This window comes from Ranitomeya variabilis, chromosome 3 (assembly GCF_051348905.1).
Source record: "Ranitomeya variabilis isolate aRanVar5 chromosome 3, aRanVar5.hap1, whole genome shotgun sequence".
NCBI lineage: Eukaryota > Metazoa > Chordata > Amphibia > Anura > Dendrobatidae > Ranitomeya > Ranitomeya variabilis.
In genome coordinates, this window is record NC_135234.1 from 174,217,659 (window position 1) to 174,289,747 (window position 72,089).

A 72,089-nucleotide genomic window follows, 5' to 3' on the forward strand; every position below is an offset into this window, starting at 1 on the left:
GTCATGTAAAATAACATTATTAATATGCAGATATGGGGTTGAGGGCAGCACGGTGGCTCAGTGGATAGCACTGCAGCCTTGCAGCGCTGGAGTCCTGGGTTCAAATCCCACCAAGGACAACATCTGCAAGGAGTCTGTATGTTCTCCCTGTGTTTGCGTGGGTGTTCTCCGGTTTCCTCCCACATTCCAAAGACATACTGATAGGAAATTTAGATAGTGAGCCCCATCGGGGACAGCAATGACAGTGTGTGCAAACTGTAAAGTGCTGCAGAATATTTTAGCGCTATATAAAGACTATTATTAATATGCAGATTAAGGGCAACACTGCTTACCTGCCAAGGTTTCTGAACAAATGCGCTACAGGATGCAGCCAGCCCATATAGCAAGAAACAGGTGCAAAATAGCGGTGCTGCCCTTTTTCAGCTGTGTTTTTTTAATTCTTGGAGGATTTTTAGTCCTCTTTTATGGCTTTGCTACTAAGTTTAATGATAGGACTCGCAAACGTAAGGACCCTTGACGTTGGGTTGCGAGTTTACATACCTTGGCCAAAATATCGACCAATACCTCACATATTTAAATGTATTTTGTGCACTTTATTTTTCAGGGTGCAGCCAAGCCAACACGCTTGGGTCTTGTATACAGGGGTGTTCACATGGGATGCATTGAGAGAGTGCTGGCCAGCCCTCCTAATCGAATAGTATGGGCGTGACTAATAGGCTGAGAACCAGACACTATGAATTACCTACAAGTGAACAGCGCCCTATACAGGCCTCTATTGTGCAAATGTACACTAAGCAGTCACCCCCTCCATGAACTGGTAGGCTGTGAGTGGCTTTCTAGTTAGCATTTTGCACCTGTGTTTTGAAACATCTTTGCTATATGGGTTGGCTGCATCCTGTAGACCTGGGCAGGTGTTGCCCCTTTTCAGCTGTATTTTTGAATTTTTGGAGGATTTTTAGTCCTCTTTTGTGGCTTTGCTGATAAATTTAGTAATATGCAGATTAATAGCACTCTGACACCTTGCAGTTCTGACACTGAGAGCCCGGGGTGGAAGTGAACTTTACTCCACCTGACAGTGTTCGGCTGCCAGTCATAGAGGTGGCACTGGTGACAGTGACGGCCGTAACCACGCCTCTGGCACTGATTGACAGCAGGATCAGCATTAGAGTTGGCTGTCAGTCAATTCCAGGGGCGCGGTTACAGCCACCGGTCTCTACACACAGAGCAGTGACTGATAAGCCCCATGACTGGAAGCAGAACACAGCAGGGGGAGGGGGGTAGAAATAAAGCTAATTTCTTCACATCTGTGGGGTTCTCAGTGCAGGCACCTTATGGTGTCAGAACGCTATTAATCTGCAGATTAACCCCTTATCTGCAGATTAATAGTGGTATTTAACATGACAGACTTACTTAAAATGGGGCGTGCTTGCAGATATAGAGGAAAGTAACACATAATGCAGTCATGAAAAAATACTTCCTCTGCCATGGCACAAGAGCGTTTACAGACTCCGTTTCACACAGGGAGCATGTGAGAGAGCTTACAGCAAGCTAAAATTCATACAGCCTGGGTTACAAAAGGGCAAGAACGGCTTAAAGCACTACAGATCTTTTGGAACCAGTCCAGTTTCAGAACGTGCTGGAAACTGTTTCACCACTTATGAGATCTTTGCCAACTGTAGAAGCATATATTTTGAGACATCTAATTTTCGTACTGTTTCTGTCACAGCCTCTTATATTTCAGGACAGATCAGCACTTTTCTAATGCCATTTAGGTTATATACTCTAACATTTCAATACATGGTATGATTATATAACATTTTGGCCTATGTGCTTTTTTTAAGAGTGTGTTTTCTTTATAATTTGTTTTTCTTAATATAATGTTTACTTTTATGGAGGTTATAGAGGAATATATTTGTTTTATTGTTTCATTATGTATTTTCTATCATTTAAGATATTTTGATAATAATAATAAGCAAGACTTAACCATGTATCTGGTACAATCCCAACATGAAAGCAAAATCACCAGCTGTCAATCAGAAGGAGGTAAACAGGCTAAGAATGAGCTGCTACTCCTGGGACAATGTTGTGTGCTTGATCTCCCAGGCTACAATTTGCTAATCAATCTGCCCCTATGTGGTAGGTGTTTGTGTAGATATAGATAGTGGTGGGGACTTCTCAAATGTGAAGTCAAAGACAATTAGGGTACCGTCACACAGTGCAATTTTGATCGCTACAACGGCACGATTCGTGACGTTCCAGCGATGCATTTACGATATCGCTGTGTCTGACACGCTACTGCGATCCGGATCCCCGCTGAGAATCGTACGTCGTAGCAGATCGTTTGAAACTTTCTTTCGTCGTCTAGTGTCCCGCTGTGGCGGCATGATTGCATTGTGTGACACAGGTTGTATACGATGTGCGCACAGTAACCAACGGCTTCTACATCGCAAATACGTCATGAAATTATCGCTCCAGCGCCGTGTATTGCAACGTGTGACCGCAGTATACGACGCTGGAGCGATACTTATACGACGCTGCAACGTCACGAATCGTGCCGTCGTAGCGATGAAAATGGCACTGTGTGACGGTACCCTTAGATGACAAACCCTATATAGAGGTAGATTGTGCAGATATGGGGTTTGATCTCGACATTGAGCCATGATACATATAGATACAGGGACTTGCGTAAGTATTCGGCTCCCTGGAACTTTTCAACCTTTTCCCACATATCATGCTTCAAACATAAAGATACCAAATGTAAATTTTGGGTGAAGAATCAACAACAAGTGGAACACAATTGTGAAGTTGAATGAAATTTATTGGTTGTTTTAAATTTTTGTGGAAATTCAAAAACTGAAAAGTGGGGCGTGCAATATTATTCGGTCTCTTTACTTTCAGTGCAGCAAACTCACTCCAGAAGTTCATTGTGGATCTCTGAATGATCCAATGTTGTCCTAAATGCCTAATGATAATAAATATAATCCACCTGTGTGTAATCAAGTCTCCGTACAAATGCACCTGCTCTGTGATAGTCTCAGGGACTGGTTTGAGGCACAGAAAGCATCATGAAGACCAAGGAACACAACAGGCAGGTCCGTGATACTGTTGTGGAGAAGTTTAAAGCTGGATTTGGATAAAAAATGATTTCCAAAACTTTAAACATCCCAAAGAGCACTGTGCAAGCGATTATATTGAAATGGAAGGAGTATCGTACCACTGCAAATCTACCAAGACCCGGCCGTACCTCTAAACTTTCATCTCAAACAAGGAGAAGACTGATCAGAGATGCAGCCAAGAGGCCCATGATCACTCTGGATGAACTGCAGAGATCTACAGCTGAGGTGGGACAGTCTCTTCATAGGATAATAATCAGTCGTACACTGGGCAAATCTGGCCTTTATGGAAGAGTGGCAAGAAGAAAGCCATTTCTCAAAGATATCCATAAAAATGTATTTTAAAGATTGCAATAAGCCACCTGGGAGACACAGCAAACGTGGAAGAAGGTGCTCTGGTCAGATGAAACTAAATTCTAACTTTTTGGCAACAATGCCAAACGATATGTTTGGCGTAACGGCACCACAGCTCATCACCCTGAATACACCATCCCCATTGTCAAACATGGTGGTGGCAGCATCATGGTTTGGGCCTGCTTTTCTTCAGCAGGGACAGGGAAGATGGTTAAAATTGATGGGATGGAGCCAAATACAGGGCCATTCTTGAAGAAAACCTGTTGGAGTCTGCAAAAGATCTGAGACTGGGACGGAGATTTGTCTTCTAACAAGACAGTGATCCCAAACATAAAGTAAAATCTACAATGGAATGGTTCACAAATAAATGTATCCTGGTGACCAAGTCAAAGTCCAGACCTCAATCCAATCGAGAATCTGTGGAAAGAGCTGAAAACTGCCATTCACAAACGATCTCCAACAAACCTCACTGAGCTCGAGCTGTTTGTCAAGGAAGAATGGGCAAGAATTTCAGTCTCTCGATATACAAAACTGATAGAGACATACCCCAAACGACTTGCAGCTGTAATCACAGCAAAAAGGTGGCACAACAAAGTATTAAGTTAAAAGGGCCGAATAATATTGAACACCTTTCAGTTTTTGAATTTCCACAAAAATTTAAAATAACCAATAAATTTTGTTCAACTTCACAATTGTGTTCCACTTGTTGTTGATTCTTCACCAAAAATTTACATTTGGTATCTTTATGTTTGAAGCATGATTTGTGGGAAAAAGTTGAAAAGTTCCAAGGAGCCGAATACTTTCGCAATGCACTGTATATACACTGCTCCAAAAAATAAAGGGAACACTAAAAGCCCCCATTCTAGATATCACCGAATGATTCCAGTTGTAAATCTTTATTCACTACATAGTGGAAGGTGTTGAGAATAGTGATGAGCGAGTATACTGCACTCGTTGCTTGGGTTTTCCCGAGCACACTAGGGTGGTCTCCTAGTATTTGTAAGTGCTCGGAGAATTAGTTTTCATCGCAGCAGCTGAATGATTTACAGCTGCTACACAGCTTGAATATATGTGGTGATTCCCTAACAACCAGGCAACCCTCAACATGTACTCAGGCTGGCTAGCAGCTGTAAATCATGCAGCTGCATCAACAAAAACAAAATCTCCGAGCACTTACAAATACTCGGAGACCACCCGAGCGTGCTCTGGAAAACCCGAGCAACGAGTATACTCGCTCATCACTAGTTGAGAACAATAAAGCCTAAAAATTATCAATGTAAATCACAACTAATATCCCACGGAAGTCTGGAGTTGGAATGATGCTCAAAATCAAAGTGGAAAATGAAGTTACAGGCTGTTCCAACCTCAGTGGAAATGCTTCAAGACAAGGAAATGATGCTCGGTAGTGTGTGTGGCCTTCACGTGCCTGTATGACCTCCCTACAATGCCTGGGCATGCTCCTGATGAGGTGGCGGATGGTCTCCTGAGGGATCTCCTCCCAGACCTGGACTAAAGCATCCACCAACTCCTGGACAGTCTGTAGTGCAATGTGACATTGGTGGATGGTGCAAGACATGATGACCCAGATGTGTTCAATCAGATTCTGGTCTGGGGAATGGGCGGGCCAGTCCATAGCATCAATACCTTCATCTTTAAGGAACTGCTGACAAACTCTAGCCACATGAGGTCTGGCATTGTCCTGCATTAGGAGAAACCCAGGCCCAAGGGGTCTGAGGATCTCATCTCGGTACCTATTGGCAGTCAGGCAACCTCTGACGAGCACATGAGGACTGTGCCGCCCTCCAAAGAAATGCCACCCCACACCATTACTGACCTACTGCCAAACCAGTCATGCTGAAGGATGTTGCAGGCAGCAGATCCCTCTCCACGTCTGTCACATGTGCTCAGTGTGAACCTGCTTTCATCTGTGAAGATTACAGGGCACCGGTGGAGAATTTGCCAATCCTGATGTTCTGTGGCAAATGCCAAGCATCCTGCATGATGTTGGGCTCTGAGCACAACCCCCAACGGTGGAAGTCAGGCATTCAGACCATCCTCATGGAGTTGGTTTCTAACCGTTTGTGCAGCCACATGCACATTTGTGGTCTGCTGGAGGTCATTTTGTCTCCTGGTATCGCCTCCAGCCTCTGGACATTGCGCTGCAGACACAGCAAACCTTCCTGCCACAGCTCGCATTGATGTGACATCCTGGATGAGCTGCACTACCTGAGCCACTTGTGTGGATTGTAGAGTCGTCCGTCTCATGCTACCACGAGTGTGAAAGCACAACCAACATTCAAAAGTGACGAAAACATCAGCCAGAAAGCATTGGTACTGAGATGTGGTCTGTGGTCCCCACCTGCAGAACCACTCCTTTGCTGAGTGTGCCTTGATAATTGCCAATAATTTCCATTTGTTGTCCATTCCATTTGCGTAACAGAATGTGAAATTGATTGTCAAACAGTGTTGCTTCCTAAGTGGACAGTTTGATTTCACAGAAGTTTGATTTACTTGGAGTTATATTCTGTTGTTTAAGTATTCCCTTTATTTGTTTGAGCAGTGTATATTTTTTTATATATTTTTTAAGTAAAAGGATTTTAAACTTTTAGAAAAGAGGACCCTAAACATTTCCTCTAACGTAAAATAACAAAATCACATGCTGAGTTCAGCATCAGCTCTCCAGCACTGCTTTGGTCTCAATGTTTTAGCTACAGCAGTGACATCATATCAACAGGTCACGCCACCACTGCAGACAATCACTGAGATGTAGATTCTATGAGCCACTGAGCTTAGTGATTAGCTGATGTGAGATAATGACTGCTATTAATTGAATACTGTTTATTGAATACTTGACGTAAAAACTGAATTCTAAACAATTGTCACATGGATGTAAAAAATTTATATCATATGGCATAACATAGTATAAGATTAAAAATCAACTGTTTCTATTCAAACATAATATCTACTACAAAATAATTACATTCTTCTAGGCAGGGCCGTATTTAGAATTTCTGCTGCCCTAGGCACTTTTCGTGCTGCCTCCCCCACTGGTGAGTATGACTAATGCAGACACTGTCGGCAGTGACTTGGGCTACTTACAAATCAGCGATTTTTACCATTTGTGGCAGATCCGGCAGTTTTTCTGCATCTGCCACGTAACGCATCACTTACTGCAACACTGCGTTCAGTCTCATTCATTCCCTGTGGGACTTGCAGACATGTGCTGCACTTGCAGTTTTGCCGCGATCTGGTAAATGCGGTACTTGCAGCAACAGAAAAAAAACGCTGCTAGCAGTGTTTTTTTGTCTCATCGTAATTGTAAAACCACAAGTGCTGCACATGTTCGCAAGTCCCATAGGGAATCAGTAAGGGGTCCAAATCTATGTATATGCCCATGTAGCTCTTTCAAAGACAATTCCATCAATATTTTTACATGCTCAGTCCACTCATCTGAAATCGGTTTGCATACATATGCAAATGAGGGAGTAGATCTGTTACTCCAGCTCTATACCCCCTCAGTGCTGTATTATATAGTATATAACACAGCCACGTAGTATATAGCAGCCACGTAGTATATAGCACAGCCCATGCAGTATATAACACAGCCCATGTAATATATAGCACAGCCCAGGCAGTATATAACACAGCCCACGCAGTATATAACACAGCCCACGCAGTATATAACACAGCCCACGCAGTATATAACACAGCCCACGCAGTATATAACACAGCCCACGCAGTATATAACACAGCCCACGCAGTATATAACACAGCCCACGCAGTATATAACACAGCCCACGCAGTATATAACACAGCCCACGCAGTATATAACACAGCCCACGCAGTATATAACACAGCCCACGCAGTATATAACACAGCCCACGCAGTATATAACACTGCCCACGTAGTATATAACACAGCCAGGCAGTATATAACACAGCCCACACAGTATATAACACAGCCCACATAGTATATAACACAGCCCACGTAGAATATAACACAGCCCACGTAGAATATAACACAGCCCACGTAGAATATAACACAGCCCACGTAGAATATAACACAGCCCACGTAATATATAGCAGTATGGGCACCATTTCCCTGTTAAAAAAAAGAATTAAAATAAAAAATAGTTATATACTCACCATCCGGCATCCACCGAAGCTGTCCCAATGCGCGCGATGCTGCCGCCAGCTTCCGTGCATCACTGGGAACGGAAGCTGGCGGCAGCATCGTGCGTATCAGTGGACGGCGGAAGGTGAGAATAGCACAATTTTTAATTTTTTTAACATTATATCTTTTTACTATTGATGCTGCATAGGCAGCATCAATAGTAAAAAGTTGGTCCGGGATGGGGCGACACACTGGCACTGACAGCTCCGCACACACATACAGCTCCACACACACACATACATACAGCTCCACACACATACAGCGCCGCACACACACATACAGCGCCACACACACAGCTCTGCACAAACACACATACAGCTCTGCACACACATACAGCACCGCAGACACACACATGCATACAGCTCCACGCACACAGACACACACACACACAATAAGCTCCGCACACAAACACACACAGCTCCGCACACAAACACACACAGCTCCACACACAGCTCCACACACAGCTCCGCACAGACACACATACAGCTCCGCTGCCCACACACACACATACAGATCCGCCGCCCGCACACACACAGCCCCACACACATACAGCACCGCACAGACAACAAAAAACAGCTCCGCACAGACACACACATACATACAGCTCCGCTTCCCACACACACACATACAGCACCGCTGCCCGCACACACACATACAGCCCCACACACATACAGCTCCGCACACACACATACAGCACCGCACAGACACACACATACATACAGCTCCACACACAGAGCTCCGCACACACACACAGACACACGTACGAGCTGCACACACACACAGCTCCGCTGCCCGCACACACACACATACAGCCCCACACAGATATAGCTCCGCACACACAAACACATACAGCACCACAGACACACACATACATTCAGCTCCGCACACACACATACAGCACCACACAGACACACACATACATACAGCTCCGCACACAGAGGTCCGCACACACACAGACACACACATACAGCTCCGCACACACACACATACAGCTCTGCTGCCCGTGCACACATGCCCATACAGCTCCGCTACCCGCACACACGCACATACAGCACCACACAGACACACACACACATAAAGCTCCGCTCCGCAAAAACAGAGGTCCGCACACACACACACATACATACAGCTCCGCGCACACACACATACAGCTCCGCTGCCCGCACATACAGCACCACACAGACACACAACTACATACAGCTCCGCTCTGCATACAGAGGTCCGCACACACACAGACACACACATACAGCTCTGCACACACACACATACAGCTCTGCTGCCCGCACACATGCCCATACAGCTCCGCTGCCCGCACACACGCACATACAGCACCACACAGACATACAGCTCCGCTCCGCACACAGAGGTCCGCACACACACAGACACACACATACATACATACAGCTCCGCGCACACACACATACAGCTCCGCTGCCCGTGCACATATGCCCATACAGCTCCGCTGCCCGCACACACGCACATACAGCACCACACAGACACACACATACATACAGCTCCGCTCCGCACACACAGAGGTCCTCACACACAGACACACACATACAGCTCCGCACACACACACATACAGTTCCGCTGCGCTGCCTGTGCACACATACATACAGCTCCGCTCCGCACACACAGAGGTCCTCACACACACACACATACAGCTCCGCACACACGCACATACAGCACCACACAGACACACACATACATACAGCTCCGCTCCGCACACACAGAGGTCCTCACACACAGACACACACATACAGCTCCGCACACACACACACAGTTCCGCTGCGCTGCCTGTGCACACATACATACAGCTCCGCTCTGCACACACAGAGGTCCTCACACACACACACATACAGCTCCGCACACACACACATACAGCTCCGCTGCCCGTGCACACATGCCCATACAGCTCCGCTACCCGCACACACATGCCCATACAGCCCCACACACATACAGCCAGCACCACACAGACACACACACACACACAGCCAGCACCACACAGACAGACACACACACACACACACACACACACAGATAGAGTGAGTGGGGGTGTATTATACCCCACCCCCACCACTCACTCTCTGGGTCCGTCTGCCGGGAGGAAAGATCGAACAGATATCATACATTCAAGGGCTTCTGTGTTTGCACGGCTCCTCCAGCCTCAGGCACTACAGGAAGAAACGAGGCTGAGGAATGTGAAGGAAGGAGTGAGGACCATGAGGTGAGTCACAGACTGCCGTGCAGCAGGCAGCGCGCGGGCAGGAGCAAGGAGGCTGATCATTACAGACAGAGACAGTACACTACTCACCGTGTATGTACTGCTCTACTGCGATTCCTCCAGTAAGGCAATGTGAGTCCAGGACAGGACCCAGGGTCGGGACACAGGGCGCCGCCCCTCCACCTCAGCAGTCACTCACATTCCGGCCGGGCACCAGACTGTGAGCACTGAGCAGGGGGTCACTGTGTCTCAGCAGGGGGAGTAGGGAGAGTCGGCACCAGCACCACGTGTTCTGGCTGCCGCTCTGCCGCCCCCTGTCTTCAGGAAGGGAAGCACAGAACTAGTATTTAAAAAAAAAAAAAAAAAAAGAGAGAAAAAAAAAAACTTGCTCAGTTGCCGCCCCCCCGCTTGTCCCCGCCCTAGGCACGTGCCCTCAAGTGCCTAGTGGCAAATACGGCCCTGCTTCTAGGAACAAAACATTAACTAGAAGCTTATTTATTGCATTCCTCAAGATCTACAAACCCTGACATTCTTTAATGAAACATGGTCATTGCCAAGTAATTATGTAATCATTACTAGACTACAATTGCACTTTTTCATAGGTATAACAGTATACATATATGCATGTAAACTACAGTATACATATATGCATGTAAACTAATATATATATTATATATATACTGATCAAAAAAGTAAAGGCAACACTTAATCGAAACACACAATGTATGTCCAAGTCAACATACTTCTGTGAATTCAACCTGTCCAGTTATGGAGCAAGACTGATTAGTAATCAATTTCTCCTGCTGTTGTACAAATGGAACAAACAACACGTAGAATTTAAAGGCAATTAGCAAAACAGCCCCTTTAACCCCTTCCCGACATGCGCCGTACTAGTACTGCTCTGTGGGAACTGAGTTCTTGCAAACCGCAGTACTAGTACAGCGGCACGATCGTGCGGTCTCTCAGTGAGCACCGGGGCGATCGCGTGCGGGTGCCAGCTGTATGTGACAGCTGACACCCCACAGCAATGCCCACGATCGGCACTAGTAGTTGTAGTAGTAGTAGTGACAGCGACATAGAGGGGCATCGGGCAGGGACGGGGGCTCCCTGCGCTCTCCCACCGATGCGATCGCGCTGTTCCGGTGTTCTGGAAGGAGTCCCCGGATCCAAGATGGCTGCAGGGCTCCTTCCGAGTCCTTCGCTGAGGTGGCTTGCCTCCTGCACTGCCTGTCAGATAGCTGATCTGACACCGTGCTATGCAAAGTGTCAGATCAGCGATCTGATAAAATATAGTGATGTCCTATCCTGGGACAATGTTATAAAGTGTAAAAAAAAAAATTTGAATGTACAGTTATGTCCATATATATTTGGACAGAGACAACATTTTTCTAATTTTGGTTATAGACTTTACCACAATGAATTTTGAACAAAACAATTCAGATGCAGTTGAAGTTAGACTTTCAGCTTTCATGTGAGGGTATCCACATTAAAATTGGATGAAGGGTATAGGAGTTTCAGCTCCTTAACATGTGCCACCCTGTTTTTAAAGGGACCAAAAGTAATTGGACAATTGACTCCAAGGCTCTTTCATGGACAGGTGTGGGCAATCCCTTCGTTATGTCATTCTCAATTAAGCAGATAAAAGGCCTGGAGTTGATTTGAAGTGTAGTGCTTGCATTTGGAAGATTTTGCTGTGAAGTAAACATGCGGTCAAAGGAGCTTCCCATGCAGGTGAAACAAGCCATCCTTAAGCTGCGAAAACAGAAAAAAAACAAAATTGCTACAATATTAGGAGTGGCAAAATCTACAGTTTGGTACATCCTGAGAAAGAAAGAAAGCACTGGTGAACTCATCAATGCAAAAAGACCTGGGAGCACAAGGAAAACAACATTAGTGGATGATCGCAGAATAATCTCCATGGTGAAGAGAAACCCCTTCACAACAGCCAACCAAGTGAACAACACTCTCCAGGAGGTCGGCGTATCAATATCCAAATCTACCATAAAGAGAAGACTACAGGAAAATAAATGCAGAGGGTTCACTCCATGGTGCAAGCCACTCATAAGCATCAAGAATAAAAAGGATAGACTGGACTTTGCTAAAAAAAATCTAAAAAAGCGAGCACAGTTCTGGAAGGACATTCTTTGGACAGATGTAACCAAGATCAACCTCTACCAGAATGATGGAAAGAGAAAAGTATGGCGAAGGCATGGTACAGCTCATGATCCAAAGCATACCTCATCATCTGTAAAAACACGGCGGAGGCAGTGTGATGGCTTGGGCATGCATGGCTGCCAGTGGCACTGGGTCACTAGTGTTTATTGATGATGTGACACAGGACAGAAGCAGCCAAATTAATTCTGAGGTATTCAGAGACATACTGTGTGCTCAGATCCAGCCAAATGCAGCCAAACTGATTGGTCGTCATTTCATACTACAGATGGACAATGACCCAAAGCATAAAGCCAAAGCAACCCAGGAGTCTATTAAAGCAAAGAAGTGGAATATTCTTGAATGGCCAAGTCAGTCACCTGATCTCAACCCAATTGAGCATGCATTTCACTTGTTAAAGACTAAACTTCAGACAGAAAGGCCCACAAACAAACAGCAACTGAAAACCACCTCAGTGAAGGCCTGACAGAGCATCAAAAAGGAGGAAACACAGCGTCTGGTGATGTCCATGAGTTCAAGACTTCAGGCAGTCATTGCCAACAAAGGGTTTTCAACCAAGTACTGAAAATGAACATTATATTTAAAATTATTGAATCTGTCCAATTACTTTTGGTCCCTTTAAAAACAGGGTGGCACATGTTAAGGAGCTGAAACTCCTAAACACTTCATCCAATTTTAATGTGGATTCCCTCAAATGAAAGCTGAAAGTCTGAACTTCAACTGCATCTGAATTGTTTTGTTTAAAATTCATCGTGGTAATGTCTATAACCAAAATTAGAAAAATGTTGTCTCTGTCCAAATATATATGGACCTAACTGTATATAAAAAAAAAATCCCCAAATAAATAAATAAATAAATAAATATTTTCCAATAAATCCATTTATTTATGTAAATAAAAAAAAACAATAAAAGTACACATATTTGACATCGCCACGTCCGTAACAACCCGCTCTATAAAACTATCCCACTAGTTAACCCCTTCAGTGAACACCGCAAAAAAATAATAAAAAACGAGGTAAAAAACAACGCTTTATTATCATACCGCCGAACAAAAAGTGCAATAAATTGTGATAAAAAAGACGGATATAAATAACCATGGTACCGCTGAAAACGTCATCTTGTCCCGCAAAAAAAAAAAGCTGCCATACAGCATCATCATCAGAAAAATAAAAAAGATATAGCTCTCTGAATAAAGCGATGCAAAAACAATTATTTTTTATATAAAATAGTTTTTATTGTGTACAGTAAAAGCGCCAAAACATAAAAAAAGATATAAATGAGGTATCGCTGTAATCGTACTAACCCGAAGAATAAAGCTGCTTTATCAATTTTACCACACGCGGAACGGTATAAACGCCCCCCTAAAAGAAATTCAGGAATTGCTGATTTTTGTTCATTCTGCCTCCCAAAAATCGGAATAAAAAGCAATCAAAAAAGTCATGTGATCGAAAATGATACCAATAAAAACGTCAACTCGTCCCGCAAAAAACAAGACCTCACATGACTCTGTGGGACAAAATATGGATAAATTATAGCTCTCAAAATGTGATGATGCAAAAACGATTTTTTGCAATAAAAAGTGTCTTTTAGTGTGTGACGGCTGCCAATCATAAAAATCCGCCAAAAAAACGCTATAAAAGTAAATCAAACACCCTTTGCTAGGGAAAAATAATAAAATTTTAAAAAATGTATTTATTTCTATTTTCCCATTAGGGTTAGGGTTAGGGTTGGGGCTAAAGTTAGGGTTAGGGTTGGGGCTAAAGTTAGGGTTAGGGTTGGGGCTAAAGTTAGGGTTAGGGTGGGGGCTATAGTTAGGGTTAGGGTTGGGGCTAAAGTTAGGGTTGGGGCTGAAGTTAGGGTTTGGATTACATTTACGGTTGGGATTAGGGTTGGGATTGGGGGTGTGGTTAGGGTTATGGTTGGGATTAGGGTTTCAGTTAGAATTGGGGGTTTCCATTGTTTAGGCACATCAGGGGCTCTCCAAACGCAACATGGCATCCGATCTCAATTCCAGCCAATTCTGCGTTGAAAAAGTAAAACAGTGCTCCTTCCCTTCCGAGCTCTCCCGTGCGCCCAAACAGGGGTTTACCCCAACATATGGGGTACCAGCGTACGCAGGACACATTGGACAACAACTTTTGGGGTCCAATTTCTCCTGTTACCCTTGGGAAAATACAAAATCGGGTGTTTGGGTGTTCAAAGTTCTCACAACACATCTAGATAAGTTCCTTGGGGGGGTCTAGTTTCCAATATGGGGTCACTTGTGGGGGGTTTCTACTGTTTAGGTACATCAGGAGCTCTGCAAATGCAACGTGATGCCTGCAGACCAATCCATCTAAGTCTGCATTCCAAACGGCATTCCTTCCCTTCCAAGCTCTGTCGTGCGCCCAAACAGTGGTTCCCCCCACAAATGGGGTATCAGCGTACTCAGGACAAATTGGACAACAACTTTTCAGGTCCAATTTCTCCTGTTACCTTTGGAAAAATACAAAATCGGGGGCTAAAAAATAATTTTTGTGGAAACAAAAAAGATTTTTTATTTTCACGGCTCTGTGTTATAAACTGTAGTGAAACACTTGGGGGTTCAAAGTTCTCGTAACACATCTAGATAAGTTCCTTGGGGGGTCTAGTTACCAATATGGGGTCACTTGTGGGGGGTTTCTACTGTTTAGGTACATCAGGAGCTCTGCAAATGCAACGTGACGCCTGCAGACAAATCCATTTAAGTCTGCATTGCAAACGGCGCTCATTCCCTTCCGAGCTCTGCCATGCGCCCAAACAGTGGTTCCCCCACATATGGGATATCATCGTACTCAGGACAAATTGGACAACAACTTTTTGGGTCCAATTTCTCCTGTTACCCTTGGGAAAATACAAAACCGGGGGCTAAAAAATAATTTTTGTGGAAAAAAAATGATTTTTTATTTTCACGGCTCTGTGTTATAAACTGTAGTGAAACACTTGGGGGTTCAAAGTTCTCACAACACATCTAGATAAGTTCCTTGGGGGGTCTAGTTTCCAATATGGGGTCACTTGGGGGTTTCTACTGTTTAGGTACATCAGGAGCTCTGCAAATGCAATGTGACGCCTGCAGACCAATCCTTCTAAGTCTGCATTCCAAACGGTGCTCCTTCCCTTCCGAGCTCTGTCGTGCGCCCAAACAGTGGTTCCCCCACATATGGGGTATGAGCGTACTCAGGACAAATTGGACAACTTTTGGGGTCCAATTTGTCCTGTTACCCTTGGGAAAATAAAAATTGGGGGGCAAAAATATCATTTTTGTGGAAGAAAATATATATATTTTTTTGGCGGCTCTACATTCTAAACTTTAGTGAAACAATTGGGGGTTCAAAGTGCTCACCACACATCTAGATAAGTTCCATATGGGGTCTTCTTTCCAAAATGGGGTCACTTGTGGTGGTTTCCACTGTTTAGGCACATCAGGGGCTCTCCAAACGCAACATGGGTTCCGATCTCAATTCCAGCCAATTTTGCATTGAAAAGTCAAATGGCGCTCCTTCCCTTCCGAGCTCTGCCATGCGCCCAAAGAGTGGTTTACCCCCATATATGAGGAATCAGCATACTGCAGACAAATTGCACAACAACTTTTGTGGTCCAATTTGTCCCGTAATCCTTGTGAAAATAAAAAATTTGGGGCGAAAAGATAATTTTTTGTGGAAAAAAATAAGATTTTTTTTTTACGGCTCTACATTATAATCTTCTGTGAAGCACTTGGGGGTTCAAAGTGCTCACCACACAACTAGATTAGTTCCTTAGGGGGTCTACTTTCCAAAATAGTGTCACTTGGGGGTTTCCACTGTTTAGGCACATCAGGGGCTCTCCCAACGCGACATGGTGTCTGATCTCAATTCCAGCAAATTTTGCATTGAAGAGTCAAATGGCACTCCTTCCCTTCCAAGCTCTGTCATGTGCCCAAACAGTAGTTTACCCCCACATATTCGGTATCGGCGTACTCAGGACAAATTGTACAACAACTTTTGTGGTCCAATTTCTCCTGTTACCTTTGGTAAAATAAAACAAACTGGGTCTGAAGTAAAAATTTTGTGAAAAAAGTTAAATGTTCAATTTTTTTTAAACATTCCAAATATTCCTGTGAAGCACCTGAAGGGTTAATAAACTTTTTGAATGTGATTTTGAGTACCTTGAGTGGTGCAGTTTTTAGAATGGTGTCACTTTTGGGCATTTTCTGTCATATAGACCCCTCAAAGTGACTTCAAGTGTGAGGTGGTCCCTAAAAAAAATGGTTTTGCAAATTTTGTTGTAAAAATGAGAAATCACTGTTCAACTTTTAACCCTTATAACTTCCTAAGAAAAAAATTGTGTCTAAAATTGTGCTAATATAAAGCAGACATGTGGGTAATGTTATTTATTAATTATTTTGTATGATATGACTCTCTAATTTAAGGGCATAAAAACTAAAGGTTTAAAAATTGCAAAATTTTAAAAATTTTCACCAAAATTTCCATTTTTTTCACAAATAAATGCAAGTCAAATTGAAGAAATTCATAAAGTACAATATGTCACGAGAAAACAGTCTCAGAATCACCAGGATCCATTGAAGCGTTTCAGAGTTATGACCTCATAAAGTGACAGTGGTCAGAATTGAAAAAAAATGGCCTGGCCAGGAAGTTGAAAACAGGCTTCGGGGTGAAGGGGTTAAAGCAGTGATACTGCAGGGGGGTGACCACAGACTATTTATCTATTCTCATCATTTTTGGCTGTTTTTTTGGTCACTTTTGCATTTTGTCATTGCTCTCACTCCTAGAGGTATTGCACAGAGGTTGCTCAGGTAGTGCAGCTCATCCAGGATGGCATATCAATGCGAGCTTTGGCAAGAAGGGTAGCTATGTATGTCAGCACAGAGCATGGAGCAGATACCAGGAGACAGGCCAGTACACCAGAAGGGGGCCGTATGAGGGCAACAACCCAGCAGCAGGACTGCTACCTCCTCCTTTGTGCAAGAAGGAACAGTAGGAGCAGTGCCAGAACCCTGCATACTGACCATCAGCAGGCCACTAACATCCATGTGTCTGCTCAAACTGTAAGAAACAGACTCCATGAGGGTGGTATGAGGGTCCAACGTCCACAAGTGGGTGTTGTGTTTACAGCCATAAATAATAATAAATAAATGAATTGGCATTTTCCAAAGAACACAAAAATAGGCAGACTCGATATCGGCGACCTTTGCTCTTCACGGATGAAAGCAGGTTCAGACTAAGCACTAGAGATGAGCGAACTTGTTCAAAAAACATTCGCCAATATCAAATTTGGCACGAACATTGTACATTCAGATTCATGTTCAGATTCCCAAGCATTTTTCCTAAAAATTGGCAAAATTCGGCCAAAAGTTCAGGAAATGATCGAGGTTCCACTAATGCTTTTGTTAGGGCTTTGGCTAGGATAGTGGTCCTGTATGGTGAGCAGAGGGGACATGTTTGATGAGGGGAGGGGACTGGGAGAAGTCAGAGTTTTGCCAGACTGTATTTTTTTTTTCTTTATTAACTTAATGTGTGGAGATTCCAACAGCCAGTCAAGGTGCAGAAACCAGGAAAAATTTAGAAGAAACACTAAAAAGGAAAAGTAAGCAGAAGTAGAAATAAGTTTGCATATAAAAAAATTGCAGTGACGTTCACTACACTAATACCCTACCTATAAAACCACTTGTCGTGATATATTCTTTTTTTAATTCAAAAGTAAAACAGATGTCACTAACACTGCTATGTAAGTTAAAGCGCTAGCTAAGAAGTTACCAGTTGCATACTATTTATTTGTTTGTTGTTGCAAAAGAAAAACGGCCGTCATCAGCACTGCGATGTACACTCCCCTAATGCGCTAGCTAAAAAGTTACCAGACCATAACTATTACTTTTCTGCAAGTGGAAAATGGATGTCATTAATATTGCATCATCCGCTCCCCTAAATGCTCTAGCTAAGAAGTTAATAGTCACTATTATTTTTGTGCTAGAGAAAAACTGATGTTACTAACACTGCAATGTCTGCTCCCCTAATGCGCTACCTCCATACCTATAAAGCTACTCCAGTCTGTACTAACTAATATTTTTTTTTCTACAAGAGAATCGAAAGTCTCTTACAACTTACAATATATGATACTCTATCTAGAGCAAAAAAGATAAATAGTACCTTGGCTCGGACTCTGATTAGTAGCAATACTTGATCAGTACACTGCGGTCACAGGAAGAGCACGAATGCGAAGGATGACGAGCACACAATTGGGAGTAGTGTTATTGGGAGTGGGAGAGGTTAGGCGGTGGTGGGACAAGGGAAGAGCTGGAACAGGGATTTTGGAAGTGCTGCTCCTGTTGTGATCACAGATCGGTCACACAGCACACAGCACAGCACTGTTTGCAGGAGACACGAGACACAGATCACAGGAGTATCGCACTGGCCACCAATGATATTACTTTCTCTCAGGTATACAGAGGATCTGCACAACTGCTCTGCATGCCAGACCTGGGGAAAAGATGGCATGCAGAGCTGTGATCACTATTTTAAATCCCCCCTTTTGACGCCGATTGCTCAGTAACTATTGGCCAATCAGCACCAAAAGGGTTAATCAGCAGAGGTGACATCGCAATTACCCTACCCATTGTGACTTCAGTGATTGGTGCTGCCTTAAACAGCACCAATCACAGCGTGTCACATTGATTTTATTTGCATTAGACCGGGGTCACACTTGCGAGTGTGATGCGAGAAACTCGCGTAAGTCTCTCTCATCAATACCCGGCAATCCCACTGGCATTCGGACCGGAGCGTTCAGCTGCATGTATTTGTATACAGCCGCACACTCCGGTCCCGAGTGCCGGCCGCAGCGCAGTTTCTCGCATCACACTCACAAGTGTGACCCCGGCCTTATTGTCACATCACTGTGATTGGCTGGTCAGAATTGGTCAGCAGTACAGACCCCCAGGGCAATATGCAGGGATGGTCTGCTTTCATAGAACATAGCAGCGCCATACATGTACAGCGGTTTGTGGGAACACACTTTCTGCAGCGCCTTACATGTACGGTGCATGTTGTGCAAGAGATGACAGATGTCAAAGAACACTAGGTGCCAAAAATAAAGGATGGGAGCATTAGTATGTATATACAATAACTTAAAATCTGTTGTAATCTGAAAATAATTTTGTTGTTGTTGGAAAAATACAATTACCAGTTAAATGAAATGGTACTTTTCCCCATATTCGGCAAGTATTAATTAAATATAATCCAGCAGAAAGAAATGAATGGGCAGCACTTAAAATATACAATAATGTCTTCTTTACTTGTATAAATCAAAATCAAGCAAAAGGCATTCAGTGACACGAAACGTCTGCTTCCTGAAGAGAACCCTGCGAAATTCTTGCCTGACTTTACTGCTTTTATAGACTTGTACAAAGAAACAAGAGATATTTTCTTGTATGGTGTCTCCCATTTCTTTTTTTCTGCTGGATTGTTTGAGAAACCTTAATTATTGTGGCAGAGCACCTCCTGATATCGATAGCAACCATCAGTGGAACCAACAAGAGATCATTCGTGTGCTCAAGTAGAAGTGAAGGTAGTGTCAAGTGAACTTCTATTTTTTTGGTTGAAAAATGAACTAAATATAAACATATTATGTGAACTGAAAGGAGAAATGTAACAACTTCCCAATAGATGTTGGAATTTGTAAAATTGATAGAAGAACCATGAAAATGAAGGTGCACCGAACTGAAACTAACTGCATAGTGCTATCCATTAATTGCTGAAAAAAAAGTGATTTATTGTTTTGTGAACATTGAATACCTTTGTAAACATCCAGAATCTAATAAATAATAGTAAAAAAAAATAAGAGTTCATTAATAGGGATGAGCGAACATGCTTGGATGTGCTCGGAACTCTGCGAGCATTAGCCTGCGCTCGAATTTGATACTCAAATTCCTGCCCCGCATGTTTGATGCTTGTTACACTGCCATAGCCATCTTGGTAGTGGCATTGCTATGATTAGCAATTATCTGTTTGTATCAGATACATTCTGCATTTACCTACTGAGCATAAAGATATTAAAGCCAGCATATTTAGAAAAGTCTTACAATATCACAACACATTCTATAAATTAATATATGCTTTATATGGATAATGGGGACCAGCTGCCAATCAATAGGAAGACAGAAAACAGAAACACAAGCAGCCATATGGTCCCATAAAATACATGCTTTATTAAATACAAAAGATATAAAATCACCAAGCAAGAACAGGTGGACAGAGGGGAAAACACAGTACGCACCAATGTTAATGACAAAAAACAGGCCTGAGGACGGTCCATGAACCACAATGCTGAACTAGCAATATGCTAGAAGGAAGCTTTCCAATATGGGAGATAGCAATATATTCAATATATATAGGGCAAGTGCCCTCACGTAGGAAACACTAACATCTAAGCACAGTGCAGCGATGTACTTACAGCAAACAAAGGTGGTCCAGGGAACGAACCGACAGGCCTGACCCCAACGCGCGTTTCGGAGCGCACCGCTCCTTCGTCCCTGACTGCCTCCCGAAGAAGCGATATCCGCGAAACGTGCGTCGGGGCACTCTTTGTGGACACCATATTCAGGACATCACACATATGGGTAAGCTCAGCTGGCCACGCATGGTGTAGCTATAGTATTTATATTATATTATTTTTTTCTCGGGCATACTGCAATAGGGGTGGGTGCTGGGCATGGTAGGATATTCATGCACTAAAGACACTGGTCATTGATTATAACAGAGCGCCCCCTCCTCCCACTGTGTGGTTTTGCCACATTGGGTATAATATTTATAGTATTAATTGCATCACCATGCTATAGGGCTTTACAATTGTACCCTTGTACTGTTTTACTTATGTCCTGATGGTGTTCACAGTAGTCATTCACTATATCCTCATACACCTGTGTTGTTTTTAGCATTTTTTGTATTGTATCAATAAAGGTTCTAGTTTGCACAATATTGTTATGTTGTGTTGTTGTTCTTGGTTCTATTGGGGCATTATGCTCCTTTCAGCTTATTAAACATATATGTTTGGGAGTTTGCCCCTCCCCCTCCTTTCTCAGTGGAGTGCAATGGGCACGTCCTATGGAAGGGATTCTGTTATTTATGAGTACATCCGCAAGATTGGTATTTATTTTGGTAGGACTTTGCAGACCGTTGCAAAATACAGTGCCATGCGAATGTATTCGGCTCCCTGGAACTTTTCAACCTTTTCCATCATGTCATGCTTCAAACATAAAGATACCATATGTAAATTTTTGGTGAAGAATCAACAACAAGTGGAACACAATTGTGAAGTTGAACGAAATTTATTGGTCGTTTAAAATTTTTGTGGAAAATCAAAAACTGAAAAGTGGTGCGTGCAATATTATTTGGCCCCTTTACTTTCAGTGCAGCAAACTCACTCCAGAAGTTCATTGTGGATCTCTGAATGATCCAATGTTGTCCTAAATGCCTAATGATGATAAATATAATCCACCTGTGTGTAATCAAGTCTCCGTATAAATGCACCTGCTCTGTGATAGTCTCAGGGTTCTGTTTGAAGCACAGAGAGCATCACGAAGACCAAGGAACACAACAGGCAGGTCCGTGATACTGTTGTGGAGAAGTTTAAAGCTGGATTTGGATACAAAATAATTTCCAAAACTTTAAACATCCCAAGGAGCACTGTGCAAGCGATCATATTGAAATGGAAGGAGTATCATACCGCTGCAAATCTACCAAGACCCAGCCGTCCCTCTAAACTTTCATCTCAAACAAGGAGAAGACTGATCAGAGATGCAGCCAAGAGGCCCATGATCATTCTGAACTGCAGAGATCTACATTACCAGAAAACTTTCCATGTATAGTCTGTATACAAGCATTCCTGTAAAAAAATAAAAATACTTTGAAAATTTTGTAGATAGACTATTGGGTAGTTTCCTATATATGATACTGCAGATACAGAAGATTAGCAAACGTGAAAATGAAAGTCATGGGGGTACTTCTTCATTTCTGCGTCCAGTTCATACTGTGGGTCAGAGCACGAGGTGAAGGTGAAATATCTTACATCCTCAAACAGATAAACTGAGGAATATCTATAGAGCTTGGTTTTTCTAATGACCTCGGTCAGCTCTTTGCTAATTTCTCTTTGCCATAAAAATAAATTATGGTACTTCTGTCAATAATATCTGAATAGCTAGTAAGGACCTGGGGAGCATTTGTGAATAAAAATATGATACACAGTTACCATTAATGGTAAAAGAGGAAGGATGTTAAATGGGTTGTCCAGTCCAGGGTCAATTTCTGGCAAGCATCACAAGTTTGCAAGTTGCATATTTGCAGTTACGTGATGACTGCTCAGACTGACAAGCTGAGCCAAATTCTAACAGTCTGTATATTAACCTAGACAACCATAGTTAATGGATATAAATAATAACAGCTACATTATTGTAGATCACAAGATATATTAACCCCTTCATGACCTTAGACGTGTTGGCAGATATGTAACAGATACAGATTTATTTGTGTGCAGGAGGAGTTTACACTTTTCTGACAGTAGATGGCGATGTTGTTACTGTTATATGCTTAGTTGAATGTAATACTTGTTGCACTTTGGTTTCACTTTCTCTCTGGTAAAATGTCTTTTAGACTTCTTGTTATGCTGTATTAAGAAGCTGATGCAAGTACCTCATGTTCTGTGTAGATAAAAGTTGAATTACCCCATATAATCTACGCTCACAAATTTCTTCTGCGACCAAACTGTGCAACAAGACGTATTCATATCTCCAGGCTGAGAAGTACTTCTTGATCTTGTACATATGGATATGTCATGCCTTGGAGATATGCACACTCGATTGCCACCGGACGTTCAGCTGACATGACAGCTAATATCAGACACTCAGTGCCAGGAGCAGAGCCTGCACCACTTTTGGCAGTTTAACCCCCTAAATGCTGTGATCAATATCTAAGGCAGCATTTAGAAGGCAGAGAGAGGGAGGGGGCGCCCTCTGATTAGCTCTCCCACGATGCCATCGTCTTGTAAAAATGTAAAATCTGGAGCTAAAACAAAATTTTCGTGGAAAAAATGTAATTATTTTTTCTTCACTGCCCAATGATATAAAATTCTGAGACCTACCTGTAGTGTATGATCACTGAACCCTTAAATGAATGTATTGAGAAGTACAGTTTGTAGAATGGGGTCACTTATGGGGGTTCTGCTGTTCTGGCACTTCGGGGGCTCTCCCAGTGGGTCATGACAGCTGCAACCATAACAGTAAAATCTGCACTAAATTATGGCACTTCTTCCCTTCTGAGTTTTGCCTTGTGCCTCAAAAGTAGTTCCCAATTACATGTAGGGTATTGGTTCGCTCAGAAGAAATTGCAAAACAAACATAGAGGTCCATTTTTTCCTATTAGCTCTTATAACAATAAAAAAATGGGGCTAAAACAACAATTTAACAGTAAATAAGTAATTATTCTTTTTTCACCACCGAATAGTATAATATTCTATGAGGCACATGTGGAGTCAATATGATCACTGCACCCCTAGATGAATTCACACAGAGGTGTAGTTTGTAAAATGACATCACTTATGGGGGGTTCTGCTATTCTGGCACCTCAGGGACTCTGCTAATGTGACATAGCACCCTCAAACCATTTCAGCAAAATGTGAACTCCAATGAGGTGCTTCTTCCCTTCTGAGCTTTGAACTGGAGGAATTGCACAACAAACTGTATACCCCTTGAACCCTACGTTACCATACTTGCTTCTTTAACCCCTTTCTGCCACCTGACGTACTATATCGTACATGTGACCAGGCAGAATTTGACCATGGACGGCAGGGCCGGATTTAAGAGGTAAGTGGCCCGGGGCCCATTTTGGAGGGAGGCCCATTTTTCAAGGTGTTGCAATATGTTATGCAAAAACACAAAATGAAATGAACGCAAGTTTATTTACAAAAATCATTTACACAGTCACAGTAATTCAGGTAAAATCATTCATTTTTTACAATCCAGGCACTTTCCTTGATTTGCGAGCTGCAAAATCACTAATGATGTCACTAAAGTCCAATTCACGCAGTAGATCTGACTCAATGCTCATGATAGCCAAATTTACAAGTTGTTCCTGCTTCATGGATGTCCTTAATCGGTTTTCAACTAATTTAAGTTTTGAGAAGGAACGCTCACCACTGCAGTTTGTTACCATCAAAATTAGATATATCCTTAGAGCTATCTCAATATTTGGGAAAGTTTCCTGCACACCCTTTTCCATGATAAGCTTGTATATGAAAAGTTCAGTGCTGATATCTTTTGGCTCCTCATCTGTGAATAAATTGGCAAATGTTACAAACTGACACAGTTCATCAATAAATGTAATGTCCAAGTCATCTGAATAAGACCTGACGAGTTGCTCTGCTGTGGCCTTAAGCTCGTCTGAAGACAGTTCTTTCAGATGGCTAAAAAACCTAAATTTGCTTGATATATTTTTATATGCTTGAAGACATTGGTCAAGAGAAGCGATAAACTGATCAATGATAGGCAAGAAAGTTTCTGCTCTGTATTTTTCAGAAGGGCAGAGTTGTACTTCTTCCTTATGGCCATAATCCAATGGATTGAGACACACTTTTCGGCGCCTGTGTCGAGTTATCATCTGAACATACTCAGATGAACCAGACAGGTCTTTGCCTTGCTTCTCATAAATTTTGAAGGAGTCACACTTTGATGCGACATAGATCTTACTCACCCACCGCGACACTGTGAAGACTGAACTACTTCACCTCTGATCCTTCAGTGACTGAAGATCCAGAGTAAAGTCCTGCTGCTCTCCACGGTGGAGAATCCTCTTCTCACGCTGACATCGTGCCTCCGCCTCCTTCCTCGAAGGTAGCTGAACAAACTCTCATCTGATCTAATCCAAGGGAGCGATCATATAGATGAATAGGTAGCGCCTAGAAGCTTCTGTTGGGATCAGAGAAGGCTGCCGCATGCCATAAGCTAATGCAGCGCCCCAGGGTCCTGGTCATTGCAGTAATATCATTCTCCTCTAGGGGGGAGTGATGTTAAGTTTGAAGGCAATAAAGGAGATCTCACTACCAGGTAACACCAACACACAACACACTTCATACTCCAGTCCACCAGGGGGAGCTATGCTCCTATTTATTAGGGCACTCTTCACAATTAGGTAAAACTGGTGGTCTGGATAGAACGTTAGGCAGAAGGCAGAAGCTGACTGTGCTTCACTCAGGCAGCTGCTAGCTGAGCTCCGCTCAGTTAGTGGGTCCCTGATAGGGGTGGGATCCTGTCAGAGGCCTAGACAGAAGGCCACGGAGCTGTGCCTGCCCCACGTGCGGCAGCTTCCAGAAAGAGACACGAACAGAGAACTGTATTGTAAAGCGTGAGGAGAAGTCATAGCAAAAGGAGAGGAAACCAGATGGAGTTCTGCCCTGCACAGGCTGCCTCCTTCTGAGGCGCAGGATCCCAGAAGCCGGAACACTGAGGGAGCAATAGTCCTTTATGCCTTGCTCCAGAGACCGGCAGGACAGCTAATTTCACGTTACTGATCCGCCCCATACCCAGGAGTCGCGGTGGCACCCACGAGAGGCCGGGGCATGCTAGAGTCCCTGTAAAAAGCCTCAAGCCACCGGTCATACGGGTTTGTCCTATCCTTACCATCATGGGGACAGAGAACGAGACATAACATCTAGAACATCTATAACAGTTGTGAGGACCTTATGAGAGGCTCAGCAGTAAGGTACTACAACACCAAGGTGCTTAGAGGAAGGCTACTGATTTCCACCTGGATAAGGGGACTCTGGATTTGCCTTCAGTCCGGCCGGACTCTGCCTGCCCTGTGATCTGGTGCTCTGGACTGTGGATGCTGAAGCCTTCAGTAAAAAGGTAAAGAGACTGCAACCTTGTGTCCTCGTTATTCACTGCGCCTCTCACCATCCACCATCTACACACTGGGAAGCCCTGGGGATACACCACCTGTGGGAAGGTATACCATCTTGCTGCCATAACATCACCCCAGCGGACCCCTAAAAGCAGCGTCAGTCACCCTGACCGAACACCACAGGTGGTGTCACGAACATATCCCTTTAAAGACCTTTCCCTTTTAATACGGACATCCCTGGGGCCACGGACCAGGTCAGCCACTGTGGCATCCCCCTTGAGAACTGAAGGGCCCAGTACCGAGTACCCCACTGCCCTACTGGGGTCGCTCCACTAAGCATTAGGTACAGGGAGGGTACTATGGAAGCCTGGCTAGGCTAGCCAGGTCAGTGGATGCTGACGCAGGTCAGGTGCCATGACTCTGCCGCTTTGCGCCAGCCACTGAGATGTAGGACCATAGCCAGGTCCCTACACTTTCAATAGTTTCACTTTTGTTAAATGTTCCTTATCATTGGAAACGGTTCACAGCAAAGAGACATGTATTTTACATGTTTTGAGGTATTTATCCCTACATCGGTGGGAGGCCCCCGCTTGGTGGGTGGCCCAGGGCCCTTGGGCCCCCCTAAATCCGGGCCTGGTGGTTTGCATGTTAATGCCCAGGCCAATTTTTACAATTCTGACCACTGTCCACAAGATGAGGTAATAGCTCTGGAAAGCTTCCATGGATCCCGGTGATTCTGACATTCTTTTCTCGTGATATATTGTACTTCATGATAGTGGTAAAATATTTTTGATATGACTTGCGTTTATTTGTGAAAAAACGGAAATTTTGAACATTTTTCAATTTTCCAACTTTGAATTTTCAAGCCCTTAAATCACAGAGATATGTCACACAAAATACTTAATAAGTAACATTTCCGACATGTCTACTTTATATCAGCACAATTTTGGAACCAAAATTTTGTTTTGTTAGGAAGTTGTAAAAGTTAAAAGTTAATCAGCGATTTCTCATTTTTACAACTCCATTTTTTTTAGGGACCACATGACATTTGAAGGTACTTTGCAGGGTCAATATGATAGAAAATACGCAAAAGTGACACCATTCTAACCCCTTCCCGACCTTTGACGCATACGCTGCGTCATGAAAGTCTGTGCCAATCCGACCTATGACGCAGCGTATGCGTCATGGAATGATCGCGTCCCTGCAGATCGGGTGAAGGGGTTAACTCCCATTTTACCCGATCTGCAGAGACAGGGGGAGTGGTGCTTCAGCCCAGGGGGGGTGGCTTCACCCCCCCGTGGCTACGATCGCACTGATTGGCTGTTGAAAGTGAAACTGCCAATCAGAGCGATTTGTAATATTTCACCTAAAAAAAATGGTGAAATATTACAATCCAGCCATGGCCGATGCTGCAATATCATCGGCCATGGCTGGAAATATTAAGTGACCCCCCCCCACACCCACCGATCGCCCCCCCAGTCCTCCGTTATGGGGTCCGGTCCCCTCCGTCCGCCTGCCGGCTCCCCCGTCCTCCTGTCCGCTCCCTCCTTGTTTGAATTCACCCCCCCTGTGGTCCGATCACCCCCCCTGTGCTCCAATCCACCCCCCCACCACCCCTTCATACTTACCGATCCTCCCGGTGTCCGTACGTCTCCTCGCTGGGCGCCGCCATCTTCCAATATGGCGGGCGCATGCTCAGTGCGCCCGCCGAATCTGCCAGCCGGCAGATTCCTTACAAGTACATTTTGATCGCTGTGGTAGGTTCTATCACAGCGATCAAAATAAAAAAAATAATAAATACCCCCCCCCCCTTTATCACCCCCATAGGTAGGGAGAATAATAAAATAAAGAAAATATATATATATTTTTTTTTCGTTTTCCACTAGGGTTAGGGTTAGAACTAGGGGTAGGGTTAGGGGTAGGGTTAGGGTTACGGGTAGGGTTAGGGTTAGGGGTAGGGTTAGGGTTATGGCATATGCGGATTTGGCTGCGGATCCGCAGCGGATTGGCCGCGGATCCGCAGCGGATTGGCCGCGGATCCACAGCGGATTTGGCTGCGGATCCGCAGCGGATTGGCCGCTGCGAATTCGTTGCAGTTTTCCATCAGGTTTACAGTACCATGTACACCTATGGAAAACCAAATCCACTGTGCCCATGGTGCGGAAAATTCCGTGCAGAAACGCTGCGTTGTATTTTCTGCAGCATGTCAATTCTTTGTGCGGATTCTGCAGCGTTTTACACCTGTTCCTCAATAGGAATCCGCAGGTGAAATCCGCACAAAAAAACACTGGAAATCTGCTGTAAATCTGCAGGTAAAACGCAGTGCCTTTTACCTGCGGATTTTTCAAAAATCGTGCAGAAAAATCTCACACGAATCCGCAACGTGGGCACATAGCCTTAGGGTTAGGGTTGGAATTAGAGTTAGGGTACCGTCTCACAGTGGCACTTTGATCGCTACGACGGTACGATCCGTGACGTTCCAGCGATATCCATACGATATCGCTGTGTCTGACACGCAGCAGCGATCAGGGACCCTGCTGAGAATCGTACGTCGTAGCAGATCGTTTGGAACTTTCTTTCGTCGCTGGATCTCCCGCTGTCATCGCTGGATCGTTGTGACAGCGATCCAGCGATGCGTTCGCTTGTAACCAGGGTAAACATCGGGTTACTAAGCGCAGGGCCGCGCTTAGTAACCCGATGTTTACCGTGGTTACCAGCGTATAAGTAAAAAAAATAAAACCGTACATACTCACATTTCGGTGTCCTTCAGGTCCCTTGCCGTCTGCTTCCCGCTCTGACTGTCTGCCGGCCGGAAAGTAAGAGCACAGCACAGCAGTGACGTCACCGCTGCGCTCTGCTCTCACTGTACGGCGGCACTCAGTCAGAGCGGGAAGCAGACGGCAAGGGACCTGAAGGACACCGAAATGTGAGTATGTACGGTTTTTCTTTTTTACTTTTACGCTGGTAACCACGGTAAACATCGGGTTACTAAGCGCGGCCCTGCGCTTAGTAACCCGATGTTTACCCTGGTTACCCGGGACCTTGGCATCGTTGGTCGCTGGAGAGCGGTCTGTGTGACAGCTCCCCAGCGACCACACAACGACTTTCCAACGATCACGGCCAGGTCGTATCGCTGGTCGTGAACGTTGGTAAATCGTTATGTGAGACGGTACCCTTAGGGTTGGAATTAGGGCTAGGTTTGGAAATAGGGTTAAGATTAGGCTTGTGGTTAGGGTTAAGGATAGGGTTAGGGTTGTGTTGGGGTTACAGTTGTGGGTAGGGTTGGGATTAGGGTTAGGATTAGGGTTAGGGTTGGATTTAGGGTTACGGGTGTGTTGGGGTTAGGGTTGTGGTTAGGGGTGTGTTGGGGTTAGGGTTGTGATTAGGGTTATGGCTACAGTTGGGATTAGGGTTATGGGTGTGTTGGGGTTAGTGTTGAAGTTAGAATTGAGGGGTTTCCACTGTTTAGGCACATCAGGGGTCTCCAAACGCAACATGGCGCCACCATTGATTCCAGCCAATCTTGCGTTCAAAAAGTCAAATGGTGCGCCCTCCCTTCCAAGCCCCGACGTGCGCCCAAACAGTGGTTTATCCCCACATATGGGATACCAGCGTACTCAGGACAAACTGGGCAACAACTATTGCGGTCCAATTTCTCCTGTTACCCTTGCAAAAATAAAAAATTACTTTCTAAAACATAATTTTTGAGGAAAGAACAATTATTTTTTATTTTCATGGCTCTACGTTATAAACTTATGTGAAGCACTTGGGGGTTGAAAGTGCTCACCACACATCTAGATAAGGTCCTTTTGGGGTCTAGTTTCCAAAATGGGGTCACTTGTGGGGTGTTTCTACTGTTTAGGCACATCAGGGGCTCTGCAAATGCAACGTGACGCCCGCAGACCATTCCATCAAAGTCTGCATTTCAAATGTCACTACTTCCCTTCCAAGCCCTGACGTGCGCCCAAACAGTGGTTTACCCCCACATATGGGGTACCAGCATACTCACAACAAACTGGGTAACAAATATTGGGGTCCAATTTCTCCTGCTACCCTTGTGAAAAAAAAATTGCTTGCTAAAACATATTTTTTGAGGAAAGAAAAATGATTTTTTATTTTCACGGCTCTGCGTTGTAAACTTCTGTGAAGCACTTGGGGGTTGAACGTGCTCACCACACATCTAGATAAGTTCCTTGGGGGGTCTAGTTTCCAAAATGGGGTCACTTGTGGGGGGTTTCTACTGTTTAGGCACATCAGGGGCTCTGCAAACGTAACATGATTCCCGCAGACCATTCCATCAAAGTCTGCATTCCAAATTGTCACTACTTCCCTTCCGAGCCCCGGCATGTGCCCAAACAGTGGTTTACCCCCACATATGGGGTATCAGCGTACTCAGGAGAAACTGGACAACAACTTTTGGGGTCCAATTTCTCCTGTTACCCTTGGGAAAATAAAAAATTGTGGGTTAAAAAATCATTTTTGAGGAAAGAAAAATATTTTTTTTATTTTCATGGCTCTGCGTTATAAACTTCTGTGAAGCACTTGGGGGTTGAAAGTGCTCACCACACATCTAGATTAGTTCCTTTGGAGGTCTAGTTTCCAAAATGGGGTCACTTGTGCAGGAGCTCCAATGTTTAGGCACACAGGGGCTCTCCAAACGCGACATGATGTCCGCTAATGATTGAAGCTAATTTTCCATTCAAAAAGCCAAATGGCGTGCCTTCCCTTCCGAGCCCTGCCGTGCGCCCAAACAGTGGTTTACCCCCACATATGGGGTATCATCGTACTCAGGACAAACTGGACAACAACATTTGGGGTCCAATTTATCCTATTATCCTTGGGAAAATAAAAAACTCCGGGCTAAAAATAATTTTTGAGGAAAGAAAAATAATTTTTTTATTTTCATGGCTCTGCGTTATAAACTTCTGTGAAGCACCTGGGGGTTTTAAGTGCTCACTATGCATCTAGATTAGTTTCTTGGGGGGTCTAGTTTCCAAAATGGGGTCACTTGTAGGGGAGCTCCAATGTTTAGGCACACAGGGGCTCTCCAAACGCGACATGGTGTCCACTAACGATTGGAGCTAATTTTCCATTCAAAAAGTCAAATGGCGCGCCTTCCCTTCCGAGCCTTGCCGTGCACCCAAACAGTGGTTTACCCCCACATATGAGGTATCGGCGTACTCAGGAGAAATTGCCCAACAAATTTTAGGATCCATTTTATCCTGTTGCCCATGTGAAAATGAAAAAATTGAGGCTAAAAGAAATGTTGTGTGAAAAAAAAGTACTTTTTCATTTTTACGGATCAATTTGTGAAGCACCTGAGGGTTTAAAGTGCTCACTATGCATCTAGATAAGTTCCTTGGGGGGTCTAGTTTCCAAAATGGGGTCACTTGTGGGGGAGCTCCAATGTTTAGGCACACAGGGCCTCTCCAAACCTGACATGGTGTCCGCTAACTATGGAGATAATTTTTCATTCAAAAAGTCAAATGGCGCTCCTTCCCTTCCGAGCCTTACCATGTGCCCAAACAGTAGTTTACTCCCACATATGAGGTATTGGCATACTCAGGAGAAATTGCCCAACCAATTTTACGATCCATTTTATCCTGTTGCCCATGTGAAAATGAAAAAATTGAGGCTAAAAGAAATTTTGTGTGAAAAAAAAGTACTTTTTCATTTTTACGGATTAAGTTGTGAAGCACCTGGGGGTTTAAAGTGCTCACTATGCTTCTAGATAAGTTCCTTGGGGGGTCTAGTTTCCAAAATGGGGTCACTTGTGGGGGAGCTCCAATGTTTAGGCACACGGGGGCTCTCCAAACGCGACATGGTGTCCGCTAAAGATTGGAGCCAATTTTTCATTCAAAAAGTCAAATGGCGCTCCTTCCCTTCCGAGCCCTGCCGTGCGCCCAAACAGTGGTTTACCCCCACATATGAGGTATCAGCGTACTCAGGACAAACTGGAAAACAACATTCGTGGTCCAGTTTCTCCTTTTACCCTTGGGAAAATAAAAAAATTGTTGTGAAAAGATAATTTTTGTGACTAAAAAGTTAAATGTTAGTTTTTCCCCTCCATGTTGCTTCTGCTGCTGTGAAACACCTGAAGGGTTAATAAACTTCTTGAATGTGGTTTTGAGCACCTTGAGGGGTGCAGTTTTTAGAATGGTGTCACTTTTGGGTATTTTCAGCCATATAGAACCCTCAAACTGACTTCAAATGTGAGGTGGTCCCTAAAAAAAATGGTTTTGTAAATTTTGTTGTAAAAATTAGAAATCACTGGTCAAATTTTAACCCTTATAACTTCCTAGCAAAATAAAAATTTGTTTCCAAAATTGTGCTGATGTAAAGTAGACATGTGGGAAATGTTATTTATTAACTATTTTGTATCACATAACTCTCTGGTTTAACAGAATAAAAATTCAAAATGTGAAAATTGCAAAATTTTCAAATTGTTCGCCAAATTTCCATTTTTTTCACAAATAAACTCAGAAATTATCGACCTAAATTTACCACTAACATGAAGCCCAATATGTCACGAAAAAACAATCTCAGAACCGCAAGGATCCGTTGAAGTGTTCCTGAGTTATTACCTCATAAAGGGACACTGGTCAGAATTGCAAAAAATGGCAAGGTCATTAAGGCCAAAATAGGCTGGGTCATGAAGGGGTTAAAAACTGCACCCCTGAAGTGCTCAAAACCAGATTCAAGAAGTGTATTAACCCTTCAGATGCTTCACAGGAATTTTTGGAATGTTTTTTTTTTTAAAAATGAACATTTAACTTTTTTTCACAAAAAATTTAATTCAGAGGAAATTTTTTTATTTTACCAAGGGTAACAGGAGAAATTGGACCCCAAAAGTTGTTGTGCAATTTGTCCTGAGTACGCTGATACCCCATATTTAGGGGTAAACCACTGTTTGGGTGCATGGCAGAGCTCAAAAGGGAAGGAGCACCGTTTGACTTTTTCAACGCAGAATTGGCTGAAATTGAGATCGGACGCCATGTCATGTTTGGATAGCCCCTGATGTGCCTAAACAGTGGAAACCCCCCAATTCTAACTCCAACCCTAACCACAACACACCCTTAACCCCAATTCCAACTCTAACCATAACCATAGCCACAAACCTAACCCTAACACACCACTAATCCTAATCCCAACCCTAACCCTAATCCTAACCCTAACTGTAATTGTAATCCAAACCCTAACCCTAACTCTAGCCCCAACCCTAACCATAACTTTAGCCCAACTCTAACCCTAACTTTAGCCCTAACCCTAATTTTAGCCCCAATCCTAACCCTAACTTTAGCCCCAACCCTAACCCTAACTTTAGCCCCAACCCTAACCCTAACTTTAGCCCCAACCCTAACACTAGCTTTAACTCTACTCACTTTAGCCCAACTCTAACCCTAATGGGAAAATGGAAATAAATACATCTTTTTATTTTATTATTTTTCCCTAACTAAAGAGGTGATAAAGGGGGGTTTGATCTACTATTTTTTATTTTGATCACAGTGATAGGATCTATCACAGTGCTCAAAATGAACCAATTGGAAAAAATCTCCTATTATTGCCGGGTGCCGGACGGCAGATCTCAGCGGGCGCACTGCGCATGCACCCGCTATTTTCTCCCGCAAGAAGAAGCTGGCGGCCCGTTGGACTTCAGGGGGGCCTGCAGGGACAACGGAGGTACCGGGGGGTTTATTGGGGGACCCTATTTCTCTCTCCTGTGATGTGCGATCACATCAGAGGAGAGAGAAATTAAATAGAAAATCTGACTTTTTTTGCGGTCTCCGTTATACCTTTAATAACAGCAATCGCAACACCAGGATCAGTAAAAACTGACCCGAATCATGTTCTCTGGGGTCTCGGCTACCCCCAGTAGCCGAGACCCCCGAGAAATTCTGACACTGGGGGGTGCTATAACCTTAAACCTCAATGCCGTTAAAAAGCGGTGCTGTGGTTTAAGTATCCTTAACTGCCGCAGTTAAAAGCCGTATAGGCGGCCGTTAAGGGGTTAAATGTAACTCTCATCATTCTTCCCTGAGCACGCTGATTGCTGGCAGAGCAGGGGAGGATGATGAGAGCCGTGTTCAGCACCCGGCGCCGGGGAACAGCGCTAACTGCAACGCTTCTTCCCTGGCGCCTGTCCGTGTGGTACTGATGCGGCACACACTGTTGTGGATTCTGCTTTTGGGCTCCCTCCGGTGGTTGTAGGTGGTAATGCAGTTGTCCCTGAGTTGCAGTCCTGGTCAGGTATATCTGCTGATTGCAGTTCTGACTGGGGTATTTAGGCGTGCAGGATTCATTAGTCCTTGCCAGTTGTCCATGGTTGTTGGGAGGTTTTGGTCCTGGTTTGGTTCCTTCTGCCTTCTGCCAAATCAGCAAAGATAAGTGTCTGGTTTTGTTTCTGTGGCACACATGCTGTGTGCTTAATAATTCTGTGCTATTCAGTGTTTTTTTTTGTCCAGCTTAGATTGTGTCAGTATTTTCTCAGTCTTGTTGGATTCTCTGGAGTGGCAGATATACATTCCATGTCTTTAGTTAGATTGTGGAACTTTTTGTATTATCTGCTGTGGATATTTTTGGAAGGGTTTTAATACTGACCACTTAGTATTATGTCCTATCTTTCCCTATTTAGCTAGACTGGCCTCTTTTGCTGAATCCTGTTTTCTGCCTGCGTGTGTCTTTCCTCTCCTACTCACAGTCAATATTCGTGGGGGGCTGCCTATCCTTTGGGGTTCTGCTCTGAGGCAAGGTAGTATTCCTATTTCCATCTATAGGGGTATTTAGTCCTCCGGCTGTGTCGAGGTGTCTAGGGTTTGTTAGGCACACCCCACGGCTACTTCTAGTTGCGGTGTTAGTTCAGGTTTTGCGGTCAGTACAGTTTCCACCTACTCCAGAGAAACTTCATGCGGCTCCAAAGTCACCGGATCATAACAACACACATGCCACACGTGTGCCTCAAGTATTGCACACACGGACACTGACATCTCCGGTACTGGAAATATCAGGACATCTGAAAGAGGCCTTATAGCGGGTTTCTATGTTTGGCAGCTGCCACACCCTAAAAGACGCTTTTTAATGCCAAAAATAGTTTTTGCAGCACCACATTTTGAGAGCTATAATTTTTCCATATTTTGGCCCTCAGAGTCACGTGAGGTCTTGTTTTTTGTGGGACGAGCTGATGATTTATAGGTATAATTTTCGAGCACATGACATTTTTTGACCACTTTCTATTCTGATATTTTGGGAAACAGAATGAGCAAAAACCAGCAATTCATGAATTTCTTTTGGGGGGGCGTTTATACTGTTCCATGTGTGGTAAAATTGATAAGGCAGTTTTATTATTCGGGTCAGTACGATTATAGCGATACCTCATTTATTTTATTTAATGTTTTGGCACTTTTCTATACTAAACACTATTTTATAGAAAAAATAATTGTTTTTGTATCACTTTATTCTTTTTGTTTGGCGGGAAGATGATAAAGCATTGTTTTTTGCCTTTTTTTTATGGTGTTCAGTTCACTAAAGGGGTTAACTAGTGAGACAGTTTTATAGGTTGGGTCACTACGGATGCGGCGATACCAAATATGTGTACTTTTATTGTTTAGATTTTTTTTTCATTCAAATATTTACAGTATTTAGTGATAGAATAAATATTGATTTTTTTATTATTATTATTTTTTTTAAATAGTTTTACAATTATTTAAAAAAATGTATTTACCTTATTCTAACTTTTATACTTTGTCCCACTATGGGAGAATAATTTTTTTGCATTTTGCAGGCTGATCATTTCTATAGCATGCAGATGAAGCAGCATCTGCATGCTACAAAAGCTGTCAGCGCTGCACTCAGTGCACTGACACTGAGACGTCCTGATCATGCACTGCGCATGACCATGTCATGATGACATCTGGTTACCATGACAGCGATCCGGCCCCCGCAGAGTCTCCGATCCAAAGGCAGATGGGCTGTCAGCCTTCTGCCTGTTGCCGGAATGCTGCGATCGTGTTCTATCGCAGCATTTTGGGGGTGGAAGTGCCAGGAGCGATCTGTGACCACTCCTGGTACTTAGTGTCGGGTGTCAGCTTGGGCCACCCACCAAGCGGGGGCCTCCCACCGATATAGGGATAAATATCTCAATACATGTAAAATACACGTCTCTTTGCTGTGAACCGTTTCTAATGATAAGGAACATTTAACAAAAGATAAACTATTGAAAGTGTAGGGACCTGGCTACGGTCCTACATCTCAGTGGCTGGCGCAAAGCAGCAGAGTCATGGCACCTGACCTGCGGTAGCATCCACTGACCTGGCTAGCCAGACTAGCTTAGTACCCTCCCTGTACCTAATGCTTAGCTTATGGCATGCGGCAGCCTTCTCTGATCCCAACAGAAGCTTCTAGGCGCTACCTATTCATCTATATGATCGCTCCCTTGGATTAGATCAGATGAGAGTTTGTTCAGCTACCTTCGAGGAAGGAGGCGGGGGCACGATGTCGGCGTGAGAAGAGGATTCTTGTAATAATTATAGGGGATAACTCAGGAGACTCCTTGCGTGGAACAAGACAACTACCTGACACAGTTTTATGAGTGGTAAAGTCTATATTATCACACGGTGATTTAAACAGGTGCAGAGAGAAACTCAAGAATGGCCGTACTAGGCCCCTGGCCCTCGAGGGAGGCCAACATGACGGGGTAGCGTGGGAATGCTAGGAGCCTTTGGGTTAATAGGGCATTACGGGGTTAAATTTGGCTTTAGCCAGTTTTGAAAAGAAGGGGAGTGTATTAGCTTGAGGGGGGTAGCGGGGCTGGAGGATGGGAGATGGGACACATTGATTGGGCACCGAAAAAGTCCGCCATTCTGTGGAGGTAACCATTATAGTTACCTCATTCCAAAAAAGCGGACGAAGCTCCCAGCAGGAAAATGGCGAGCAGGGAAGTGGAAGACCTGCTGCAAAGCTTGCGTGCTGCAGCAGGCACTCAGGGCACAGCCTGGCTACAGCAGTCTGTACGTAGCCTTTTAGGGGGAGCGGTGACGGAACCTGCCTAGGTCCCAGAGGAAAGACGTCGGCCGCGGAGGTCTAGGCCTCCGGCGCGCCTGAGCCCCGAGGTCACCCCCCAGGCCCGGCGCTGAATTAGGGGCCCCTCTAGGGACCCTCCGGCTGTTGGGGTGAGCAGTGGGCCGACGCAGGCACGCGGCAGAGCCGGGAACAATCCTCCAGCGCGGCGGGGCCTGCGACAGGGGGAGGTGTCGGCCTCCCCTTCTTCTGAGAACTCGCGCAGGGGATCCGGAGCTGGAGCGGCGGGCACCACCAATCCAGGTGAGCCTGCTCTGCTGGGATCACTGAGGGGACTCAGGAGACGGGGGCCTTATCAGCAGGCCTCTCGGCGGGGAGGAGATAGCGGGCAGCGTCCTGACGGCTCAGTCAGCAGCGCTCTGCAGGCGACAGAGCAGGGAGCAGCAGGGCAGAGTGCGGCGCAGCTGCACAGGTCAGTGGCAGTTGTGGCACATGGGCCTGGCGGTCCCATTTTACCCTCTGCTGCTACCAGTGATTTCCGGCACGGGCAGCACTATGCTGGCCCAGGCAATGAGGCACGGGCTGTTCCAGCAGATGGATCTTCACCTCATTTAGTGGGGGTACTGCAGGAGGATGGTCGTCAGCCCAGAGTAACGGAGGATCTGTGCAGAGGGATTTCGGAAGAAAATCAGCATCGTCAGGCTTCAGGATCTGCAGCTGCCGGGGCCACAGCACTCGGGCAGCTAGGTGAGATCAACCAGATTTTCTCTTATAACCCTATGCTAACTTCCTCTGTGAATAGTAGCGGGGTTATGTTTCCAGGGGGAGTTAGCAAGGGCTTAGGTTTTAATCATGCACGGGCTTAGAGACTTGGTTTTGCTTTGGGGGTCTGGGATGGCTCAGGTAGGGGCGCCACCATCTGCGGCGTGGGTCGGGAATGCCGGTGAGACATCAGTTTCTCAGGGTCCGCTAGGCAGTAGTGTGTGTTATAGAGACGGGCTGTCAGATGTTTCTCGGAACGATAATGTGATGTCGGGAGTTAATTCGCCGTCGGTTAATGCGTCGGAGGCAGAGAAGGAAAAGGAGGCTGCTATTCGTTTAGATGATACGGCATGTGGTGAGGTGTATGTATGTTTCGAAGGCCCGTTGGGAGCGCATCTAAAAAAAGAGATGAGGGAACGAATATGGAAAGGGGAGTATGTTGAAATATTTTCTTTACTCCCCTTGGAGCGCTTTAATTTAGATAGATTACGTAAAGACGAGTTTAAAAAAGAAGATGAAGAAAAGAGGAGATACCGTTTGATTCCCAGGACTTTTTCAAATTGGCTCCAGGCATTCGCCATTTTGGCTAGTGTCATTGGTGAGAAGGCCCCTGAAAATTGTTCAGGCCTTTTTTGTTAGATGGATGCTATAGGGGAAGCTTATCGGGTTTACGGGGTCAAGGCTGGTTGAGATACGACGAACAATTTCATCAGCGAAAGGCAATCAGGCCTAACATCCGTTGGGACCACAAAGATATAGCCTTATGGATGAGGGTGATGGTCCCGTCTCGGTTGGGGTATGGTACCCAGTCCTTTCAGGGGAGCGCTGGGGGTTCAGGACAGTCGGGACACTCAGCGGCGATGCAGAGAGGGCTGTGTTTTGCATTTAATGAAGGGTCATGCAGATTTGGTTAAAAATGCAAGTTCAAACGCGAGTGTGCGTCTTGTGGGGGCACCCTTGGGTCAGCAAAATGTTTCAAGGGAAATAGACAAAGGGGGGGGATGGAGTTGAAAAAAGGAGTGACCCCAATTCGTCTGGAAGAGATGGTACACTTTCTAAATAGATACCCTGATGCGGAGGCGGCTGCCTTGTTGGAAAGGGGTTTTAGGGAAGGTTAGGGGTAGTCCCTAAAAAGGAACCTAATAAATTCAGGCTTATACATCACTTGTCCTTTCCGAAAGGCTCATCGATAAATGACGGTATTGATCCTCAATTGTGCTCGGTGATTTATACTTCATTCGATACAGCGATGGATTGGGTCCGCCTATGTGGTGAGGGTGCAAAATTGGCAAAAACAGACATTGAAGCGGCATTTAGGCTTTTACCTGTGCATCCCGATAGTATGCATCTATTGGGTTGTTACTGGGAGGGAGGATTTTTTGTTGATCGCTGCCTTCCTATGGGCTGTTCTCTGTCTTGCGCTTATTTTGAAACTTTCAGCACATTTTTGGAATGGGTGGTCAAAGATGTGTCGGCTTTGGAATCGTGTATTCACTATCTTGACGATTTTCTATTTATAGGTTCTGCACAATCTTCGGATTGTTCATTGTTATTGCGTACGATGGAGAGAGTGGCAAAACGTTTCGGGGTTCCGTTGGCTGCGGATAAGACTATGGGTCCGGTTACTGTTTTGAGTTTTCTTGGTATCGAGATCGATACCATAGAAATGGTTTGTAGATTGCCCGACGACAAGGTTATCGCGCTGCGTGAGGACGTGGCGATTGTGCGCAGAGCAAAAAAGCTAAGGCTGCGGGAAGTACAATCCTTGCTAGGCAAGTTGAATTTCGCATGCCGGATCATGCCGATGGGACAGGCCTTCTGTCGAAGGTTATCTTTGGCTACTGTAGGCATCAGTTCGCCTGTTCATTTTATCACATTAAAGAAAGAACTGCGAGACGATTTGGCAGTCTGGGCAGAATTTTTGCAGAATTATAACGGAAAATCTATCTGGATCGATCCGGTAGTGAATGCCAAGACATTAGGTTTGTTTTTTACCATAGTAGACGATTGAGGTTTTGGCTTGTTTTTTCAAGGAAGTTGGTTGTTGGCTGAGTGGCCAGTTTTTTGGAGAGAGCAGGGTTGGTTGTCTAATCGGATGTTGCTTCACCTATTTCCAATTGTCGTCACGCTATCCGTGTGGGGCACCAGAGTACAAAATAAAAAGATTTGTTTTCCATGCGCGGTCGAAGGGGTGGCAGTTGCATTAAATTCGCTGACGGCAGCTTCCCCAGTTGTGGTCAAGGTGCTACAACGCTTGGTGTTTTTCGGCTTATCTTGCAATCTGTGGATCGTGGCGGAGGTTAGGCTGATGGCACTTAACCCTGTCGTTGTTGCTCTTTCTCATCTCCAGGGGGATCGTTTTCGAGAACTAATCCCTCAAGCGGATTCGGAAGGCCTGGAATGTCCAGCGGAATTGTGGAATCTTCCTGGCGAACCGTAGAACATTTGTTTACAAATTCTGTGTTGGCCAGGTCATGGAAGCAATATGAGCAAGCGTGTGGTATTTGCGAAGAATGGATAGTGACATTGGGCGAAGGTTTACTGGATGAGAGTAGATTGCTGTTGTTGATCGGTCATTACAAAGAAGCGGGTTGGTCTGTGGCAAAATTGAACAAATTAATGGCAGGTTTGGCATTTGGTTTTAAAGCTAGAGGCCTCAGAGATGTTACAAAATCCTTTCTAGTGGCTCAAACGCTAAAAGGGTGGAGAAAAGGTTGGTCGGTTAGGGACAAGAGACGCCCCGTTTCTTACGAAGTGTTACTGATTTTAAGCAAGCAGTTGTTATCGGTGTGTTCATCGCATTGGGAGGTAGATCTTATTAAGGCGGCGTTTGCGCTAGCCTTGTTTGGAGCTTTTCGCCTTGGGGAATTGGTTAGCCCTTCCAAAGTTGTAAAAGGAGGCTTATTGAGAGAGGAGGTTGATGTATATAATGACAGAGTAGTTGCATTGCTGCGCTCCTCAAAAACGGATGTGGAAGGTAAAGGTTGTAAAGTGGTTCTGTTTAGGGTAGCAGGTTCAATTATGTGTCCGGTGTTATGTGTAAAGAATTTTATGGATCGGGGCGGGTCTTTGTCCAACCCTTTCTTGGTTCATGAGGATGGTTCTTTTTTATCCCACTTCCAGCTTATTGCGGTATTTAAAAAGTGCTTGATGTCCGGGGGAATTTCGCCAGTTGATTACAATGGTCATTCATTTAGGATCGGTGCGGCAACAGAGGCGGCCAGAAGGGGACTAGGGGAAGAGGTGGTGAAGAGAATTGGGCGTTGGGAATCCGTGAGATTTAGATCGTACATTCGCCCGAGTCTGATTTGAGGATGGTTTTGTAATTTAGTGGTTGATACTTAATGTTTTATTATTTGTTGCAGGCTGCGAACATCGGCTGGTTTGGATCATGGGCCATTCTTACGTTTTTTGGGCAGCGTTGCGAGCAGCGGTTCGGCCTGAAGGTCGGCAACTAGGGTTCCCGCGAGAGGCAGTGACACTACGTTGGATTGGAAAGCGCGGGATGGTTTGGAGTCAGTTGTTACCAGAATTTCACCAGTTTGTGCGGTTAGATAGGGCTCTGGATGTTATTGGTGATTCATCTGGGAGGGAATGACCTTGGCAAAAGGCCCTGTAGGGAGTTGATAAAGGATGTCAAATTTGATATGTTGAGGCTCTGGTCATTGTTTCCAAAAGTTCTAGTCATTTGGTCTGACATTATCCCCAGGAAGGTGTGGCGGGGAGCGCGTTCTGTTGTCGGGATAAATAAGGCAAGAATAAAAGTGAATAGGGCAGTATCTCGCTTCATGGTACGGAATGAGGCCGTGGTAGTACGTCATGTAAATTTGGAGTCGGGCCAAGGTGAATATTGGAGATCGGCTGGCGTGCACTTGAATGTGATAGGCACTGACATGTGGTGTCTGGCTGTCCAGGAGGGTATCGAAACTGGTTTAAAAGTTTGGAGGGACATAAATGTTTGAGGGGTTAGAACATTTATGTTTGCGGCAGGAGAGGGAGGTCCTCGAAGTTGGTGAAAAGTGGGACTGGCGGATTGTAGGGGGGGATCTCTAGTGGTCCTGGACTCCCCCTAAGTGGATTTAAGTGAATGTGGTTGATCATCCCGTGGAATGGACAGTTAAAGGGTTTGGTAATCAGTTGGTTTGGCCGGGCTTGGTCATTATCTGCTGGGGGTAAGATTAAGCCTGGAGGCCAAGGTGAAACATCTTTTGCATATCTGTTGTGTTATTTTGAGGCTTTGAGGACCACCCCTCCTCAGGGGGGATATTGTTGAAATGTTTGTAATTTTATGTTTAATAAAAAGGCTGCTGTGGCCATTTAATCCAAAATTCAGTATCATGTCTGTTATTTGGGTTTCAGTTTGATTGTAAAGTTTATTAAGTCAAGTGTATCCTTTTTAAAGTGGGGAAAAGGGGGAGTGTTTTAAGCTGGTGGTAAGGCGGTCATGAGTCACGTGTACCCCTTAAGTCAAGAATGGCCGTACTAGGCCCCAGGCCCTCGAGGGAGGCCAACATGACGGGGTAGCATGGGAATGCTAGGAGCCTTTGGGTTAATAGGGCATTACGGGGTTAAATTTGGCTTTAGCCAGTTTTGAAAAGAAGGGGAGTGTATTAGCTTGAGGGGGGGCGGGGCTGGAGGATGGGAGGAGGGACACATTGATTGGGCGCCGAAAAAGCCCGCCATTCTGTGGAGGTAACCGTTATAGTTACCTCATTCCAAAAAAGCGGACGAAGCTCCCACCCACCCTTCCCTTTAATTTTGCAGTTGAAACTGGAATCTAATTTGGGTTTAGCTGAGAGAAATTGAAATATGTCATGGCAGTGTGGCAGGAGAGGGAGGTCCTCGAAGTTGGTGAAAAGTGGGACTGGCGGATTGTAGGGGGGGGGGATCTCTAGTGGTCCTGGACTCCCCCTAAGTGGATTTAAGTGGATGTGGTTGATCATCCCGTGGAATGGACAGTTAAAGGGTTTGGTAATCGGTTGGTTTGGCTGGGCTTGGTCATTATCTGCCCCCGAGCTGATGCGTAACGGCTGGGGGTAAGATTAAGCCTGGAGGCCAAGGTGAAACATCTTTTGCATACCTGTTGTGTTATTTTGAGGCTTCGAGGACCACCCCTCCTCAGGGGGGATATTGTTGAAATGTTTGTAATTTTATGTTTAATAAAAAGGCTGCTGAGGCCATTTAATCCAAAATTCAGTATCATGTCTGTTATTTGGGTTTCAGTTTGATTGTAAAGTTTATTAAGTCAAGTGTATCCTTTTTAAAGTGGGGAAAAGGGGGAGTGTTTTAAGCTGGTGGTAAGGCGGTCATGAGTCACGTGTACCCCTCACGTCAAGTCCACAACACTTGGTGTAGATATTAAACGCAGCTTTGCAGACTATAGGGAACTTCAGAGGAAAATGCAATCACGCAGAAAGTCTATGAAGCACAGTTATTCTTGAGGATACTTACACGAATAAGTCCTTGTTTTAGTCCAGACACAGATAGATATGATTATAAAGCAGTTCAAGCAATGTCTTATCTCAACCAGGAAGGCCTGGGTGATAATCTCAGGTTTAAGCAGAGCAGCAACAGCCTTACATGCCAGCAAATGCAGATGGACTGAAGGCTGGGGTGGAGTTTTATAGCAGGAAGACACAGTGCACATGAGACCAAAGATGCCATCTTGGAAAAGGGCAGTAATGCACAAAAGGTAATAAAAATGTTCAGAGTCCTGACATTACTCCCTCCTTAGAAGCGGCCTCAGGACGATCCTGGACCTGGTTTCTCAGGGAATCTCTGATGAAAACAAGAAATCTTCTTTTGGGCATTGATGTTTTCCACAGGTTCCCAAGAGTCTTCCTCAGGGGGATATCCCTGCCATCTTATCAGATATTGGAGCCGATTCCTGCGAATCCTGGATTCAATAATTTCCTCCACCACAAATTGTTCATGCCCATCAATCACCACAGGCTGCGGAGGTGGCACAACACGTCCCTGGACGGTATTAGGAGATACAGGCTTTAGTAAAGATACATGAAAAACTGGGTGTACCTTCATAGTCCTAGGCAGCTTCAGTCAGCAGGTCACAGAGCTCACAATACCGTTGATCTTGAAAGGGCCAATGAATTTCTGTCCAAGTTTTTGTGAAGAAAAGTTTAACTTCAGATTCTTAGTTGCTAACCACAAGGAATCTCCTACCTTAAACATGGGTGCAGGTTTACGGAATCTATCAGCTGATCTCTTATAACGTTCTTGAGCTGTGGTCAGGGATTCCTTCAGAACCTCCAGATTTTGCCTCATCGCAGTCAGCCTTTCCTCCACTGCCAGAACTGGAGAATTAATTGGAGACCTAGGCAAGATACACGGATGATAACCTAGATTGGCAAAGAAAGGTGTAAATTTAGTGGAGGCGCTCTGAGAATTGTTATATGAAAATTCGGCTAACGGCAGCAACTCTAACCAATCATCCTGGAGATGGCTGACATAGCATCTTAGATATTGTTCCAGCGTCTGGTTGGTACGCTCAGTCTGACCACTTGTCTGGGGATGGTAAGCGGAAGAGAGACAGACATTAATATTGAGTGCAGAGCAAAACCCCTTCCAGAATCTTAAAGTGAACTGTACTCCACGGTCAGAGATGATCTCATCCGGGACCCCATGCAACCGAAAGACATTCTGTATAACCAAGTTCACTGTATTTTTAGCTAAAGGGAGGCCGGTGCACGGAACAAAATAAGCAGCTTTAGTCAGGCGATCAACTACCACCATGATTGTATTCATGCCCCCCGATGTAGGCAGCTCCACAATAAAGTCCATTGATATAGACCCCCAAGGGCGGGACGGAACATGTAATGGTTGTAGAAGACCCATAGGTGCCACATGAGGAGTCTTGTAACGAGCACATACCTCGCAAGAGAGAACATAGTCCTTGGTATCCTTCAGGCAAGTTGGCCACCAGAAGAATCGGCTCAGGAACTCTTGTGTCTTCTGTACCCCCCTGTGACCAGTCAACTTGGAGTCATATACCAACTTGAGGATCTGCAGACGGACGACCTCAGGGACGTAGATACGTCGATCTCTGAACCACATGCCACCCTTAAAGACAATATTAATATGCACAGGTGGGTTGGCCAGAAATACATCACCGTCATAAGCCTCCCTGCACTCCTTCCACAAGTCCTGATCGTGGATAACTCCGATGAAATTGACATCAGATAGAATGGTCTTGGAAGGGGCTCCAGGTACGGAATCCGCAGCATGGATTCGGGATAAAGCATCAGCCTTCCCATTATGAGAACCTGGACGGTACGAGATAACAAAGTTAAATTGATTTAAAAATAAGTTCCAACGAGCCTGATGAGGAGAAAAACATCTAGCGGATCTAAGGAACTCTAAATTGCGATCATCAGTTAGCACTATGATCTGTTGTGCAGCTCCTTGCAGATGATGCCTCCATTCTTTGAAAGCCGCAATAATAGCCAGCAATTCCTTGTCTCCCATGTCGTAATTCTTCTCTGCTGAGGTTAGTCTATGGGAAAAGAAAGCACAAGGATGTAGCAGACCCTTCTCTCCAGTTCTTTGGGAGAGAATAGCCCTCAAAGCATTACCAGAAGCGTCCACCTCCACAATGAAAGAAAGTGTTGGATCTGGGTGTATCAACAGCGGTGCTGAGGTGAAACAGATCTTAAGCCGCTCAAAAGCTTCTTGAGTCTCTGATGACCACTTAAAGGGCTTTTCCTTCTTTGTCAAGGAAGTAATGGGATGGACAATATCAGAAAAATTTCGAATGAAGTGTCTGTAGAAATTTGCAAAACCAATAAAACATTGGACCTCCTTAACGTTCTTGGGTACCGGCCAGTCAAGGATAGCCTGAATCTTACCAGATTCCATGTTCAGCCCCTGGGGAGAGATCATATAACCTAAGAACTGTATCTCAGAACGATGGAACTCGCATTTCTCCGGCTTAATATACAGATGGTTCTCTTTCAGACGTCTTAAAACAGTTTAGACATGTTCTTCATGTTCCTGTAGAGAGTCAGCAAAGATTAGTACATCGTCCAAATAGATCACCACAAACTGGTCCAACAAATCTCTGAAAATGTCATTAGCAAGGTGTTGAAACGTTGCAGGGGCGTTACAAAGCCCGAAGGGCATCACAAGATATTCAAAGTGTCCATACCGGCATCTGAATGCTGTCTTCCACTCATCCCCTGGACAAATACGCACCAAATTATAAGCCCCACAAAGATCCGGTTTAGAGAACACCTTAGCATGGCAGACTCTTTCCAGTAATTCGGGAATCAGAGGCAAAGGGTAACGGTTTCGTATGGTTACCTTATTAAGTTCCCGATAGTCAACACAGGGTCTCAGGGTCCCATCCTTCTTTTTTACAAAAAATATTGGTGCCCCTGCTGGTGAGGAAGAAGGACGTATGAAGCCTTTGGCCAGATTTTCATCAATATACTCCTTTATGGCTTGAAGCTCAGTGTTATGGACTGGTAATTTAGGAGCGACATGAGACTAGCTCTGGGCAGGTGGTAACTATACAGACCGCAGTTCCTGATCTTAACACAACACTAGCAGTAGCCGTGGAATGTTCCTGTCACTCCCTGGACATCTCGTCACAGCCGGAGAACTAGCTACCCCTAAAGGTAGAAAACGGAAAGCTATCTTGCCTCAGAGAAAATCCCCAAAGGATAGGACAGCCCCCCACAAATATTGGCTGTGAGAAGAGAAGGAAATGACATACGTAGTATGAAACAAGATTAAGCAAAGGAGGCCAATTCTAGCTAGATAGACAGTAAGGAAAGAAACACTGTGCGGTCAGTAATAAAAACTAAAAAAAAGTCCACTGCAGAGATATGCAAAAATCTCCACACCTGACTAAAGGTGTGGAGGGCAAAATCTGCAGCCCAGAGCTTCCAGCTTAGCCAAATAGATCCATATTGATAAACTGGACAAATGAACAAAACATAAATGTGCTGAACAATAAGTCCACAACAAGTGGACTGCAAAAGGACAAGCAAGGACTTATCTTAGCTGAACGGGTCAGAGTGTCAGGGAAATCCAAGAGCCATGCCTCCAGGCAAGAACAATTGACAACTGGCATTGATTGAGGGATAAAAGAGACTAAAATAGCCGAGCAGAAAGAAGATCAGTGGAAGCAGCTGCTAATGCTAAATCCAAGAAGCAGCTATACCACTCAAAACCACAGGAGGGAGCCCAAGAGCAGAATTCACAAAAGTGCTACTTACAACCACCAGAGGGAGCCCAAGAGCGGAATTCACAACAGCTCAGGTGCCGCCAAAGGGTATACGTTACCAAAAGGAATAGCTGCCCCAGGAAGTAGCTCAATGGGACAGTCATAATGCCTGTGTGGAGGAAGCTGATCTGCATTCTTCTTGTCACAGATGTCAGAGAACTCTTTATATGCTGAAGGTAAAGTAAATACCTGTACATGTGGTTCCGTAGCCATGGACTCAGGGACAGCTTCTGTTAACGCTGAGTTGTTCCTTGTTGGAAAGATAATCTCCTTGGTCTCCCAGTTGATAATTGGGTTCTGAGAACGCAACCAAGGAATGCCTAAAATCACAGGAAAATGAGAAGAAATTAGCTAGAAAGAAAGTTGCTCCTGATGCTTAGGCTTCAACAAAATTTCAAGGGGTACGGTCTCCTGATCCACAGGCCCAGAGATTAAAGGTGACCCATCCACTGTTTCCATGGTAATTGGAGAGGCTCTTTGCTGAATTTCAATACCATATTCCTTGGCAAATGCGATATCCATGAAATTGCCACCTGCACCAGAGTCAATCATAGCTGCACTGGAAATCCACTGTCAACAGTGAGAGTTCTTCTCCTTCAGCTCCTTGGGGGGTGAAGTCATAGAAAGTGAATGGAATACAGCGTTTAAAGGCAGGCTACATTCAGAGATGTCAGATTCATCATCACAGTTGTCATATTCTCCTACCGCTGCTAGCACCTTGTTAGGCCGCTTGGGACACTTGGGACAGTTGATTAAAAAGTGGTCAGACTGACCGCAGTAGAAACATAGACTTTCACGAAGGCAATGCTCCCGGCGCTCATTAATCTTGCGCCTCTGAACGGAATCAATTTGCATGGGCACCTCCTCCACCTCCCGAGAGGTTTTACCTGCAGGCTCTTTGGAAGGAAGGGAAAAGTTAGAAATACGGTTATATGCAGCAAATTTCTCCTGCCTACGCTCAGTAAGGCGAATGTCTATGTGCACACAATGCTGTATAAATGTCTCTAGTTCTTGTGGTGACTTAGAGTGAGCTAGTTCATCTTTTACAATACTAGACAGACCCCTTTTAAAAACAGGCAATTGTGCATAACTGTCCCAATTGGTATCTACCGCTAATCTCCTGAATTCAGTGGCATACTCAATAACAGAATGTTTAGCCTGGCATAAAGACAATAAAGCAGATTCAGCGGTTGCACGGCGATTAGGATCATCAAACATTAATGCCATAGCGGCCAAGAAATCATCCAAGTTATTTAACTGTGGGTCACGAGACTCAATCATTGGATTCGCCCAGGCGAGCGCTCGTGAGGTCAGCAGCATTATTACACACAATACTTTGGATCTATCAGTAGGAAAACGGTCAGCATGCACATCAAAATATAGCATACATTGATTCACAAAGCCACGAAATTTGTCGCGATCACCATTAAATCTGAATGGGGGCAACTTAGGTGGGCTAGCTGGTGGCAGTTGCCCAGAGGGTAAAGTCGCTTGTGCAGCTATTTGCGTGCTTATGTCCTGAAAAGCCCGTCCATACTGGGACTCTATGCCAGCAAGTTTGTTTTCCTGGGCTGCCATGCGGGTGTTTAAGTCCTGCAAAGTTTGTCCAAACACTTGTTGATTGTGTTCAGTGCTTCCAAACTTCTTTTGCAGACCTTCCACATCTTTCTGCAGTGATCTAATTATGGAAAACACCTGCTCTAATCTGCTTTCTGCAGTCATTGTTCCACCAGTCTCATCTTTTCTGGCTAGAGTATCCTGTAATAATTATAGGGGATAACTCAAGAGACTCTTTGCGTGGAACAAGACAACTACAGGACACAGTTTTATAAGTGGTAAAGTCTATATTATCACACGGTGATTCAAACAGGTGCAGAGAGAAACTCAAGTCCACAACACTTGGTGTAGATATTAAACGCAGCTTAGCAGTCTATAGGGAACTTCAGAGGAAAATGCAATCACGCAGAAAGTCTATGAAGCACAGTTATTCTTGAGGATACTTGACACGAATAAGTCCTTGTTTTAGTCCAAACACTGATTGATATGCTTATAAGGCAGTTCAAGCAATGTCTTATCTCAACCAGGAAGGCCTGGGTGATAATCTCAGGTTTAAGTAGAGCAGCTACAGCTTACATGTCCAGCAAATGCAGATGGAAGTAAACACAAGCAGCAGATGAAGGAGGATGACTGGAAACTGGTGTATGCAGCAGGAACTCAGAGCAGAGTAGCAGGATAATCACACAGGTTCACAGGAGCAGGTATATAGCCAGGGGGTCACCAGAGTCAGGAGCTGGATGCAAGGCAGAATACTCTAGCACAGACTGAAGGCTGGGGTGGAGTTTTATAGCAGGAAGACACGGTGCACATGAGACCAAAGACGCCATCTTGGAAAAGGGCAGTAATGCACAAAAGGTAAAAAAAATGTTCAGAGTCCTGACAATTCTCCACCGTGGAGCACGGCAGGACTTTACTCTGGATCTTCAGTCACTGAAAGATCAGAGGTGAAGTGGTTCAGTCTTCACAGTGTCGCGGTGGGTGAGTATGATCTATGTCGCATCAAAGTGTGACTCCTTCAAAATTTATGAGAAGCAAGGCAAAGACCTGTCTGGTTCATCTGAGTATGTTCAGACGATAACTCGACACAGGCGCCAAAATGTGTGTCTCAATCCATTGGATTATGGCCATACGGAAGAAGTACAACTCTGCCCTTCTGAAAAATACAGAACAGAAACTTTCTTGCCTATCATTGATCAGTTCATCGCTTCTCTTGACCAACGTCTTCAAGCATATAAAGATATATCAAGCAAATTTAGGTTTTTTAGCCATCTAAGAGAACTGTCGTCAGACGAGCTTAAGGCCACAGCAGAGCAACTCGTCAGGTCTTATTCAGATGACTTGGACATTACTTTTATCGATGAACTGTGTCAGTTTGTAACATTTGCCAATTTATTCACAGAAGCCAAAAGATATCGGCACTGAACTTTTAATTTACAAGCTTATCATGGAAAAGGGTGTGCAGGAAACTTTCCCAAATATTGAGATAGCTCTAAGGATATATCTAATTTTGATGGTAACAAACTGCAGTGGTGAGCGTTCCTTCTCAAAACTTAATTTAGTTGAAAACCGATTAAGGACATCCATGAAGCAGGAACGACTTGTAAATTTGGCTATCATGAGCATTGAGTCAGATCTACTGCGTGAATTAGACTTTAGTGACATCATTAGTGATTTTGCAGCACAAAAATCAAGGAAAGTGTCTGGATTATAAAAAAATGAATGATTTTACCTGAATTACTCTGCGTAAATGATTTTTGTAAGTAAACTTGCGCTCGTTTCATTTTATCTTTTTGCATTACATATTGCAACACCTTGAAAAATGGGCCTCCCTCCAAAATGGGCCCCGGGCCACTTACCTCTTAAATCCGGCCCTGCACCTTACTACTTACATCCTTTCCATATAGTCTTTGGTACTACAGCTCCACCTATCGGTTACATTTAGCACTGCAGGGAAACAAACGATTTACGGTATTATTTACAAGTAGAATTACCAGATAATTCAGTTACATTGGAAAACACATACAGCAATAGGGAAAACAGGTCCAACTGAAACATCACACGTACTGTAGACACATTTAATAGGGTACATTTTCTTAGGAAACCAATCTTCGCATTTTTATACGGGAGGAAACTGAGCAACTCAAAGGCAACCCATGTAAACATGGAAGTCCATAGAAACTCCATTCAGGTGTTGTCCATGGTTGGAAATGAGTTTAGGAGGACCCAAGTGCAGCAATGCTGATGTATGCAGAAACATTGGGATGTCTCCATGCCTATGCGCCAGGCGTGCACTGTAAAGTGTGTAAAAAGGCTTAGTATGTAAAGTATTTGTCTACATCTGGGCAGTTTAGCTTGTCTAGACTTGATATGATTGTATCTACAGTACTTATCGGATGAGGGCAACATTGCTTATGTACTGGACCTTCAACCTCTGCATGTAAACAAGAATGTTCCCATTTACTTAGAACAAACTTAAACTTTCATGTTCTATCCTGAGAAAACTTAGTTTTAAGGAAAATCACTACGTTACTGATTCCCTGTGGATTTAGTAAAAAGTTACATAAGTTAGAATGAGCTTTTCTGTTTCCGCCGACGGCACCATATGTCTGCATTAGCAAAAAAAGTTTCTTTTAATGACAGAAGTTAGTGATCCTAAGGTCTCATTTGAGGGAGTGTTTCTGTTCCTCTTTTGCTCTGTTTTGCTTTCCAACAGAAAAATAATGGGAGTGATTCCGAGCTTTATTCTTGGATTTGCAGACTTCAAAAGTCCTCATTTTTCTCATGTTCTGTATTGAGCGATCTGAGCTGATTCACCCCCTGTAAGGATCTTAGCACGCTTGCTGGCCCTATTCTCTGCTGAGAAGTCTGAACAAATCTTTGTCTCTTGAGAACACAATAAGAACATTTTCTGGATGCTAAAGATAGATTTGGACATCTACTGACATTTAGCTGCCTGGTTTTATTCCACGGAAAAGAACAACTTCCTTTCAGCAAAATCCTGTTGAGCATTTATTCTTCTCAAAGGAAATGGCCTTTTATTCCAGGTGTAGGAAAAAGTATTACTTAACTTCTAATGCAAAAATAACCCTGCATCAATGGCACGGCGAGTTATGTGAGGCATCGATGTAGCATTGTCTGGTCATTAACAAGTTTCAAAGTCATATTTTAGCCACATACATGATAAGCTACATTATTCAGTGGTTGCTGAAGCTAAATAGGAAAACTTTCACTAACAAACCTTCTTCATATATTTTGAGGCTATTTAGTTCTCGAATTCATGAAATAAAAATTTGATTTAAAGGAAATTTGTCACCAGGTTTTTGCAAAGTATTCTGAAAACACGATGGAAGTGAGACCCTGATTCCAGGGATTTGTGACTTACTGAGCTGTGTTTTGCTCTTTCAATGCAATCAATGTTTCATTACCAGGAGATTATCATTACAAGACAAGCTGGCTTGTGCCTCCTAGTCCACCCTGCCCCCTACTAAACTTCCTACTGTCTAATTCATGTCGGTGCACTCTAAAATGCACAGGAACATTGTGTCCAGTCATCTTATGGCATGCAGACACATCTAGTTGTATATGAGCAATGCTGGCTGAAATGCTGAATAATACTCCATTTTTCACGCCATCTTACATCTTAGGCCTCAAATCCTATGGCATAATTAGAGTCCTATGAGCCTTAGGGCAAAATTTTGACCTTGGTCTTCCCACATTCAGCAAGTTGCTCAAATGCATGGACCCCAGTACCGCAACGGTATTGATAGAATCTACATTAAAACTCTCCTTCCCTCAAAAAAATTACAAATGCATTGTTAAAATTTCACGTAAAAACACAGCAATAATATAGCAGGACAGTGGAGACGATTGGGAGCTATGCTAAAATGTCAGCACACATTGCTAGATCTGAAATCACACCACTTTCCTGATAAACCATGCCAGTTTGTCAGGTTAGAAGCAAGAAGTGTCAAAAACACTTAAAAGGAGTTTGTTAGCCAATTAGATAATATAAACTAAACATGTAGCCCTTTAGGGGATATTGCTTTTATAAAATTCATGCTTCATGTGGATGATGTGTCCCTGCATCATTCACACAGGCTCCCTGGAATTGCGGACCTGCACAGGTGTACTTATCTGCCCTGTTGAGGGCAGAGCAAAGTACTGCAGTGCGCAGGCGCCAGGAAAGGTCAGAGAGGCCCGGGACTTTGCTCTAACCTCAACAGGGCAGATAAGTACACCTGCACAGGAGCGCGTTACTGAGGAGATTGTGTGAATGATGCAGGGACGTGTCATCCACAGGAAGTAAGCAGGAGGACGGGGATCGTAAGAAGATGGGAGGCGCCAGACCAAGATGAGCGACACCCCTCAGACTGGACCGCCCCACAGTTGAGTAAAATAAAAGTTATTTTTCTTCTCTTAGGCCATGTGCACACATTCAGTATTTTTCGCCTTTTTTCGCGTTTTTTCGCTATAAAAATGTGATAAAAGCGTGAAAAAAACGCAAAAAAACCACTTACATATGCCTCCCATTATTTTCAGTGTATTCCGTTTATCTTGTGCAAATGTTGCATTTTTCTCTGCGAAAAGATCGCATCGCAGAAAAAAAAGCAACATGTTCATTAAATTTGCGGAATTGCGGGGTTCCGCACACCTAGGAATGCATTGATCTGCTTACTTCCCGCACGGGGCTGTGCACACCATGCGGGAAGTAAGCAGATTATGTGCGGTTGGTACCCAGGGTGGAGGAGAGGAGACTCTCCTCCACGGACTGGGCACCATATAATTGGTAAAAAAAAAAGAATTCAAATAAAAAATAGTCATATACTCACCTTCGATGGCCCCCGCAGTCTTCCCGCCTCTCAGGTGCACGCTGCCGCTTCCGTTCCTATAGCTGGTGTGTGTGAAGGATCTGCGATGACGTCGCGGTATCATGACCGCGATGACGTCGCAGTCACATGACCGCGACGTCATCGAAGGTCCTGCACACACAGCATCTATAGGAACGGACGCCGCTGAGGAGATCGGCTGTCTGCAGAACAAACCTGTCTGCAAAAATCCATTTTTTTAATTTTTTTATTTTTTTTAACATTCTATCTTTTACTATTGATGCTGCATAGGCTGCATCTATAGTAAAAAGTTGGTCACACTTGTCAACAACCTGTCAATCAGTATTCCAAGCGATGCTACAGATCGCTTGGAAAACTTTAGCATTCTGCAAGCTAATTACACTTGCAAAATGCTAAAAAAAAACGAGAAAAAAATGGGAAAATAACGCAAAAAGAAACATGCGGATTTCTTGCAGAAAATTTCCGGTTTTCTTCAGGAAATTTCTGCAAGAAATCCTGACGTGTGCACATACCCTTACAGGTCAGATCAGGGGCTTATATACAGTTTTATAGAATGCTGTATATAAGCCCTGAAAGTGGGTGGCCGTAACTCATATCGGCCAAAACTGGTGACAGGTTCTCTTTAAAAATGCTGTGGAACTTGGCATTTTTAGTGCATTTTTTCATGAAAAAATCACAATTGTGGATTTAAAGGGAATGTGTCACACCCCCCCCCAGGGCATTTTTAAGTAAAAGAGCCACCTTCAGCAGCACTAACGCTGCCAACATTTCTCGGACTCGTGCGCGCTGCCCGGGAACTTACATCAGGCGATGATGTAGTGCTCTCGCTCCTGCGTGGAGTGGAGGCCACAGATCCCGCCCCGTAGTGTGTTATGATGTATTCACACTGTGGGGCTGGGAATCTGGTGTCTGCACAGCGAGCATCTATCTCTGTGCCTATCCCCATCTCCCTCCTACTCTTTCCTCCCTCAGCAACGTCTTAGTGAGCTGGCCGACGCAGAGGATATATATATATATATATATATATATATATATATATATATACTGGCATGTAAAATATTTGCACCTCTGGTCAAAATGACTGTTATTGTGAATAGTTAAGCAAGTTGAAGATTAAATGATGTCTTAAAGGGCTAAAGTTGAATATGACACATCTCCTTTGCATTTTAGGCTATATATATATATATATATATATATATATATATATATATATATATATATATATATATATATATATACATATACAGTGCCTACAAGTAGTATTCAACCCCCTGCAGATTTAGCAGGTTTAATAAGATGCAAATAAGTTAGAGCCTTCAAACTTCAAACAAGAGCAGGATTTATTAACAGATGCATAAATCTTACAAACCAAAAAGTTTTGTTGCTCAGTTAAATTTTTATAAATTTTAAACATAAAAGTGTGGGTCAATTATTATTCAAGCCCTAGGTTTAATATTTTGTGGAATAACCTTTGTTTGCAATTACAGCTAATAATCGTCTTTTATAAGACCTGATCAGGCCGGCACAGGTCTCTGGAGTTATCTTGGCCCACTCCTCCATGCAGATCTTCTCCAAGTTATCTAGGTTCTTTGGGTGTCTCATGTGGACTTTAATCTTGAGCTCCTTCCACAAGTTTTCAATTGGGTTAAGGTCAGGAGACTGACTAGGCCACTGCAACACCTTGATTTTTTGCCTCTTGAACCAGGCCTTGGTTTTCTTGGCTGTGTGCTTTGGGTCGTTGTCTTGTTGGAAGATGAAATGACGACCCATCTTAAGATCCTTGATGGAGGAGCGGAGGTTCTTGGCCAAAATCTCCAGGTAGGCCGTGCTATCCATCTTCCCATGGATGCGGACCAGATGGCCAGGCCCCTTGGCTGAGAAACAGCCCCACAGCATGATGCTGCCACCACCATGCTTGACTGTAGGGATGGTATTCTTGGGGTCGTATGCAGTGCCATCCAGTCTCCAAACGTCACGTGTGTGGTTGGCACCAAAGATCTCGATCTTGGTCTCATCAGACCAGAGAACCTTGAACCAGTCAGTCTCAGAGTCCTCCAAGTGATCATGAGCAAACTGTAGACGAGCCTTGACATGACGCTTTGAAAGTAAAGGTACCTTACGGGCTCGTCTGGAACGGAGACCATTGCGGTGGAGTACGTTACTTATGGTATTGACTGAAACCAATGTCCCCACTGCCATGAGATCTTCCCGGAGCTCCTTCCTTGTTGTCCTTGGGTTAGCCTTGACTCTTCGGACAAGCCTGGCCTCGGCACGGGAGGAAACTTTCAAAGGCTGTCCAGGCCGTGGAAGACTAACAGTAGTTCCATAAGCCTTCCACTTCCGGATGATGCTCCCAACAGTGGAGACAGGTAGGCCCAACTCCTTGGAAAGGGTTTTGTACCCCTTGCCAGCCTTGTGACCCTCCACGATCTTGTCTCTGATGGCCTTCGAATGCTCTTTTGTCTTCCCCATGTTGACCATGTATGAGTGCTGTTCACAAGTTTGGGGAGGGTCTTAAATAGTCAGAAAAGGCTGGAAAAAGAGATAATTAATCCAAACATGTGAAGCTCATTGTTCTTTGTGCCTGAACTACTTCTTAATACTTTAGGGGAACCAAACAAATTTGCTGGTGGGTTGAGGGGTTGAATAATAAATGACCCTCTGAAAAAACTTTTCCCAATTTAAAAAAAAAATAAACAAAGAAATAACATTCTTTTTTGCTGCAGTGCATTTCACACTTCCAGGCTGATCTACAGTCCAAATGTCACAATGCCAAGTTAATTCCAAATGTGTAAACCTACTAAATCTGCAGGGGGTTGAATACTACTTGTAGGCACTGTATATATATATATATATATATATATATATATATATATATATATATATATATATATATATATATATATATATATATATATATATATATACAAGTAAATCAAACTTCTGTGAAATCCAACTGTCCACTTAGGAAGCAACACTGATTGACAATCAATTTCACATGCTGTTGTGCAAATGGAATAGACAACAGATGGAAATTATTTGCAATCATCAAGACACCCTCAATATAGGAGTGGTCCTGCAGGTGGGGACCACAGACCAGGAGACAGGCCAGTACACCAGGAGACATGACGGGGGCCGTAGGAGGGCAACAACCCAGCAGCGGGGCCGCTACCTCCGCCTTTGTGCAAGGAGGAACAGGAGGAGCACTGCCAGAGCCCTGCAAAACTACCTCCAGCAGGACACAAATGTGCATGTGTCTGCACAAACAGTTAGAAACTGACTCCATGAGGATGGTCTGAGTGCCCGACGTCCACAGATGGGGGTTGTGCTCACAGCCCAACACCGTGCAGGATGCTTGGCATTTGCTACAGAACAGCAGGTTCACACTGAGCACATGTGACAGACGTGACAGAGTCTGGAGACGCCGTGGAGAACCATTTGCTGCCTGCAATATCCTTCAGCATGACTGGTTTGGCAGTGGGTCAGTAATGGTGTGGTGGTGGCATTTCTTTGGAGGGCTGCACAGCCCTCAATGTGCTCGCCAGAGGTAGCCTGTTTGCCATTAGGTACCGAGATGAGATCCTCAGACCTCTTATGAGACCATATGCTGGTGCACTTGGCCCTGGGTTCCTCCTAATGCAGGACAATGCCAGACCTCATGTGGCTGGAGTGTGTCAGCAGTTCCAGCAAGATGAAGGCATTAAAGCTATGGACTGGCCCGCCCATTCCCCAGACCTGAATCCAATTGAGCACATCTGGGACATCATGTCTCGCTCCATCCACCAACGTCACATTGCACCACAGACTGTCCAGGAGTCGGCGGGTGCTTTTGTCCAGGTCTTGGAGGAGATCCTTCAGGATACCATATGCTGCCTCATCATGAGCATGCCCAGGCGTTGTACAGTAGTGAGGTCATACAGGCATATGGAGGCCACACAAAATACTGAGCATCTTTTCCTTGTCATAAAGCATTTCCACTGAAGTTTGATCAGCCTGTAATTTGATTTTCCACTTTTATTTTGAGTATCATAACAAATTCAGACCTCCGTGGGATATTCATTTTGATGTACATTGATGATTGTTATGTTTTATTGTTCTGAACACATTCCACTATGCAATTAAAAAAAATTTGCAACAGGAATATTTCATTCAGAGATATCTAGGATGTGGTATTTTAGTGTTCCCTTTATTTTTTTTTGAGCAGTGTATATATATATATATATATATATATATATATATATATATATATCTTCTTATAATATAATCACCATTTGGGACATAAGCCCGCTGTTCCCGAATCCCATAGCGACATACATACAAGTCTCCACTATTCCAACACAGGCGCAGTAACAGCCGTGTCGTTTGCGGCCTCGAACTGCACCTGCGCAAGTGACATACACGTCTCCGATATTCCCACACAGGTGCAGTAACAGCCGTGTCATTACTACACATGCGCGGGAATAGCAGTGACATGTATGTCACTTGTGCAGGCACAGTTCGTGGCAGCTATTCCCACGCATGCACAGTAACAGCCACAACTGAGTGCTCTACCCGCGCATGCATGGTAACGACTTGGCTGTTACTGTGCCTACGTGGGGAATAGCGGTGACATCTATGTTTTACTTGTGCAGCCACAGTAACAGTCTTATGGCCACGAACTGCGCAGAGGGATGATATAGAACAGATATGTTGGAAGGCTCAAACGGTGTAAGACATGTCCACTACTCCTGTCAGCACCACTAAGCATACACAGATGTTAATCTCACCTCACTCCCGATGCGATAGCATCGGGCCTATTTCTAGTATACTGTATATTGTCAAGTTTTACATTTAAGAAATTACAAAAAGGAAAATGGGCTGATACTAAAATTTGAGCACCCTTCATTGTTAGTACCTAGTAGCACCCCCTATTGAAAATATCACAGCCTGCAAACACTTTTTGTAGCTGGCCAAGAATCTTTCAATTCTTGTTTGAGGGATTTTCATCCATTTTTCCTCGGAAAATTCTTCCAGTTCTGTGATATTCCTGGGACGTCTTGCATGCACTTCCAATTTGAGGGCTAGCAACAGATTTTCAATGATGTTCAGATCAGGGTCCCGTGAGGGCCTTTGTCAAACCTTCAGCTAATGCCTTTTGAGGTAGTTGATGCAGATTTTGAGGTGTGTTTAGGATCAATATACATTTGAAGAAGCTATCCTCTTTTCAACTTCAGTTTTTTTTACAGATGGTATTATGTTTGAGTCAAGAATTTGTTGAAATTTTATTGAATCCATTGTTCCCGTTAAGTGTTCTCTGTGCCATTGGCTGCCACACAACCAGAAAGCATGGTTGATCCACCCCAATCCTTAACCCCCTTCAGCCCCCAAGCCTGTTTTCACCTTCATGATCAGGCCACATTTTACAATTCTGATCAGTGTCACTTTACGTGGTAATAACTCTTCAACAAATCCCCCTGACTCTAAGACCATTATATATATTGCAACATATTGCACTTTATTATAGTGGTAAAATTTATTTGATATGACTTGCATGGAAATTTGGCAAAAATGTTGAAAATTTTTACATTTTCTAAGTTTTAATTTTATGCCCTTAAAACAGAGAGTTATGTCACAAAAACAATTAATAAATAACATTTTCCTTATGTCTACTTTGCATTAGCACAAAATTTGAAACATTATTTTTTGTTAGGAAGTTACAAGGGTTAAAAGTTAACCAGCAGTTTTTCAATTTGTCAATAATATTTACAAAACCATTTTTTTCAGAGACCACATTACATTTGAAGTGACTTTGAGGGCTCTGTATGGCAGAAGATATCTAAAAGTGACAACATTCTAAAAAAAACACATTCAAACACATTCAAGAACTTTATTAACGCTTTAAGTGCTTCACTAGAATTTTTGAAATGTGAACATTTAACTTTTTTTCACAAAAAATGTTACTTTAGACACCAATTTTTTTTATTTTCACAAGTGTAACAGGAAAAAATGGATCCCAAAATGTGTTGTGCAATTTCTCCTGAGCATAACGATACCTCATATGTGGTGGAAAACCACTGGCTGGTAGCATGGCAAAGCTTGGAAGGGAAGGAGCGCTGTTTGACTTTTTGAATGCAAAGCTTGCTGAAATAATTTACGGATGCCATGTCACATTTGGATAGCCCCCAATGTGCATAAACAGTGAAAACCCCCACAAGTGACAGCATTTAGGAAACTGCACTTCTCAGGGAACTTATCAAGATGTGTAGTGAGCAGCTTGAACTTCCAGGTGCTTTGCAGAAGTTTATAACATTGAGCGAGAAAATAAAAAAAATCACATTTTTCCCACAAAAATGTTCTTAGCCCTAATTTTTGCATTTTTTTCCAAGGGTAACAGGAGAAATTGCACCATACAATTTGTAAGGATTAAGAACCGCTAGGTTCGAAATGTGTCTGCCCATAAAACTCTTCCCGCAATGGGGGCTTGTGACTTCTATGCTGAATTGATTACTTATTTTAAGGAATTTTTCTAATAAAATTTGAGAGTTTTTAAGAGACTGCCTGAGCTGGATTATTGGATTGATTGCTTTTTCCTGCTGCACTGCAGTTTCCGTGCTCAGAGTCCTGAATACTTGGATAGGTGAGCTGACTTTCTTGCTTTTTCCTATATAATTTGTACTGTTTAGGTGCATGGCAGGGCTCAGAAGGGAAGGAGCCCCAGGATAAATGTTCGCCGAGCCTTACTGCGATCTTTGGGAGGCAAAATGAACAAATAAACAGTAGGTAAAGAACTGTTTTTTATTTATTTTTTTACAAAGTTCCTTGTGCCATATAAGTGATTAGATGACTTTATTGTTTGACTCGGTTAAATTATAGCAATACCAGATTTATATCATGTTTTTATGTTTGGCTGCTGTCACACACTAAAAAACACTTTTTTTGCAAAAAACAGTTTTTGCTTTGCCATATTTTGAAAGCTGTAATTTAACCATATTTCTGCTGACAGTCATGTGATGGCTTGTTTTTTGTGGGGCGAGTTGTTGTTGTTTTTATTGGTACAATTTTCAGGCACATTTTTGATTGCTTTCTGTTCCAATTTTTGGGAGGCAGGATAAACAAACACCAGCAATTCAGGAATATTTTTTGTTTTTATAAAGCAGCTTTTTTCTTCATGTCATTATAATTAAAGCGATACCTCATCTATATAGTATTTTTGTGTTTTGGCGCTCTTACGCACCAGAAACTATTTTATAGAAAAAGTAATTATTTTATTCCACTTTTTTTTTGGTGGTATGATGAAAAAGCAACATTTTTTGCCTCTTTGTTTTTTACCGTGCCAGTTTTTACAATTTTGACCAGCGTCCCTTTATGAGGTAATAACTCTGGAATGCTTCAACTTATCCCAGTGATTCTGAGTTTGTTTTTTTGTGAACGTTATGATAGTGGTAAAATTTGTTCAATATAACTTGCTTTTATTTTTTTAAATATCAGAATTTGGCAAACTATTGAAAATTTAACAATTTTCAAAATTTTACGTTTATGCCCTTAACTCACAGAGTTATGTCACACAAAATAGCTAATAAATAAAATTTTCCACATGTCTACTTTACATCAGCACAATTTTTGAAACATAATATTTTTTTGTTACAAAGTTTTAAGGGTTAAAAGTTGATCAGCAATTTTTCATATTTCCACAAAATATACAAAACCATTTTTATTAGGACCATATAACAATTTAAGTGACTTTGAGGGATCTATACGTATGACAGAAAATACCCCAAAGTGACAGCATTCTAAAAACTGCACCCCTCAAGGTGCTCAAAACCACATTCGAGAAGTTTATTAACCATTCAGGTGCTTCACAGAAATTAATGGAATGTGGAAGGAAAAAATGAACCTTTAACTTTTTCCCACAAAAATGGTTTTAGCCCTAAATTTTTCATTTTCACAAGGGAAACAGGAGAAAATGCACCATTAAATTTGTTGTGCGATTTCTCCTGACTACGCCAATACCCCATGTGTGGTGGAAAACTACTATTTGGGTGCATGACAGGGCTCTGAAGTGAAGGTGCTTTGTTTTATTTTTGGAATGTGTAATTGGCTAGAATTGATAGCCATGTTGCGTTTGGAGGGACCCTGATGTGCCTAAACAGTGGAAACCCTCACAAATTACCCCATTTGGGAAACTAGAGACCTCAAGGAATTTATCTAGATGTGTAGCGAGCACCTTCATATTTCAGTTTTTCTTTTTTAATAAATTTGCAAAAATTACTATAGTTCTGTTTTTTTTAGTCAAGATGGGGTTCAGAGTGTACATTAATGAGAAAAAATGAACTTTTTGAATTTACTAAATGGCTGCAATGAAACAAAGAGTGAAAAATGTAAATGAGTCTGAATACTTTTCGTACCCACTGTACTATTAGTGGTGGAAAGATATGTATAAACAAGTGCATAAAAGTCATCTGAAGGTGACCAGGCTCTTTATCATTAGCTCTAGGACTAAAATTATTTATATTGGCCAATACTTCATTATGATCTTTTACTAGTGGAATTTCACATGCAGCCAAAACTTACCCAACATTTCTGATAAAATATTTACAGCCTTGAAGGAACACGGGAAACTCTTTTGAGAATGCAACTTTTTTCTTCTTCTTACCATTAGTGATGAGCGAACGTGCTCAGATAACATCTATGTTATCTCAGTATCTTGGAGTGGTATGTTATGTTCGAGTCCCCGAGGCTGCATGATTTGCGGCTGTTGGAGAGCCTGAACACATGTGGGCATGTATGAAGGCTGTCTAACAGCCACAAATCATGCAGCCGCAGGGACTCGAACATAATATACTAGTATGCCCGAGATACTCTGATAACACCCAAGCATGCTCGAATAGGACTTTATCCTAGCGCCTTCACTCATCACTACTTACCATCTGTTCAAAATGTTGGTCCATTACCAGCTTTGAAGCGCTGTCATGATCAGAATCTGCAGAACAGTGCCTGACTGTATTTGGGGAGGTGACTAAGACCATGTTCCTACATAGCATAGATGCTGTATGTTTGTGTGCAAAGAAAGCCATTATTTTACCCACTGTGCATTTAAAGATGCTGTTGAACTGTGAGTTTTATGATGCGTTTTTCAGTATTGGCTTATATGGAAGCCTGGAAAAACGCAGTTGTGTTTATAAAGGCAGAAGGCCAAGCATTTCTACACTAAAACTCACATTAGGGGATCATCTCATGAATGTTATATATGTATGATTGGTGTGGGGTTAACTTTTGTGGTCTTAGAGCCTTGTGTGAATGGATGGAACTGCACATACTTAGCCACAGCTCCAATGGATCTATGGGAGTGGTAGTGCACATAGGCCACCACCACTCCAACAGGCAGTAAATGGAGCAGTTGTTATGCATGTTGTGAAAAAGTCACCGGTAAGATAATAGAGGGGAGATATGTGTCACTGCGCTTAATGGCAGTGGTATTTTCCTCCAGCACACTATGTGTTAAGAGGGTTAAGTTAAAGTTGCATAATGGGCTGGTTTCATGTGGACCTTCTTAGCGCAGGTAGGAGGAGGTCCACTTTATCTCCACATGCAGAGCAGCAGGACCTGTGTGATGTCATGATCATGTGGTCAGTCACATGATGGAAAGAGTCACATGATCTGGGGGTTTAAATAGCTGAACTCTACGGGCAGTCTGGGTTCAGCAAGACTAGAGAGAGGAATCTACATTTTTTTTGTCTTGTAGAGGAAAGACTGAACCTGTGCTGCTCCAGAGCAGGGTGCCACCCGCAATGTATGGACTGTGTTGCAGCGTTTTTGCTTTTATTTGTTGTTTTCCTGTTTTAGCCAGAAAGGCAGAGTTTATTTCCCCTCTTGTTGGTTTATGCTGCATAATAATAAACCAACCCAGGATTTAGAGACGGTGTTCCGATTTTCTACCTCTGTTTACTGTCTCGTGAGTTGAACTTCCACAGTGTGCACTACCATCCATTCCCAGGAGGACACATGATTCACATTCTTGAAATCTGTAGAGGACCAAGGTGTAGGACCACCACAGATCATACATTTAGCACTTTTTCCTGTGTCTTTGTGATACATACTATTTGTGGGATAAGCGATTTAATCTCTATTATAATATCAATTGGCAGAATATTCTTTCATCCAAACTATCACTGGAAATGTTTCAAAAACGTTGCAGTTAACAGTTACACAATTATGTCCTTCTTTTAAGCGATAAAATTGCCACTATGTTAATATCTATATATTAATATCGCAGAGATTCAAAAAGAGGCAGCACTCCATTAGTTCAGTGAAAAACGTGGAAGGTTTAATCGACCCACATAGCCGGGCGACGTTTCAGCTCCATCTGAGCCTTTATCAAGCAGTGAGTAACCATACCTTGTGTCTATTTATACGTGTCTCAACAAGTAATACATTAGTTTCAATCATAATTTACATTCAATTGCTATTTTATAAGACATGTGCATCATACTTCATTTTCTAAAATTTGCACCAAGTGCTTACATATAAAGTGCCTAGTGCGTCTGTGCATTAAAAACAAACGACTTTTTTTTCGGCTATAAAGAGTTTTTTTTATTCATTTAAAGCAGAATGAATTTATCACAGAACCAAATATACTAAATATACTAAAAGAAGAGATATATATTGATATTATATGTTTTTCTATATATATGCGGACTTTCATGGATTATATATGGTGCATTAATTTATCTTGGCTCCACAGATGATAGCGTATTTTAGCCATCTCCGTGAGCCAATAGAGTCATTCTGCCCCACTATTTTCCCTCCGGACCAAAGTGTTGCAGCCGTGGCATCTATATGATACAAGCATCTATGTCCTGGTCCTCTTATCACATATCTATTAAACACTGAAAACTTTTATATCTTTTTAATTTCTTTATTTTATTTTAATTCAATGAACAATCCACTCTAGTTATAATAACCCAATAGCCAAAAAAATATTTTTTATGTGTTTTAGAGATAATAGCAATAAATAGTACAAAGTGATAATAATAATGAAATCTTTGTCCTCCATGATGCCACATTCTCTCCGGGGGAAGTTTTTTTCAAAGAGAATACCATCTGATGGGCAAAAAAGATAAAATAAAATTACAGATATATAATATATCCAGTATAAAACATCAGAGCCCCAATTATACATAGAGGGCAAGGTCAGTACATACCCCCCTATAACACCATATGTATTTTAAAGTCTACATTTAATCCTTTTGGTTTGAGTGTGTTGAGCTCATAGATCCACTTGAGCTCTTTATTTTTTAAAATCTGTTCCCTGTTTCCACCCCTCCTCTGAACTGGGACCACATCAATTATTCTGCATTTCAGATCTTTCTCATGGTGATTACTTTCCACAAAGTGTTTGGGGACTGGGAGGTCCATTTTTTTCTTTCTAATAGTATATCTATGTTGGTTCATCTGAACTTTAAATGCACATATTGTTTCCCCAACATATAAAAGATTACATGGGCAGGTCAAAAGATATACTACATGTTCTGTATCGCATGTCAGGAACTCCTTTATTTGATAAATTTTTCCTGATTCAGGATGTTCAAATGTAGGGCCTTTTATCATGTGGGTACAGTTGACACAGGACAAACAGGGAAACAACCCCTTTTCTTTTTGCCCGTTAATGTCAATTGGGGGTTCCTTACCAATGGCCCAATATCCGATTTCACCAGGTAATCTCCTATGTTTTTACTTCTTTTATATGAGTATAATGGTGGCATTGTAAACTCATTTATTTCCGGGAGACATCTACCCAGCATTCCCCAATGCTTTGAAATGATACTCCTTACCTCCCTACTTTCCTCCACATATGTACTAACAAAGGGGACCCTGTTTATCCGTTTTTTATTCGTATTTTTTGTAATCAATGTTCTTCTATCTTTCTTTTTTACATCTTCCTTAACAGACCTCAAAAGTTTCCTAGGATACCCTCTCACTGTAAATTTTCTTATGAGTGACTCCAATGCTTCATCTACATCTTCCTCTTTTTTGACTATTCGTCGCACTCTTAGCAATTGGCTCAGTGGTATTGACGCAATCATTTTACGTGGATGTTGACTGTCGTATATTAACAAATTATTTCTATCCTTTTTTTGACAAAAAGTTTTGTAATTAGTTCATTATTCTTTTGTAGGACCAATACATCAAGGAATTGCATTTCTTTTGTTGAGGAGACTAATGTAAACTTTATAGTCTCGTCTATGGTATTGAGATATTGGTGAAACTCATCCAACATTTCTTTTGTTCCTGTCCATAGGAGGAAGACGTCGTCTATGTACCTACACCACACCTTAACATACTGGAAGTGGTGGGATACATAGATGAAGCCCTCCTCCAGGACCTCCATAACCAGATTAGCATATGATGGGGCCATATTGGCCCCCATCGCTGTGCCTCATTTTTGTGTATAAAATGTGTCACCAAAAAGAAAATAATTCCTTTTCAAAATTATTTCCAGTAGCCTTATACAAACACATTGCCCTCCACTGTATATCCAGCTGAATCCAATTTTTGTTTTATTGCATTTAGACCCCTTTCATGATCAATAGAAGTGTAAAGAGAGACTACATATAATGACGCCATAATTACCTCTCCCTGCAATTCTATATCTTCCAATTTCCTTAAAAAGCCGGTAGTATCTTTTATATATGATTTGCCGTGTTTCACAATGGGGTTGAAGATTTTATCCAAAAATATACCCATTTTGTTAAATATAGAGCCCACCCCCGAAATTATGGGGCGCCCCGGTGGGTTATCTAGAGTTTTATGTATTTTGGGGATTATATATAACATTGGTGTCGTAGGTGTTCCAACCCATAAATATTCAAACAGTTGTTGATCTATAATATACATATTCAATGCTTCCTTAAGACAAGTTTCAATTTCTTTACTCATGTTAAACTTCGGATCTCCATCCATCCTGCAATATACGTCTGTATCTGCTAGCTGTTTACGTACCTCTGTCATATACATACACCTGTCCATGACGATGACAGGATCCCCCTTATCCGCGGGTTTAATGATGATGTCGCCGTCATGGACAAGCTCCTGCAAAGCCAAAAATTCATCCTTTAGAATATTAGGGTGCCTATATATTCCCAAGCTATTATTTTTTAATGTTTCAACCTCCATTGTGACCACTTTTTCAAAAGCATCTATAACTGCCGAATTCAAAGGTGGAACAAAGCTACTTTTGTTTCTCAATTCCATAGCATCCATATTGAATTCACTGGTTCTATTTTTAGTGACTATGTCCTTTTTATGAAACCACTCTCTTAATCTTATTGTCCTAAAAAAACGTGCTAGGTCCAATTGTAAATCGAACCAATCCATGTGTGAACATGGACTAAATGATAGTCCTTTACTAAGTACAGATACCTGCATATCAGTCAATTCCTTACGGGAGATATTCACTACGAGTTCTGTTCCCGCTTCCTGAGATTCAATTGTCTCTGTGTTTGTTGTTGTAATTTGTTCCTCTCTACTTTCTTTTTGGTTCCTGCAATGGCGTTTGCCCCCTCTCCTTTTGCGTCTTCCATTCCACCTACAATGTCTATGGGGAATAAACACATTCCCCCGGAGAGAATGTGGCATCATGGAGGACAAAGATTTCATTATTATTATCACTTTGTACTATTTATTGCTATTATCTCTAAAACACATAAAAAAATATTTTTTTGGCTATTGGGTTATTATAACTAGAGTGGATTGTTCATTGAATTAAAATAAAATAAAGAAATTAAAAAGATATAAAAGTTTTCAGTGTTTAATAGATATGTGATAAGAGGACCAGGACATAGATGCTTGTATCATATAGATGCCACGGCTGCAACACTTTGGTCCGGAGGGAAAATAGTGGGGCAGAATGACTCTGTTGGCTCACGGAGATGGCTAAAATACGCTATCATCCGTGGAGCCAAGATACATTAATGCATCATATATAATCCATGAAAGTCCGCATATATATAGAAAAACATATAATATCAATATACACTCACCGGCCACCTTATTAGGTACACCATGCTAGTAACGGGTTGGACCCCCTTTTGCCTTCAGAACTGCCTCAATTCTTCGTGGCATAGATTCAACAAGGTGCTGGAAGCATTCCTCAGAGATTTTGGTCCATATTGACATGATGGCATCACACAGTTGCCGCAGATTTGTCGGCTGCACATCCCAAAGATGCTCCATACAAGGCAGGATGGATCCATGCTTTCATGTTGTTTACGCCAAATTCTGACCCTACCATCCGAATGTCGCAGCAGAAATCGAGACTCATCAGACCAAGCAACGTTTTTCCAATCTTCTACTGTCCAATTTCGATGAGCTTGTACAAATTGTAGCCTCAGTTTCCTGTTCTTAGCTGAAAGGAGTGGTACCCGGTGTGGTCTTCTGCTGCTGTAGCCCATCTGCCTCAAAGTTCGACGCACTGTGCGTTCAGAGATGCTCTTAGGCCTACCTTGGTTGTAACGGGTGGCGATTTGAGTCACTGTTGCCTTTCTATCAGCTCGAACCAGTCTGCCCATTCTCCTCTGACCTCTGGCATCAACAAGGCATTTCCGCCCACAGAACTGCCGCTCACTGGATTTTTTTTCTTTTTCGGACCATTCTCTGTAAACCCTAGAGATGGTTGTGCGTGAAAATCCCAGTAGATCAGCAGTTTCTGAAATACTCAGACCAGCCCTTCTGGCACCAACAACCATGCCACGTTCAAAGGCACTCAAATCACCTTTCTTCCCCATACTGATGCTCGGTTTGAACTGCAGGAGATTGTCTTGACCATGTCTACATGCCTAAATGCACTGAGTTGCCGCCATGTGATTGGCTGATTAGAAATTAAGTGTTAACAAGAAGTTGGACAGGTGTACCTAATAAAGTGGCCGGTGAGTGTATATCTCTTCTTTTAGTATATTTAGTATATTTGGTTCTGTGATAAATCCATTCTGCTTTAAATGAATAAAAAAAACTCTTTATAGCCGAAAAAAAAGTAAATTTGGTATTTTAATACAATAATGTAGCAAAGTTATATGTGGCGCTTTTTGTGCTACTGCACAAGTGCTAATATAAATATAAAGGTTCCTTATTGTTATGGCTTTATTTCGCACCATTGCGCAAGCGCTGGCAACATAGATTTTAAGAAGTAAAGAAGCCACTACAAATATGGCGGCCTTTAGCGCTACTGCGCATGCGCCTAATGGAAAATGCCACACAGAGCGCTCTATTGGCCGTTATGGCATTACACTGTGATGATGCGCTTGTGACATGCGCATTGAGCGGCGGTGAACGCTGACTTTTATGTATGGCATCCTCCATGGATCCACATGATAACTAGGGGTGAGTGAATAAATCCATGTAAAATATAATCAATAATAAGATATATATTATCAACATGATCGGAATCAACAACAAATCAGGAGAATCTGAGAGGCATTATGTAGTTTGTTTTTAATGCACAGAAGCACTAGGCACTTTATATGTAAGCACTTGGTGCAAATTTTAGAAAATGAAGTATGATGCACATGTCTTATAAAATAGCAATTGAATGTAAATTATGATTGAAACTAATGTATTACTTGTTGAGACACGTATAAATAGACACAAGGTATGGTTACTCACTGCTTGATAAAGGCTCAGATGGAGCTGAAACGTCGCCCGGCTATGTGGGTCGATTAAACCTTCCACATTTTTCACTGAACTAATGGAGTGCTGCCTCTTTTTTGAATCTCTGCGAATCTGGTGCAATCGCTGGACTGGTTGCCTGGGGCCTTGCACCCGAAGATAAGTAATAAGTGTTGTGCTGTTCCTTTTCTCTACTATATATATTAATATCTATATTATTTTTGAAGATAAGTATAAAGAAAATGCTAATTACATTTTTTAGTCTGCGGCTTAGAAAAAAAATCACAATAAAAATACGGCAGAGTTGGCTACAATGTGGCGATTCTGTAGTGCTGTCTACCTTGTATCAAATATACTGTAAATGTGGCTTACTAAACTTAGAAGTGTCTAGAAGGATTATTTGGAGAATAGATCAATTTACTTTGAAGATGTTTAAATGACCAAAGTTATATGCTACACTAAGAGTTAGGGATTATTAAGACGTCAGTGATGTTTCTCATACAGAAAAACAGTCCGAGTTTAATCGGTGTTTTTTGAAAGTCATCAAAGTTTGCTGCTGTATATAGACTACATATGATACACTGAAACTGCTATATAATTATGGCATTGGATACACTAAGCCTGATGTGCACATCACATTGGATACACACTGAGCCTGCTGTCTCCTAACTGTTCAAAAAATTTGAAGACTACAGTCCACCTGGCTCCCCGGGAGCTAGTTAAGAACAAACTGGCTGCAATAGCGCAGGTAGGATGGGTACGCAGCGCACATCAACCAAAAAGATATGCTGACACTGGCAGAAGCCAGCATCGGACATAATCCTGCATGTGTATGTGCATGTGCCTCTGTAAAAAATTAGAGGACCAGTGACCTGGTGGCCAAGCCAAATGATACCACTCCGGACATTCCCCACCACTGCTCTAGTGCAACAAGTATTTACATTTGCACTGCATTTTCTTAAATAAAAATAATACCTTTTTATAATATGGTATTTTTTTTATCAGTGAAATGCAACCATGAAAGGGTGTTCATGAAATATTGCCTATACTTATTATGCTATTTTATGATGCATAAGCATATTTTCTGCTTAATGACAATGCAGGCAGAGCTATAACTTACTCCATACAGAAATGAGGAATTCATTGAAGACTGGAGTAGAAGTCATCGTAGATTTCCTCTTTCCGTTTTCTGTTTCTTCAAACAGTCTTTAGTTTTTTTTAATTTACTGAGCTGCTAGTGAGCTGTTTCACAATTATTCATTTATTAAGAAACTATCCCTGCACATAAATGTAGGTCACACACCCATATGAAATAGACAGAAGTAGTCTCTTTCTAGTCTTGAGATGAAGATAAAGTTGTAATAAAAGATTGAGGAGCTCTTTCAAAAATATAAATTATAAGTTTGTAAACTGAGTTTATTTGAATGTTATTTGTACATGAATATGCAAAAAATATAAATTATTTTTAGATTGCATAATTTTGTAAATTAACTTTGTGTGTAATTAGTAACATTGAGGCTGGCTGGCCACTATTTTTCATAATTGTAGAGGGCCAGCCGTTTGGCCCTCAGAGCTACCTCTTCTCCCCACCACCAGCCACATCTCCCAGCCTAGAGTGAAGATGATGAGGGACGCAGCTGGTGATGGGGAACAAAGAGGGGGCTCTATAAATCAGAGGTCAGCTAGTAAACAGGTGAGGGACCCGACAGGTGAGTACAAGATGTATTTATTTATTTATTTTGTATATGTTTGAGGGGGCACCACGGTACAAACAGTGGGATCATAACCCTGACCAACAGATATGTATGGCAAAAAACAAGAGCAGAAAAGGAAGGTCATAAATGGGGATCACCACACGATGAATTTAAACAAAATATGAACACAGCTTTATTACTAAATATTCACAGACATGAAACATGCATTAAGAAAAAACACACGATTAAAAACAATTAAAAAAAGGTAACATACTTGTTCCTTTAAAACACAGCCTATAATAAGACTGACACCTGCGCCAGAAAAAAATAGGCAGACCTGTATAGGAGGGCGCCTATATGGACACCACTAAATGTGCACTCAAGATGTAACAGGGCAAACCCATGGGTAATCCATAGGGGTAAACAAAATGAGCAACAATCCTACCACAACATGGCATAGTATGCACTCATGCACTCTGACGAAGCCACCTCCGTGTGGCGACATGCGTTGGGTCTCCGCTTCACCTGCGTCCATGCTATCATGCTATCAGGCTATGCACGGCTAGGGATGGGCTCTTGGTATAGTATGTGAACGGCTCTATACAGGGCTCCCTATATTTGGCTTGCATTCAGCCCATGTGGGGGAATTGAATTGGGCAAATCACTCCTGTGTATACTTATCAGGGTCATTCTGCTATTAAGGGTGGTGCCATCTATTGTGTTTATCAGGAGTGCATGAGTGCATACTATGCCATGTTGTGGTAGGATTGTTGCTCATTTTGTTTACCCCTAGGGATTACCCATGGGTTTGCCCTGTTACATCTTGAGTGCACATTTAGTGGTGTCCATATAGGCACCCTCCTATACAGGTCTGCCTATTTTTTTCTGGCGCAGGTGTCAGTCTTATTATAGGCTGTGTTTTAAAGGAACAAGTATGTTACCTTTTTTTAATTGTTTTTAATCGTGTGTTTTTTCTTAATGCATGTTTCATGTCTGTGAATATTTAGTAATAAAGCTGTGTTCATATTTTGTTTAAATTCATCGTGTGGTGATCCCCATTTATGACCTTCCTTTTCTGCTCTTATTTATTTATTTTACATCTTAAGTTTACTATTTTCTGGGGTAAGACGCTCAGAGAATAATAACAGACATTCAATTTATGGTGAATAACTTTATTGCGAATGATGTGAAAATTCGCACAGATTTGTTCATCTTCAGTCACATTGTTCTAAGGGTAGGTGCAGAAGATGTCCTTTAGACTCCGATGTACTTTGCAGGCAGAAGATATCAGCAGTATTTTTCTTAAGTGTCTTCTTTGGTGGCTTCATGGTTTCTTTATGCAGCAGCTTTGCTGTCTGCATTTTTTTTTACTTGTATAAAATAGTGAGCGTATTCCAAG